This window comes from Peromyscus leucopus, chromosome 4, assembly GCF_004664715.2.
Source record: "Peromyscus leucopus breed LL Stock chromosome 4, UCI_PerLeu_2.1, whole genome shotgun sequence".
Lineage (NCBI taxonomy): Eukaryota > Metazoa > Chordata > Mammalia > Rodentia > Cricetidae > Peromyscus > Peromyscus leucopus.
The window spans coordinates 63,184,182-63,256,270 of NC_051066.1; the positions used below are offsets into that span (position 1 = coordinate 63,184,182).

Here is a 72,089-nt window from a genome sequence, read left to right on the forward strand (position 1 = left end):
TTTCATGCAAAACCCAGTTTTCTTCCAATGTACACAAAAAACCCATTTTCTTTTTAATGTGGAAAAAATTTCTTTTTTAAATAGTTTCCTTTAAAATATCTGATATGTTGTGACTTACCAAATCTGCATAGAACAGTAGAAATCCGAGGAAATTTCAAAACAACCACCTAGTGTCAGAGGTGTAAATCCAGAGAGAGGGGGGGGATGGGGGGAGAGAACATGCAAGAAATTGTAGCTGGCTAAAGCTTAAATCCAGCCATGTGTTCCCTCTTGAGCTGAGTCAAGGCTTGGCTCTGGCTTCCTTAAGCTCTGACCACGTGCATTGGCTTTACAGGCGGGGCCCTGTTTGGCAAGGCAGGCCTGAGTTGTTTGTAGCACCGGCTTTAAGCAAGCAGGCTTTAAGCACGCAGCTCACAATTAGTCTGGCCTGAGGCCAAGCAGACCTAGGCCTGGGCTAGGAATCGGACAGCCCGGCCTGCCACCCTTGCGGGTAAGCGGACCTGCTGCCAAGCCAAGCAATTTTTAATGGATTCTTGTCACGTTGGGCACCAGATGTAGATATAACCAACCATCTCATTTAATAAGAAGCACAGAACCAATGTAAAAGAGAAAGCCAAGAGGTCAGAGCTCAGAGCTAAAATCTCACTCTTCCTCCTGCAGTGGTCCTAGCTTCCCGAAAGAGAGCTATTTCCTGTCTGTCCATCTTTTCATAGTCTTTTATTCTGCCTTCTCATTGGTTGTAAACCCAAACACATGACTGCCTCGTCACTGTCTGTATGTACAGCCCCCTAGGTCTTAAAGGCATATGTCTCCAATGCTGGCTGTATCCCTGAACACACAGAGATCTATGGGCTTAAAGGCATGCGCCACCACCGCCACACTCTGTCTATGGCTCTAATAGCTCTGACCTCCGGGCAACTTTATTTATTAACATACAATTAAAATCACATTTCAGTACAATTAGAATACCACCACAGTGAGTCATAATAAATATATACTATATGAAAAAATATTATTTCAATGAAAAATCACATTGTGAGTATATAAGAAAAGAGATCATCCTCTGCAATCATAAAAACTTAATTTCAATACCCATCATCTAGGTAAAAATATGGGAGAGCAATACATGTATCTTAGCTTCAGTACTTTGGGGAACAAATATAGAGCATAGTTGGACCTCGTTTGTGGTTAGTCTAGTTCCAATTAAATGAAAGAATAAAATAGTGTGGAGAGCTATAGAGAAGGACAACTCAATGAGAAGACAAACAAGCACTATCATATGCAAAATTCAACTCCATACATGTGCATGCACATAGATGCACATGAATGTATGCATACACACGCAAATCACAATGTTTTATGTAGTGGGTAGCCATTCCAGCTTGGATCTGGAAGTTCCAACCCCCACTAAGACTCTGGCAACTGTCACGCCTACCAGGCAGGGCCAGGGAAGGCACCTGAAGACCCGAGAGCTGGATGGGCCAGCGCTCTCTCTGTGCACTCTCTCTATGCCAGGATGCTGAACGTTGAAGGTGGACTGAGCAGAGCTCCAGAGAACACCTCTGGACTGCGATACACCTTTCTTAGACCCTGCAACCTACCTTTCACTTAATTTGTGAGTTACACCATTAAATAAATATCCTTTTAACTACGTGGAGTGGCCAAAATGATTTCTCCAATATCTGGTGCCCAATGTGGGGCACGAACCCACAACCCTGAGATTAAGAGTCTCATGCTCTACTGACCACCAATAGTTTTAGGTTATGATTTTCTGTTGTGCCATTTTTATATATTCCCATAGGCCGCAGGTGGGAATTTCTTGAATCAACTTACTAATATAAGCACAACAGAATTTGAGTACTAAACATCTGATTTTTTCTGTAGTATATTGCCTTATGGAACATCAGTGAACAATTTATGACATTTTGAAACAGATCAAATGATGAACATTGAATTTATTGAGACTGCCTCCCTGGAATATTTTAGAAGCATATTCTTTTTCATGGAATATGTGAGGAAAACTGTTACTTGTCAAAATGGATACATGTGATTGTCTATAAATAGTAACCCAAGCATCCTAATTAATTATCTTAATATTTAAACTAGGAAATAAAAAAGTGCATGACACAAGTAAGGAGGAGAACTGAGGCATCTGGATTTAAGTTATCATTTTTCATTAGACAATGGATTAAGCAATAACTTAAGAGGATAGATTTCAGTGGTAATTAACTAACCAACTAACCACAATTCCTTGGGAAAACAGTGACCTCATTCCTTCCTTCAAAAGAATCAGAATTCTAATAGCATCACTGAGGATATAAAATGATTGTGCATGACAGACTCCAGAAGGCATAACTGTTCTGCTGACAACTATAATTTCACTCAGAGAGGCATATGCATTCAACATGATTCTCACTGAGATGAGATGTAACAATGCACAAAATTGACCAACCCCTTTGACTATAAGCTGAAAATCTGTGAAAGTCCACCATAAAGATACATAGAACTCAATAGCCACAAGTCAGGCCAAAGCCTTCTCCCCTTGTTCCTCTCTTCTTGAAGTTGTGATATTATTTTGGATCAGCTATGATTACGTTTTAGACCCAATACTAGTCATTTAGTTAGAACTGACAAAGTGCTTTCTCTTTTCTATACTCTTATAACTCCCATATTTAATCCCATGGTATACAGTCTAAGAAACAAAGATGTCACAATAGCACTGAGAAAATTCTTATGCAAACAATTTACTAAGATATAATATGACTTTTATTACAGATAAGACTTTGTGTCTTTAAGTTTGCAGAGATATCTATCTTTAATGTATCATCTTTTCCTATACTAGTGATTACTACAAAATAACATTTCTTTGTAATGTTAGAGACATTCATCTGTTAACATGTATGTTAAGTCATGTATATATTACCAAACTAAAAGCACTTCATTTTAACCCCAGCAAGATAGTACATGCCTTTAATCTCATAATTTGAACAGTAGTGGCAGGCATACCTCTGTGAGTTCATGGCCAGCCTAGCCTACATATTGAGTGCCAAGACAGGCCCCTAAGCTACACAGGGAAAGCTTGTCTTGCAAAACCAATAAATAAATAAATAAATAAAATAAGATAAGAAAAAACTTCATTTTTACATCTATGTATATTGTGAACTATCATTTTTAAAAGGACATTTAATACATTTGGCTTTATTATAACCCATATTCTGATATACTAACTACTGACATTCATATATAGACTTAATTACAATGATTCTTAAAACTATGTAGTTTTTCATAGTTTTTAATGAAACAACATGAGTTTCATTTTGTTCTCTAAGAATTTCTAGTGTAAAAAACAATTTTTGTCAGTCTGATGACTTCTATTTTATCCCCGGAACCCATATTATGGTACTAGAGAACATATTCTTTCAAGTAGTCTTCTTCTGTTCTCTAATGAAGTGCTAGGGGATACTTATTCCACACACACACACACACACACACACACACACACACACACACACACACACACACATTATTTTAGGAAAAGGTCCATGATGTGTTGTGAAGAAGGTATTTTATTTTGGGTTTGTGTGAGATTTTTGTTATTATCCTTCAGGTCTGCTTAGTTCATATCATTTAGTTTCAGCATTTCCCAGTTTAGATTTTGTCTGGGCGATGTGTGTCTTGGCAAGAGTTGAATATTGTCAAGAGCTATTATGGGCTATAATGCAAATACAACTTATAGCAACTGGGAATTCAGATGTCACCCCACCAGAGGAATGATTCTTTGATAGAGGAGAATTCTTTCAAGGTGAGGTTTGCAGAATCACTAACTCTGGAAACTGTTTCTCCTATCTGTAATTTCATATGTGCAAAAATAGCTACGGCATCTCTCCAATACCTGCACTAATTTTATGTGACATGTATACGTAATCTCATGATTGAATCTCAATATTATGGGCATATATATTTATAGATGATCAGGAAGATGACTTCTCATTAAGTTATATTATTTTGATATATAGAAAATATATTAGAATTTGCTTCATATCTAGATCTATTTTCCCATGACGACTGTGAGACACTTAAAAGCCTGCACTATTCCTTTAACTCAAACTAGCATAAAAAGCAACAATTCCTCTCCACTTTGGACAAACTATGCACATATAGCTCATTTTTACCTCAGAGCAAGCTCAAACTAGACTGAATGTGTCCATAAACAGATTTCCATAAAAGCTTTACAGATACACAGAATGAAAAAGTCCCAGATGTCTAGCCAAGGTTATTAACACAAAGCAACATAATAATGCCAATTCTTCACTTGCCAAGTCTGGCTGACAAAAACCTATCCCTCAGCGGCTTGTCTTACTGAGCACTGTGCCCCTGGCCTCTGGTCACAGTCTTATACCAGGAATCTTGAAACTTTGTGCTGCCATGGTAAAGGGATCTGCCCTTTATTGTTTACTAAAGGAATATGCTATGGTCCTCAGCAGCAGCTTTGTGATTCTTTTCTTTATTGAAAAAAGCCTCCTGAAAAAAATATATCTTAGAAGGAATTAGAACTAGGAAGAATTATAATTGTAAAGAAGAATTATAGTTGAAGAACTATAAAAGAAAATAACCCTCAGATCTTGTGTGGATTTATTGTAGATAAGAAACTTTTCTAAGCTCCCCGCTCCCGAGAAGTATTCTTTGAGTAACCCTTGGGGAGCTGGCTGAACTAGCAAGCCGCTAAAGAATATTGAACTCATCCACTCTCACTGTGCGAAGGTCGTTATGTGGTTGTAGCTGTAGCAGTGTTCCTTTTATGAACTTGGATGACCTTGTGTTTGTTTCATATATATTTAGAGTTGTAATATCTTCTTGGTAGATTTTTCTTTTGAGAATATGCAGTATATAGTATATCTCTTCTTATTAGTTTTAGTTTGAAGTCTATTTTGTCAGATATTCAAATGACTACACCAGCTTGTTTCTTGTGTTACTTAAGGTTTAAGTAAAAGCAAAGAGTAAATCTTCATTCATTATGAATAAAGATATCAGTAATAAATTCTTTTCAAACATTTTTTATTTTGAAATCATAATATATTTAAATTATTTCTCCCCTTTGCTCCCCCAGCCATTCTTATATATGGCTATTATTCAAATTTACCCTCTATTTCATTTATTGTTGTCAAACACACTATACACACACACACACACACACACACATATAGATATATAGATGATATATATGTATGTATGCACAACTTGTTCAGTTTAGATGAATTTCTTCTATGATTTTATGGCTGACCACAGGCTATTGATAACAATGTGTTTGTTCTTCATTGGAGAAGACTGTTTCTCATGCTCTCAGCATTCCCTAGTTACCTCTAGTTCTTTGTCTATGTTTGGGGCCCCATGAGATTCTCCCTTTCCATGTTACCTTGTCCACTGTTGTCCTTGCATAGGCAGTATTTTTTCTAAGAGTCCATGGGTGTAGCTTCTCTGATATTTTTAGGGGACTTTCTGGTGATATTTCCATCTTGATAGTTAGACAGTTAAACCTGTTGTTTTAGTATTAAGTTCTTACCTACTAATGATTTATGTAGGGATGAAATAAATTCAGACACATGATGACCTATTAGTGAGATTTAGGCATGCAACACATTATGAAATTTGTACATGATCTCAAAGGATTTTGCAAATCAGTGAAATCTGCCAGTTCTAAACACATATATTAATAGATTCCTAAGTTAGACTTCAGAACTCAGTGTGTTACTACTTTTGCCTACATAAAGACAACAGAAATGTGTGTCAATCACCCAAATGACAAATTTTATAAAGTCTACTCCAGGTGCTGTAAAAGAAAATAATGAGTAAATCACCAATAATCTCAGACAAAATAGTCACCAGACACTCCAAAAATGTAGCGGAATGTGTAACATCAGAAGGCAAATATGATAAAGAAATCTATGAAGTAAACAACCTCTCCAGCTACTTCAGGCAGAGTAGAATAAAATAAAAACTGAGAGATGCATTTATTTTCAGTGTGTCTGTTAGGCTAAAAAGAGGTTTGAGAAGAAATAAGGTCTGTTTTCACAACAATAACATTCACATCTGTATATGATGGAAAACGTCCAATAAAGTCAGGAACCCAGAGAGTGCTGGTTGACCACCACAGGTAGTGATGCCAAGAGAAGGAGTTGGCATTTGTCTCTGTTTCTGAAAGACAGGAAATTCATTACGCTGAGGATGTTAATGTGAGGCTTTAGCCATTTATTTCCTGACTCTGATAAACAATAAATTATGAGCCTTAAAAATTAAAAAAATACTTGCACAACCTCATTATAATTTGCTACAAGTCTCTAATGTTGACAACGTCAATAATATTATATAAATTATTTATTATATTTAAACTGATAAGAATTTATGGTCTTTAGAAAACAATGTTCTCTAGATAGCACATTTAATGTTACAAAGTTGTACAAAATAGTCTTTATTACTTCCTAAACAACATGGCTATATGAAGTGTGTATTTATTTAATATCTAATATTTAATAGATATATTACAATGAATATGGCAAAGAAATTTCTGGCATATTAAGCTCTATTTTATCTACTCCATGTAAGTCATAAACAATAATATTAAACTCATCAAATTGTTAAATCCTTTAGGTAGGTTAGATTAATTGTCTTAATGATTTTCCACTTTGCTTTATGCCTATTATACCTTTACAGAATTTTGGGGGAGTTACTATTGCATGTCTCTTTTTATGTTTATTCTTTATTCCTGTTATTTTTATTATTATTATTTTAATAATAATAATAATATAATAATAATAATAATAATAATAATAATTTGGAGCAGGTTATTATCAGAATTTGGGTGTCTGGATCATCATTTAAACTCTTGATGTCCTTTTTCAAGATAATGGGTGTTTTCTGCACACACACACACATGAGGTTGCTCACAACCATATGTACCTTGAGGTCTAGATGCTCAGGTGTCCTCTTCTGCCATCCATAACATCACATGCATGCACTTATACACCTAAATAAAGAATAAAACTTTTTTAAAAAATCTTATTACCATTATATAATGGATTGAATGTATATTATGACTATATAGTATTCCATATACATTTTAATAGTTACAGTTAAAAAGTGAAAGTATTCCTCAAAACTGTTTCTAAATATGAAATACTGTAGGGACATGATGAAGATTCATCATTCTAAAGTACTTATTTTCATTTCTCTTATCTAAAATATTATATCTGGATTAATGTTATAGGATCTTGTGGATTGTTGTAGTATTCTCCTCCACTTTAATTCAACACATCTTTGTGTTTTCTAATGAAGGCATTGGAGGAGTCTACAGAAATCAGTTATATTACTTTACAATCTACCTTAAGAGTCCTAACAGAGGAACACGAGCAGGAAGTAGGTGGATTTCTGAGCTGGGACACCTCAACACAACAGCTGATTAATAAATATGAGTCCTAGCTGTCGACATGTAGTAAAGATAGAAATGAAGCTGTCTATTCTCACCTTCACTGCTATCATCATGTATCTACATTTTATATAGACGGTCCTTCCTGGAAATTCTGCATAACACCCAGTTCACACACCCAAGGGGGAAAAGGGAGCTTTTTCTTTCGTCCTCTTCTTCCTATAGATTTTGGAACAATAAAGTGAATGTGATGAATGATGGTTCAGACCTGGGAGACATGCTGAAGATTTCAGTCCTGGCGAGTGATGCATTTCCTGTCATCTGTATGACTGCATTGTAAATCTGAAATTTTGTTAGTATTTCTTAATATAATATGTAAAATGTGTGTCCAATGAGGTACATTGCTGTTGTCCACTAATCTCAGAACTGGAGGCAGAAGTAGGCAGATTATCATAATTCTGAGGTCTGATGAATCTACATAGGGAGCTCCAGCCCATTCATACTACAAACAAGACTCAGTGTTGCCATAGCGCCCGAGTTACCACCACCCATTCACCATGTCCGAGAGAGGGGCTGTGGATTAAAAAACAGAGACAAAAGACAGCGGGTCATTCGCCCCAGCAGAATGCTGAATGCCGTTTATTGAAAGAGGGAGGAAGCCTTAAATACAGGCTTACAGAACATTGGGAGAACCCGGTAGGGCAGAAGTTCGCTACCCAATGTCCTACATTCTTTCATCTAAGCTGTTTACACCAAATGCAGGATATACAAGCAAAGAACCTCCAGTGAGCATTCAGGAAGAAGGATACTGGCAGGGAATCAGCATAGGGAGGACATCTGGTCAAGGTCAGCAAGCAAGGCGACAGTTACTCAAAATAAGGGCCAGGGCCCTGCAGGTCCTCCTTTTTACTAAAAAACGAGCTTCTGACTTAGGTTGCATGGGATGTCAGCAGGTCACCTTACCTGTCATGGAGACACCTGCCCAGGCCACACAGGCGCTCTGCCTTAGGTTGGTGACTGTCCCCCCTGGAATTACCCGTCTCTGAATACTCATAATCATACATGCTCAACCATGTGAGCTGTAGAGTTAACTGCTGCCAAAGATCTCAATGTGGCACTGGGCTTGCAATCTGTGTAACACAGAAAAGACCAACAGAAGTCCTAGCCCACCCATAGCCAGTAGGCTGAAGGCAACTGAACCATTCCCTTCCTTAACGAGAGCCTTACTGCAAATTGGAGTCTTCGTAAGGTGGTATCCCAAAAGCAAGTGGAACTTGAGTTTTATAAATTTTATAACTTTCAAAGCCAATTGAAATATATATAACTGTTGAATTAAATTTATCATGCCCAATAGAATGAAGGAGTAACTGTAGTAGCTCCTTTTGCTGCCAGGGTCTCCATTGTGCTAGCTGTAGTAACCAATTAAGAAATAGCAATCCCAGAAACAGAAGTAGCAGTGGCTACCATTGCTATAACAACAACAAGGCAACAGTAATGTCAAATTCTCTTCTGGAGCGTGTGAGTCATCATCTGTGTCTTACTGCCATGGTCCACTGGCATGGATACAACTCCAGGAACATGAACCACCCAGGCCCATTTTTCTTGATCCCAGCATGACTTAAGCTGGCAGCTCTGCAAAAGAACAACTAAGAACCACAAACAAAACAAAACAAAACAAAAACAAAAACAGCAAACAAGGAGCAGAACTAATGGTCTCATAATGGCTACATTTAGGCTAACAAATTTTAAGGTATCTTCAAGGGAGGCTAGATGAATTTCAGGAGGTCAATAAATGTTGCACAGAGTCACTCCTGAAAAGTAGGTACTACACTAGCTTGAATAGGATTGCAACAAATGAAAAATGCTTAGCTGGCATGGTATTGTTAACAAATGAAGGTCAGTGACCTTCAGGGTGATCCTTAATCTCGAAGGTGTCTGGGTGACATGTTCTCAAACATACTTGAAAAAACAGTTACTGTACTTTACCTTCTGAAGAATTCAACCACATGGTTACAGTTTCTAGGCTTATATTAATGCTTGCCAAGGCTGGCCGTATTGGGCTCTCAACCCCCATTGGCATCAGAAGGGAAGAGTTTTTCATGAAGGCCCAATAGGTCTCTGCCATGTTGGGATTCAGCAGCAGCCACAGGATGCACACAGGGCTCAGGAACCCAAAGAGGAACCTCATTGTCCTGTGGAAAGACAAACAGATCCCCAGGCCCACACCAACACCAGATCGGGTCCCCTCCAAGTGCCAGTAGAAAGCTCCTTCCATCGCACCAGAGGATGATTTGCAATAGGAGCCCTCAGTGCTTTTCTGCAATGGACACTTCAGCAGAATCCACTGATAAAAAAATTTTAAATATATAAAACAAGGGAAAGAATAGAATGTGGAGAGGAGAGATGAGCCCCTAGCTCTCCCCTTTCTACTTTAGCAAAATATGTTTTTAAGATATGATGGCTGCGTTCTACTATAGCCTGCCCTTGAGGATTATAAGGAATACCAGTCTTATTAACAATAGAAAAATCTTGGCAGAATTTTGAAAACCCCGTACTGCTGTAGGCGGGAGCATTATCAGTCTTTATGCATTTTGGCACTCCCATATAAGCAAAAGCAAGAAGACAATGATTCTACATCCTTAACCTTTTCCCCTGAATAGTCAGAGGCAAAAATTAGAGAGGAATATGTATCAATAGACACATGGACATATTGTAATTTTCCAAAGGAAGGCACGTGTGTGACATCCATCTGCCACACATAATTAGGTAAAAGTCCTCGGGGATTAACTCCCAAATGAGGAACAGGTAAAAATTCAGCACAAAGAGTACATGATTTAACTATCTGGATGGCTTATTCCCAGATTATGCCTGTGTGATGATGAAGAGATCCAGCATTAAGATATAACGTTGATGCGACTGAGTAGCCTTTTCAAGGGAGAACAAATTCATGTGACAGCCATACAAGTAATGGCATTAGCCCTCTGATTACCTTCACTTAGAGGTCCAGACAACTGAGTATGAGCTCTAATATGGCCCACGTAAAGGTTATGTGAGTGGGACCATATGAGTCCTTGCACTTGCAATAAATATTCATGAATGGGAGAAATAGATGGTATGTAGGCTGTTGTCTCCAAAGGCATAATGGCATGTACCACATATTAGCTATCAGTATAAATATTTACACTCTCATCAGAAAACATCTATAAAGCAAGCAACAGTGCCTGTACCTCTGCCTCCTGGGCAGAAGTTCCCTGAACTTTCATTCTCTTCACTATGTTACCAGAAACTACCACAGCAAAACCACGTGAAGTGCCATTAGTAAATACCACATGGGCCTGAGGAATAGGAGTCATCTGTACTATCTTGGGAAATATAACAGGACACAATTTAAAAAACTGACACACACCATTGGAGGGGCAGTGAGTATCAAACCGACCCTGCATGGAGCATGTCAATATGGCCCAATCATTATCATTAGCTTGCAAGCATGCTATTTGAGACTGGGTGTATAGGGTCACCACAACATCTGGCTCCTTTCCAAAGGTTTGAACACTGATCTTGATTTCCTTAAATATAATCTGAGCAACAGCCTGTGGATAAAGAGTAATGGTTTTTGCTGGAGAAGCTGGGGAATGTACCCGTAGAATAGGACCTGTTTGCCAAAACACTCCAGTAGGTGAATGGGAGAAACCAAAATATTCATGACCTAAATAATGATAGGGAAAGGATACCTGTACCTTTTCTGGGGCTATTTGTAAATTAGCCAGGCTAAGAACCTCTTGTAATTTAGAAAAGGCATCAAAAACAATTTTGTTTTGTTTTTTATCTTTAGCAGCCAATAAAATATAAGTCAATCACAATTAAATGCCAATGTTTAGGAATTGCCACAGGGGCAGGCAAACCAGGCTGTGTTGCTCCCATGAGAGGCATGGTTTTATGTACAGCTCTAAGATCCTGTAATAGCCTCCATTTTCCTGACTTCTTGTAGAGGCCAGTTGGGATCTCAGGATTCTTGTGAAATTATAGATACATCTAGCACCAGAATCCAATAATCTTTCAATCTCACTCTCATATAATTTTATTTTTAATTTAGGCTATTTATCATGCATAACTGTTTGTCAAAACATCTTTTCTCCTGTACTTCCAAAGCCTCCAGTTCTACATGTAGCTGCCATTTTGCATTTAAAATATGAAAGCAATAATAATTGAGCAGTTTTATCACCAGCTTCTATTTCCATGGTCCTTTTTACATATGCTAATTATAAAAGCACTAAATATAATCTCTATAGGATTTGAAGAGGTAACTTTAGGAAATACTCTTGAGTATTTCTATAAAATCTTAAAAATAGGATCCGTTTTTATAGATCGCAAGTGACACATTAATGCAAATAGCCGATTATTAACAATGTGGACCAAACAATTTACCTGTATTTTATTTACTTGAAAAATAATTTTGTTACCTCTTTGTCAGTAAGAGATTATTTTTATGGGTTTATCTTAGCAACAACATTATTTAATAAACTAACAACCAAATCTTTTTTAGGTGTTATATTTCTATAGAATTCTAGAAAGCAACTTAAAGAGCAGAGACAAATTTTCAGTAATGATCAACAGACAAGATCATACCTAATATATAGTTCAAAATTATGAATTCTGTTCCTTTAGTTTACCTACCATGAAAATCAAACATTCATCCAAACATTTATTAAGACAATCAAAAGAACAGAACATCCTTTATACAAACAGCATTGACTTAGCATTCCATGTCCTGACCAAAACCATTTTTCACCAGAAGTTGGGCCCATTTAAACTTTTAGTGCCTGTCCCTCCCTGGGCCTCTGCTCCCTTGGCCCAGCTGAGGCTGTGGCTTAGGCTTTGTCTCTGCCCAGTGCTTGGCTCTAGTGCTGGTGCCTGCCTAGGTGGCACTCCATTGCAGCTCCACCTCCCACAGATGCATACCTCACATACCATTGACCAACTTACCTGTTTTATGCCAATACATTGTAGTTTTTAATTACTGTAGCTCTGTAGTAGAACTTGAAATCAGAAGTTGTGGGGGAGACATTCAGCAATTCTTTTATTGGTCAATATTGCTTTAGCTATCCTGTTTTTTTTTTTTCTTTTTCATATGAAGTTGATTATTGCTCTTTTCACATTCTGCAAAAATTGTGTTAAATTTTTGATGTGGATTTCAATCAATCTGTATATTGTTTTCTCCTCTGATACCTTCTTAGAGAAAACACAGTGTGTTATTTGAACACAATTAAGCATAAACACCAGCAATATTTTCTTATAGTTGAATGATACATTAATTATTTCACCAAATTGAAATATATGAAGAAATTTTAATTGCATATCATGCAAAAAATAAAATAAATGAATAAATTAAGTTACCACTGCAAAGGTGTGTACATGCACATAGCAACAAATTGTGTAAATTGCATTTTATTTTTCATTTTTTTTCAAGGTTGTTTAGCATTTGTTTCTGAATCTGCAAATCAGAGGGTTCATCATAGGAATCGCAAGAATATGGAACAGTGATTTCATTTGAGTCCATCCAAGGAATGAGAAGAAGTTGGCTGGAAATACAAGTATAGTTCCCTGAAAAATGGCAGCTGCTATAAATTGGGATATGAGATGGGAGAAAGCTTTGAAATTCCCCTCAGCAGAGGGGATTCTTAAGATATAAGTTGATGTAACAGTAAGAGACAAGAACTCCTGAAGTGATGACTGATTAAAGAAAACAAAAATTGTGAATATTGCTAACTCACTGAACTCTTTATCTAAACAAGATACTAATAAAAGAGGAGGGACATCAGAGAAAACTTGGTTGATCTTATTTGACACACAGATACACAAGTGAAAGGTCAAGATTGCCTGTACCAAAGTATTTGCTATTCCCACCAGGTAAACCCCAGCCATGAGCAAGGAGCATAGCCTGCTAAACATGTTTACTGTGTTGAACAAGGTCTGCTGAAGTCCAGATACTGATCAAAGGCTATCTCTGCCAGCAGTGTACATTTAGAATATACAAAGACACAGAGGCTAAAAAACAACAGAGCACAGCCAAAGGACAAAATGATTTGTTCTTGCCACATATATGCTCACATCTTGTGCTCAGCTGTAGAAGAATAGAAGTCACAGTAGAATAGACGGCTTAGGAAATTACAGACAGGAGCATGGAGCTAGCTGCAAATCCACTCTAATTAATTAATCACCCCAACCCTCGACAAAAGAATAATGAGATAAACAAGTATAAATGTGGTAAAATGAAGGATTTTTCTTTGTCCATTCTTGTAACAGCTTCTTAAAATAAAAGAGAGATGAAAATGTATTAATATAGAACAAAGTTATTTATTTTATCTTTAATTTTGTTCTTAAAAATAGATAAAATCACTGTCAAGTTAATTTCAGAATATAAAACAGAGTGGCTATATATGGCTATATACATACATCTGCATTAGTCTTGTCAAATTCAACAAAATTAAATTAGATAGTGATATTTTGTATCAATGGTATTGAACAAAATGGAAATATACCATCCAGCTGGCACATTCAATTCAATTTTGAATTACTTCCTCACAAAGGGTTTTGAGTAGAGAATGATTAAATAATATTAATCTTTCACCCTACAATGAAACATTTTATTGTGTTTAAGTCAAATTCATAAAAATTATGACATAACAATTTGAGTCTTCTTAGATTGTGGTGATATTACCTATCTCTCCACTCACCAACATAGCAAAATTCTTCCTAGATTAAATTATTAAGGAAGAACAAGGAAAAGCATCACTTGGGGATTTTTGGTAGCTGTCCAATTCAATTTAACTTTGTTTTTCAAAGTTTTGAGATATCATGCTATTACATAAAACAACAGAAAGGAATGAAAGCTTCTGCCTAGGGAAGCTAGCAAGGAACTCTGTGTTGACCATGTTACAAGGGCAAAATATGCAGTGTTTGTCACTGCAAAATGCACAGATTTCTATGTGTTAATCCAACTGACTTACTTTTACTTGAAAGTAATGCAAATGGATACTTTAAAAATAAACAAAACCTAAGAGTGTTAGTCATTGCAGCTGTAATCCATTTGTATTCCAGATTTATATGTAAAAATAAACTGAACCCTGAATCACTTTAAAAAAAATTTGAAGTCAAATTATATGAGATTAAAATAAAGTTATCCCAATTAAGTGAATTGTTTATTTAGTGGTATGCTTCAACAACAACAACAACAACACACACACACACACACATATATATACATGCACATGTATACATATATACATATACATATATGTATCATATATAAGTTTTTTTCAAGACAGGTTTCTCTGTGTAGTTTTGGTGCTTGTCTTGCATCTCACTCTGTAGACCAGGCTGGCCTCAAACTCACTGAGATTTGCCTGGCTCTGCCTCCCAAGTGCCGGGATTAAAGGTGTGTGCCACAACTTTGCCTGGCATATTTCATTATTTGTTTTTTTTTTTTGGGGGGGGAGATAGCAGTGCAGGAATTAATATTCTTTATTTACCGTAAGAAAAAAATTGTTGAGGTAACTGTTGGCTTAGCAATAATAACAGGAAACTGAAAAGAATAAAAATGTAATTGCCTTCCTCAAGGACTTTTTAGCACAAGCAACGTGTCTAGAACATGTCTGAATGATCAGGAATCATCTTTCCCCAAACCATTTTTAGATGTTTACCCATTTTCTCTTAGTGTTACATGCATTGGCAAGCATGTAGACTGTTTAGATTGATGTGTCTAACTCAGTAGTATTTACTTACAATCATCAGGTAACATTTAAAACAGAGGGTGTTGTTTAGAAAGGATAGAGGGGAAGGAAAGATGGTGTGAACACTTCACTAGACAGTCTCATTCAAGGCAACAAAGCCTCTAAGGTTGTGGTCCACAGTAGTTCTGTGCAAGCCTCAGACCAAAGACTAACCTGCTCAAGCTCCAGTTTGAATCATAAATTCTTTTAAATAAGTCCAAGGAGGAGATTTTCAATTTCACCATATTTGCTCAACATAATAAAGGAATCTGTTCATTGTATTTTGAGACATTGATAGATTTTAATTTTCCTTTTATTTTCTCTTTCTTTTAACTTTCTACTTATTCTTTTTGTCTTTCACATCACGTATCTAGATCCCATTCAAATTCCCTTCCCTTCATATCTGCCCTCTCCCTTGCAACACTCCACCATAAAATAAAATAAAATTTAAGAGAAAGAGAGGAAAAAAGGAAAATTCTCATCTTGGAAGTTGTAGTATGACACAGAGAGTCACACAGTAAACACTTCCATCCATATATCTATACTGCAAGTGTTCATTGAAGAGTCCATCATAGGTCCTGTCAGAGACCTATGGTTTCTGCTACACTACGGCTGCTGGGCCCTCACTGGGACTCCTTTTGGATATCCTGATCTTGCCCTGTGACATGGAGATCCTGCAACTTTGGATCTGCAGGTCCAGCCCCTTCACATGCTCCCACAGTTCATAGTTGGTGTGGATGTTAGGGTGGGCCAACTCAACATTGGTTCTGGGTCTGGGTAGTTGGTCAGCCTGCGAGCTCTCCCCATCCTTACCCAAAAGTGAGCTTTCAGGCATTGCCCCAGCTAGTTCACCCTTTGCAGCTATGAGTAGAAAAGCTGCAGGGTCAGTTCTCCTGCGTTTCATGTCCTCATGGTCTGCACTCCCACATCAGGACCAGCTCTACTTTCTTGCCCAGGCAAGATGCAGAGGCCACACTCCAGAGTGCTGCAGCTGGTGAGGGGACAGCACTCCTGTTCTTCTGACCTCAGGGCCAGCTCTCCATCCCATTACAGACAGCAAGAGATAGGGTGAAGGGAATCTCTCCCCATCCCACACCACCATATGGCAGATGAGAGACAGATCTCCCACATTCGGTATTTTCAAGGAGATTCACCTGCACCCTGTTAGTGGGGTCAGCTCTGCTGTGCTGCCCAGGTGAAGTTCAGGGCCCACTCTCCCGAGTGCTGCAGCTGCTAAGGGGGAGGATCAGCTCCCTTGCCCACCACAGGCAGGGCATAGACAGAAGCAGTATTTTCTTTCATCCTTTCTTTTTCTGGAATAAAATAGCTTTTATGTATAAAGCAGCTTATTGTAAAATTTACAAAGTTGGAAGTAACATGAACATATCAGAGCTCTTACATACTGTGGGTAGGTCATAAAATGAAACAATCAACATAAATTTTTCAATGGCTTTTATATCTAAATTTGTGCACATCTCAAATTGCACTTCTCAGTATATACTCTTGGTACTCTCTCATTCATACACACAGAAGTCATAGATAAGTGTTTTCATTGGGAAGGGCACTTGGTACACAGGAACTGTAGCCATTCTGACAGGCTGGTATCTCAGAGTCGTTTTCAATTGCATTTCCCTGATGATTAGGGATGCTGAGCAATTTCTTAAATGTCTTTCAGCCATTTGAGCTTCCTCTGTTGAGATTTCTCTGTTTAGCTCTATAGACCATTTCTTTATTGGACTGTTGGGCATTTTGATGTCTAATTTCTTGAGTTCTGTATATATTCTGAATATCAGCCCTCTGTCAGATGTGGGATAGCAAAACAGCTGATTGAATGTAATAGCAGCTTTTGGGGTTTATATGGTTTCTTTGCCTGCAAAGCCAGGCCTACATACAATCAACCATACCTAAGGGATTTTGGCCCTCCTATTTTTTTTAATTTTTATAATTAATTTAATTTTACATATCATCCATGGATTCCCACCTCCTCCAAGGCAAGGACTCCCCTGGGGATTCAGCTCAGCCTGGTAGATTCAGTTGAGGCAGGTCCAGTCTCCTCCTCCCTTCACCTTGGCCGAGCAAAGTGTCCCAGCATAGGCCCTCTGTTCCAAAAAACCAGCTAATGCACTAAGGACAACAGGTCCTGGTCCCACTGCCTGGGGGCCTCCTAAATAGTTCAAGCTAATCAACTGTGTCACTTATCCAGAGGGCCTGATCCAGTTCCACGGGGTCTCCTCAACTATTGGTTCATAGTTCATATGTTTCCACTAGTTTGGCTATTTGTCCCTGTGCTTTTTCCAATCATGGTCTCAATATCTCTTGCTCATATGATCCCTCCTCTCTCTCACCAATTGGACTCCTAGAGCTCCACCTGGGGCTTGGCAGTGGATCTCTGCATCTGCTTCCATCAGTCACTGGGTGAGAGTTCTATCATGACAGTTAGGGTGTTTGACCATCTGATCACCAGAGTAGGTCAGTTCAGGCTGTCTCTCTACCATTGCCAGCATTCTATTATGGAGGTATCTCTGTGGATTTCTGGGGACATCTCTAGCACTTTGCTTCTTCCTATTCCCATGGGGTCTTCATTTATCATGGTATCTCTTTCCTTGTTCTCCCTCTCTGTTCTTTATCCAGCTGGGATCTCCCACTCCCCCTAAGCTCTCTTTCCCCCAAACCTTGTCCTTCATTACCCCTATCACATCCAGTTTGCTCAAGTAGATCTCATCCATTTCTCTGTCACTGGGCAATCCCCGTGTCTTTCTTAGTGTCCTCTTTACTAGGTATCCTCCCTGGAGTTGTGAGTAGCAGTCTGGTCATCCTTTGCTTTACATCTAGTATCCACCTATGAATGGGACAGAAGGAAACCAATAAAAAGGACCGTTGTCTTCAAGATTCTAATTCTCTCTATGCTTACTCTTGATTTCTCAGAGACCTTTCTTACATGTTATGTCTTCTTTAAATCCAAACTTTGCATTTTGATAACAAATGTTTCCAATAGCAATCTCCGAAGTCTCCAGAAGGAAGATGGGGCCCCAACAATAACTCTACCCAATCCAGAATGATGCCATGGTAATCATCATCATACTACACTTCTTGCTAGAATTTCTGACAATCTGACCCATTACTCTAAGACTTGCTGAGGAACCTACAGTTAGTCTAACTGAGATTTAACTATCTGAGCTTTCTCACAGTATCCAACAGAGATACCATCACCCCCTAAACTTCAGGAAGCAGTTCTCAGAAAATGACGCCCCTTCTACCTAAGGTTTCATATTTCTCAGTGTATGGATGATGGATATAGGGTTGGGGGTGGAAAAAATATTAGAATCAGTATTCTCCGAAAAAAAGGAAAAAGAAGAAATGGAATGCATAGGTATAAGATATTATGGTAGATTATTGTATATACTAGTAAACAAATTTAGTAAAATAGCATCCTTAGATAATTTGCACTGTAATTTGCACTGTTATGGATTCTTATATGTTGATGCAAATGTAAACTATGTTTATATTCCTGTTTAAGATAATTTGTATATTGATACAAATACAGAACTATATTTGTTATAATATACATATATTTATATTCTTATTTGAAATATTTGTATATTAATGCAAAAGTAAATTTATATCTGTCATACTTTATGTATGTTCTACTTCTGTTTAGGATATTCAGTATATTGATATATATTTAAGATTATTGTCATATTGCATATTGCACTATATATTCCTATCTCTGTCATAAATATCTTGTGTATTGTCACAATTTTGAAGTCATCATTCTTTACCCATGCATTTGCTTATAGACTGTTTACCTTGTTTACATGAAACCTTAGTCCTTAGGTTATTTCAGTAGATAAGACTTAAAGATTTATAGTCACCTACACTGGTCATCTCTATAGTTATGTTAGTTAGGTTATCCAGACTTACAGATACATAGGTCAGATGGACAGGTAATCTTCAAACACTTCATAGACCTAGAGAATATGGCATTTAAATAACTTAGAATTCTGTTGACATGAGACACAATTGCTCCTGGCTGCACCAATTTGATCCCGAGAGAATGTTGGGCTTCTAAGACATTTCCATTTGGAAGTTTGTCTTCTTGGCACAAAATGGCCTGCTGGGCAAACAACTGCCCCTTGCCTTGACTGCTGACAGTACAATGGCAATGATGTCCTTTTTGGACAAGCAGGACACAAGGAAAGGGACCACTGTACTCTGCCAAGAAAGGGTAAGATGGTCTTTCAGAATTCCTGTTTCTGAAAATGGTCTGTCAGATACTCTAGGCCTGTAGCCAATTTGAATGTACCAACAATGCTGAAAAACATTAGGTGACTGTCCAGGCTGCCAGCTATCTCTGTCTACTCTTGCAAGATTCCCAAAAGTTGCTTGCATCCATTTACCATTTCTCAGGTACCATTATATTCCTTCTCAGGTCTTTGATGGGATTGAAGACTACCAGTTACAGTTACAACTTTATATATATATCTTAGATAGAACATATTAAGTATTAGATTCAGGTTCTTTAGGATAGAACACCCTTTGGAATGATCTTTGTAATATACCATTTACCTATGCTCTAGACTTCTCTGGATTTTAGTATGTGTTTCTTGCTTGATATTGTTTGCATTGATTGTAGTTCCATCTTATCTAGCTCATTATCCCTCATTACTCCTGGACAATATTTGATAACCATTCCTTTGTATATAGTCTTGTATTAAGTTAAAACCTTCTTATTTAGACAAAAAAGGGGAGATGTAATGGGTAGCCATTCCAGCTTTGGTCTGGAAGTTCCAACTCCCATTGAGGTTTCGGTAACTATCACTACTATAAGGCAGAGCCAAGGGAGGGCCCTGAAGACACGAGATCAGGACGTTCTCTCTTGCTGCTGGGAGCCCAGACACTAGAGGTGGGCCAAGGAGAGAGCTCCAGAGAAGCCCTCCACCCCCACAGACTGCACTGCATCTTTCCCAGAACCCTCAACCTACCTATCCCTTCATTTGTAAGTTATGCCATTAAATAAATCTCCTTTTAACTATGTGGAGTGGCCTTAATAATTTCACCAATAATATACCATGTTTGTCATTCTGACTCTGGGTTACCTCATTCAGGATGATTTTTTTCTAGATCCATCCATTTGCCTGCAAATCTCATGATGTCATTGTTTTTCTCTGCTAAGTAGTACTCCATTGTGTATATATACCATATTTTATTTAACCATTCTTCAGTTGAAGGGCATCTAGGTTGTTTCCAGGTTCTGGCTATTACAAACAATGCTGCTATGAACATAGCTGAGCAAGTGCCCTTGTGGTATGATTGAGCATTCCTTGGGTATATGCCCAAGAGTGGTATAGCTGGGTCTTAGAAATTGATTCCCAATTTTCTAAGAAACTTGCCATATTGATTTCCAAAGTGACTGTACAAGCTTGCATTCCCACCAGCAGTGGAGGAGAGTTGTTCTTCTCCAGCATAAGCTGTTTTCAGTGTTTTTGACCTTAGCCATTCTGACAGGCATAAGGTGGTATCTCAGAGTCGTTTTCAATTGCATTTCCCTGATGATTAGGGATGTTGAGCAATTCTTAAATGTCTTTCAGCCATTTGAGCTTCCTCTGTTGAGATTTCTCTGTTTAGCTCTATAGACCATTTCTTTATTGGACTGTTGGGCATTTTTATGTCTAATTTCTTGAGTTCTGTATATATTCTGAATATCAGCCCTCTGTCAGATGTGGGATTGGTGAAGGTCTTTTCCCATTCTGTAGGCTGTCATTTTGTCTTATTGACAGTGTCCTTTGCTCTACAAAAGCTTCTCAGTTTCAAGAGGTCCCATTTATTAATTGTTTCTGTCAGTGTCTGTGCTATTGGTGTTATATTTAGGAAGCGATCTCCAGTGACAATGCATTCAAGACTACTTCCCACTTTCTCTTCTAGCAGGTTCAGAGTAACTGGATTTATGTTGAGGTCCTTGATCAAATTGGACTTAAGTTTTGTGCACGGTGACAGATATGGATCTATTTGCAGCCTTCTACATCGTGACATCCAGTTATGCCAGCACTATTTGTTGAAGATGATTCTTTTTTCCATTGTACAGTTTTGGTTCTTTGTCAAAAATTATATGTCCATAGGTGTGCAGATTAATATCAGGGTCATCAATTCGATTCCATTGATCTACATGTCAGTTTTTATGTCAGTACCAAGCTGTTTTTATTACTGTAGTAGCTCTATAGCAGAGCTTGAAGTTAGGGATGGTGATGCCTCCAGAGGTTGTTTTATTGTACATGATTATTTTGGCTATCCTGTTTTTTTCCCCCATATGAATTTGAGTACTGTTCTTTCCAGGTCTGTGAAGAATTGTGCTGGGATTTTAATGGGGATTGCACTGAATCTGTAGATTGCTTTTGGTAAGATTGCCATTTTTACTATGTTAATCCTACCTATCCATGAGCATGAGATTTCTTTCCTTTTTTGACATCTTCTTCAATTTCTCTTTTCAGGGACTTAAAGATCTTGTCATGCAGGTCCTTAGCTTGCTTAGTTAGTGTTACCCAAGGCATTTTATATCATTTGTGACTATTGTAAAGGGTGATATATCTCTGATTTCCTTCTCAGCCTGTTTGTCAATTGTATACAGGAGGGCTACTAATTTTTTTTGAATTAATCTTGTAGCCTGCTACATTGCTGAAGGTGTTTATAAGCTGTATGAACTCCTTGGTTGAATTTTTGGGCTCACTTATGTGTGCTATCATGTCATCTGCAAATAGCAAAAGCTTGATTTCTTCCATTCCAATTTGTATCCCCTTGATCTCCTTATGTCGTCTCATTGCTCTGCCTAGGACTTCAAGTACAATATCAAATAAGTATGGGGAGAGTGGACAGCCTTGTCTTGGTTCTGATTTTAGTGGAATCGCTTTGAGTTTCTCTCCATTTAATTTGATGTTGACTTTTGGCTTGCTGTAAATTGCCTTTATTATGGTTAGGTATGTTCCCTGTATTCCTGATCTCTTCAAGACCTTTATCATGAAGGGGTGTTGGATTTTGTCAAATGCCTGTTCTGCATCTAGTGAGATGACCATGTGGTTTTTTTCTTTGAGTTTGTTTATATGGTGTATAACATTGACAGACTTTCATATGTTGAACCACCCTTGCATCCCTGGGATGAAGCCTACTTGATAATGGTGGATAATTGTTTTGATGTGTTCTTGGGGTCTGTTTGCCAGTATTTTATTGAGTATTTTTGCATCAATATTCATGAGGGAGATTGATCTCTAGTTCTCTTTCTTTGTTGATCTTTGTTTGGCTTGGGAATCAGGGTAATTGTAGCCACATAGAAGGAGTTTGGTAATGTTCCTTCATTTTCTGTTATGTGGAACAATTTAAAGAGTATTGGTATTAACTCTTCTTTGAAGATTGGGTAGAATTCTGTACTGAATCCATCTGGGCCTGGGCTTTTTGTGGTTGGGAGACTTTTAGTGACTGTTTCTATTTCCTTAGGGGTTATTGGACTATTTAAATAGTTTATCTGGTCTTGATTTAACTTAGGTATGTTGTACCTATCCAGAAAATTATCCATTTCTTTTAGATTTTCCAGTTTTGTGGAGTAGAGTTTTTTGAATTATGACCTGATGATTCTCTGAATTTCCAAAGTATTAGTTGTTATGTCTCCCTTTTCATTTCTGATTTTACTAATTTGGATGCTCCCTCTCTGTCTTTTGGTCAGTTTGGATAAGGGCTTATCTATCTTGTTGATTTTCTCAAAGAACCAACTCTTTGTTTCATTGATTCTTTATATTGTTCTCTTTGTTTCTATTTCATTGAGTTCAGCTCTCAGTTTGATTATTTCCTATTGTCTATTCCTCCTGGGTGACTTTGTTTCTTCTTGTTCTAGAGCTTTCAGGTGTGCTGTTAAGTTACTAGTGTGAGATTTCTCCAACTTCTTTATATGGGCATTTATTGCTATGAATTTTCCTCTTGGCACTGCTTTCATAGTGTCCCATAGGTTTGGGTACGTGGTATATTCATTTTCATTGATCTCTAGGAAGTCTTTAATTTCTTTCTTCATTTCTTCCTTGACCCATTCGTGATTCAGTTGAGCATTATTCAGTTTCCATGAGATTGTAGGCTTTATGTAGTTTTTGTTGTTGTTGTTGAAATCTAACTTTAAACCATGATAGTCTGATAGAACCCAGGAGGTTATTCCAATTTTTTGTATCTGTTGAGATTTGGTTTGTGGCCAAGTATGTGGTCGATTTTAGAGAAGGTTCCATGGGGTGCTGAGAAGAAGGTATATTCTTTTTTGTTAGGATGGGATTTTCTGTAATATTGATTAAGTCCATTTGAGTCATAGCATTAGTTAAGTCCTTTATTTCTCTGTTGTTTTGATTTGGCAGAGAGGTCCAGTGGTGAGAGTGTGGTGTTGAAGTCTCCCACTATTAATGTGTGTGTGTGGGGGGGAGTTTATATGTGATTTAAGCTTTAGTAATGTTTCTTTTACATATGTGAGTGTCCTTGTGCTAGGGGCATAAATGTTCAGAATTGAAACTTCATCTTGGTAGATCTTTCCTGTGATTAGTATGTAATGCCCTTCTTGATCTCTTTTGGTTGGTTTTAGTTTAAAGTCTATTTTGTTAGCTATTAGGATGGCTACACCCGCTTGCTTCTTAAGATCATTTGATTGGAAAGACTTTTCCCAGCCTTTTACTCTTAGGTAGTGTCTATCTTTGAATTTGAGGTGTGTTTCTTGTATGCAACAGAAAGATGGGTCCTGCTTTTGTATCCATTTTGTTAGCCTGTGTCTTTTTATAGGTGAATTAAGTCCATTGATATTAATGGATATTAATGACCAGTGGTTGTTCATTCCTGTTATCTTTTGGTGGTAGTGTGTGTACTTCTATTCTTTGGAGTTTACTGTTGTAGTGTTATCTATTGCCTGTGTTTTTGTGGGTGTATCTGACTTCCTTAGGTTGGAATTTTCCTTCTATTGCTCTCTGTAGGGCTGGGTTTGTGGATAAGTATTGTATAAATCTGGCTTTGTCTTGGAATGTCTTCTTCATTCCGTCTATGATGATTGAAAGTTTTGCTGGGTATATTAGTCTGGGCTGACATCCATGTTCTCTTATTGTCTGCATTACATCTGTCCAGGTATTCTGGCTTTCAAAGTCTCCATTGAGAAATTGGGTGTTATTCTGATGGGTTTGCCTTTATAAGTCACTTGGAATTTTTCCTCTGCTGCTCTTAATATTCTTTCTTTATTCTGTACATTTAGTTGTTTAATTATTATGTGGTGAGGGGACTTTTGGGGGATCTAGTCTGTTTGGTGTTCTATAGGCTTCTTGTATCTTCATAGACATTTCCTTCTTTAAGTTGGGAAAGTTTTCTTCTATGATCTTGTTGAATATATTTTCTGTGCCTTTGAGTTGGAATTCTTCTCCTTCCTCTATCCCTATTATTCTTAGGTTTGGTCTTTTCATGGTGCCCCAGATTTCTTGGACATTTTGTGTTATGACTTATTTGGCATTGGTATTTTCTTTGACTGGTGAATCCAATTCCTCTATTGTATTCTCTACATCAGAGATCCACTCTTCCATCTCTTGTATTCTGTTGGTTATTCTTTCATCTGTGTTTCCTGTTCATTTATTCAGATTTTCTATTTCCAGCATTTCCTCTATTTGTGTCTTCTTCATTGTTTCTATTTCCCTTTTCAGGTCTTGAACTGTTTCCCTAACCTGTTGCATTGCTTTTTCATGGTTTTCTTTAAGGGTTTTATTGTTTTCTTCCACTTTTTTATTTGTCTTTTCCTCTAGTTCTTTATAGATTTCTTCCCATTTTTGTTTGACTTTTTTTCATTTTCTTTATTGATTTCCTTCACTTTTTTGTTCATCTTTTTCTCAATTTCATTTTTCATTTTTTCTTGAAAGGCCTTTAGCAACTTCATGATGCTATTTTTAAGGTTGCTTTCTTCTGCTTCTTCCACCTTGTGATGTTCAGGTCTTGCTGTTGGAGCAGGGCTAGATTCTGGTGATGCTGTATTGCTCTTTATGTTGTTGTATGTACTTCTTCCTTGACGTCTGCCCATCTCCTCATCTAATAGATATAAGAGGTGCCTGTGTCTGAGCAAGTTGCTGTTGGTCCACTCTGTGCTTGTTGTGTCTGTGTCTCAGGGGCCCCTTCTGGGTCTAATCTTAGCTCTTGGTTTGATTAGAGCAGGCAGCTTCTGTGTCTCAGCGAGCAGCTCTTGGGTCAACCCAAGCTAGTTGATTCTGTGATTCACAGATTCATTCTTGGTCTTCTCAGGGCTCTTGGTCCAGTCAGAGCTGACAGATTCTGCATTTTAGGAAGCCTCTTTTGGTCCAATGAGAGGTGGTGTATTCTTTTTTACAGAAAGCCATTCTTGGTCTAATCAGGGATGGCAGATTACCTGTCTCCTGAGTTTACTCTTGGTCCAATGACAGCACTTTGTCCAATGAGAGTTCTTTCTGTCTCTGGGCTGGATGAGAGCTCTCTGCCCCAGATGGGAGCTTTGGGCCAGATGAGAGCTGAGGATTTGTCTCCAAGCCTCAGGAAGTGTCGGGGGCCTTGGGCGGATGGGTATGAGGGCAGGGCATATAAATTGCAGGGTCTGCTGGGGGGTCTTGGCGAAGGGGAACCTTCCTGCAGGAGCCTTGCCAGCTTGCTGGGAACTGGGGCCCAGTTGGGCGGGTCTTCTCCCAGAACACATGGGGCCCAGGGATGAGACCTAGGGGCAGACCTCCCTGAGTATGAACAGAGTCATTCACTTCTGGACTGGATGGGAGCTCTGGGCCAGATGGGAGCTGGGGCTTAGTCTCCAAGCCTCAGGGAGTGGCAGGGGTCTCAGACAGATGAGTGTGGGGGCAGGGTATGTAGATTGCAGGGTTCGTTAGGAGGGGTCTTGGAGAAGGGGAACCTTTCCTCAGGAGCCCTGCCCGCTGGCCAACAACTCAGCATTTTCTTAAAATTTGATGCTAGAGAGGCCCACAGAAATCCACAAAAATACCCCCACATTAGACTGCTGGCAATGGTCAAGAGACAGCCGGAACTGACCTACTCTGGTGATAGGATGGCCAAACACCATAATAGTTGTGCCAGAAACCCCATCCAAGGACTGAGGAATCTGGATGCAGAGATCCACAGCTAGGTCCTGGGTGGAGCTCTGGGAGTCTAATTAGTGAGAAAGAGGGGAATTTATATGAGCGAAAATTGTTGAAACCAAGGTTGGATAAAGCACAGGGACAAATAGCCAAACGGATGGAAACACATGAACTATGAACCAAAGGCTGAGTGGCCCCCAACTGGATCAGGCCCTCTGAATAGGTGAGACAGTTGATTGACTTGATCTGTTTGGGAGGCATCTAGGCAGTGTTACCAGGTCCTGTGCTCATTGCATGAGTTGGCTGTTTGAAACCTGGGTTTATGCAGGGACGCTTGGCTCAGTCTGGGAGGATGGGACTGGACCTGCCTGGACTGAGTCTACCAGTTTGATCTTAGTACTGGGGCGGTGGAGGCTTTGCCCTGGAGGAGGTGGGATGGGGCGAAGGGGAGGGGGGCGAGGAGGGGGGAGAACAAAGGAATCCGTGGCTGATATGTAGAACTGAATTGTATTGTAAAATAAAATAAAAGGGAAAAAAAGAGGAAATAAAAAATTTCCTTAAGGAAATCGAGGAAAAGACAAACAAAAAATTGGAAGAAATAAATAAATCCCTTAAAGAAAGTAAAAAAAAAACAAGAAAAAGCAATTAGACATGTGAGAAAAACAATTCAAGACTTGAACATTCAAATGGAGGCAATAAAGAAGACCCAAAACTAAGAGAATGATGGAAATGGAAAATTTGAGTAAATGAACACGAACTACAGATGCAAACATAACCAACAGAATGCAAAAAAATGGAAGAGAGAATCTCTGGCATTGAAGATAGGATGATGAAAACAATTCATCAGTCAAAGAAAACATTAAAGCCAAGAACCTCATAACACAAAATGTCCAAGAAATCTGGGACACCATAAAAAGACCAAACCTAAGAATAATAGAGATAGAAGAAGAGGAATACCAGCTCAAAGGCACAGAAAATATATTCAACAAAATCATAGAAGGAAATGTTCCCAACCTAAAGAGGGAAATGCCTATAAGAATACAAGAAGCTTATAGAACACCAAACAGAACAGACCCCTTCCCCCAAAAAAGTCCCCTTGCCACATGGAAAAAGGCTAAGCAGCATATAAATGCAGACCCATCAGCATAACACCTGACTTTTCAATGGAGCCTCTGAGAGTAAGAAGGTCCTGGACAGATGCTATGCAGACACTAAGCGATCCTGCATGCCAGCCCAGACCACTATACTTGGCAAAACTTTCAATCATCATAGACAGAGTGCACAAGGTATTCAAGGACAAAACCAGATTTAAACAATACCACAAATCCAGCCCCACAGAAAGGATTAGAAGGAAAAATCCAACCTAAGGAATTTAGATGAACCCACAAAAATACAGGGAATCCCTTGTCAACAATTCCCAAAAAAGAGAAACAGACACACACATTATCACCAAAACATAATAGAAATTAACAATCAATAGTCATTAATATCCTTTAATATCAGTGGAATCAATTTAACTATAAAAAGACATAGGCTAACAAATGGATATGAAAAGAGGATCAGTCCTTCTGCTGCATATAAGAAACACACGTCAACTTCAAAGACAGACACTACCTCAAAGTAAAGAGTTAGGAAAAGACTTTCCAAGCAAATGTACTTAAGGAGCAAGCTGGTGTAGCTATCTTAATATATAACAAAATAGACTTCAAAATAAATTAATCAAAAGAGATAGAAAAGGACATTATATATTCATCACAGGAAATACCTATCAAGATGAAGTCTCAATTCTGAACCTTTATGCCCCAAATAAAAGGGCACCCAAATATGTAAAAAAAAAAAAAGCATTACTAAAGCTTAAATCACACACCAAACTCCACACATTAATAGTAGTAGACTTCAATATCCCACTCTCACCAATGCCAGACTGTGGTTGATATATTGTGCACCCCAATAAACTTAACTGTGTTCAGAGAACCAAAAAGCCACTAGATACAGAGGCCAGAAAATGGTGGCACACATGCCTTTAATCCTAGCATTCCAGAGGCAGAGATCCATCTGTATCTCTGTGAGTTTAAAGCCACACTGGAAACAGCCAGGCATGGTGACTCATGCCTTTAATCCCAGGAATGATGGCAGAAAGCAGAAAGATATATAAGATATGAGGACCAGGAACTAGAGCTGGTTAAACTTTTAAGATTTTGAGCAGCACAGTTCAGCTGATACTCATTCTAGATGAGGACTCAGAGGCATCCAGTCTGAGGAAACAGAATCAGCTGAGGAACTGGCAAGGTAAGGTAGCTGTGGCTTGTTCTGCTTCTCTAATCTTCCAACATTCACTCCAATAACTGGCACCGGGTTTGATTTTATTAATAAGAACTTCTAAGATTCATGCTACATCAGACAGATGTTATAACTCAAATGGACTTAATAGACATCTGCAGAACATTCTACCAAAACACAAAAGAATATACCTTCTTTTCTGTACCCCATGGAACTTTCTCTAAAATTGACAATCCTTGGTTACAATGCAAATCTCTACAGATACAAAAAAATTGGAATAACCTACTGTATTTTATCAGATCATGATGGCTTAAAGTCAGAATTCAAAAACAACACGAATCACAGGAAGCCTACAAACTCATGGAAACTGAATGGTGCTCAACTGAATCACCACTGGGTCAAGGAAGAAATAAAGAAATAAATTAAATTTATGGGTCTCTATGAAAGCAGTACTAAAAGGAAAGTTTATAGCACTAAATGCCCACATAAATAAGTTGGAGAAACCTCACACTAGTGACTTTACATCAAACCTGAAAGCTCTAGAACAAGAAAAAGCAAACTCACCCAGGAGGAATAGGTGACAGGAAATGATCAAATTGAAGGCTGAATTTTTTTTTTATTTAAAAAATAGAAACAAATAGAAGATTACAGAGAATCAATGAAACAAAGAGCTGATTCTTTGAGAAAAATCAAATAGACAAACACTTATGTAAACTAACCAAAAGGCAGAGAAAGAATATCAAAAAAAATCAGAAAAGAAAAGGGTGGCATAACAACAAACAATGAGGAAATCCAGAAAAACCTTCAGGTCATATGTCCAAATCTTGTACTCCAGAAAATTGAAAAATCTAAAAGAAAATGGACAATTTTCTGCATAGATACCACATACCAAAATTAAATCAAGATCAGATAAGCAATTTAAATAGACCTATAACCCCTTTGGAAATAGAAGGAGTCATTAAAAGTCTTCTAATCTAAAAAGCCCAGGGCTAGATGGCTTCCGTACAGAATTCAACCAGAATTTCAAAGAAGAGCTAATACAAATATTCCTAAACTGGTTCCACACAGTAGAAACAGAAGGAACATTATCAAACACTTTTTATGAAGCTACAATTAACCTGATACCCAAAGCACATGAAGATGCAATAAAGAAAGAGAATTACAGACCAATCTCCCTCATGAACACTCATGCAAAAATACTCAATAAAATACTGGCAAACTAAATCCAAGAACACATTAAAAAAAATCATCCTCCATGATCAAGTAGGCTTTATCCCAGACATGCAGGAATGGCTGAACATATGAAAATTTGTCAATGTAATCCATCATATAAACAAACAAAAAACCATATGGTCATCTCATTAGATGCTGAAAAAGCCTTTGACAAAATCCAACACCCCTTCATGATAAAGGTCTTAGAGAGATCTGGAATACAAGGAACATACCTAAACATAATAAAGGAAATATACATCAAGCTGACAGCCAACATCAAACAAAATTAGAGAAGGTCAAAGCAATTCCACTAAAATCAGGAACAAGACAAGGGTGTCCGCTCTCCCCATATCTATTTAATATAGTACTCGAAATTCTAGATAGGGCAATAAGACAACAAAAGGAGATCAAAAGGATACAGATTGGAAAGGATGAAAGCAAACTTTCACTATTTGCAGATGATATAGTATACATAAGAGACCCCAAATGTTTTACCAAGGAACTCCTACAGCTGATAAAAACCTTCAGTAATGTGGCAGGATACAAGATTAACTCAAAAAAAAATCAGTAGCGCTTCTATATACAAATACTAAATGGGCAGAGAAAGAAATCAGAGAAATATCACCCTTTATAATAGCCACAGATAATATAAAATACCTCGGGGAAACTCTAAGGAAGCAAGTGAAAGGCCTGTATGACAAGAACTTTAAGTTTTTGAAGAAAGAAATTGAAGAAGATATCAGAATATAGAAAGATCTCACATCTGAGGACCAACAATAAAATTGGAAATCTTACCAAAAGCAATCTACAGATTCAACGCAATCCCCATCACAATCCCTACACAATCCTGCACAGACCTTGAATGTTAATTGATTAATTGTTTTTAAACCCCAATCGGCTTTAGTAATTAGGGAAATGCATATTAAAATATATGCACTTTGTTAATAGGCAGACAGAAATAAATAGCTTAAAGACATTTTCATAGTTTTTTTCTTAAATCAGAAAAGAATATAATACATTTGATTTCAGGAAAATTGCACCTTGGTCAAAATTTCATGGTGAATATTGTTTTAAAATTATTAGCTATCATCTACATTACATATTTTGTTAAACTTGAATAAACTATTGATAACAGATAACTTAGCCATTATAAAACTACTTAATTTGCATTTCTTTATTATAAAATTTACACTTATTTATATAAATATGCATTAATACACGCACACATATATGTGTGACTTCAATTTCATCTAAATTCACAATAATACTATATGCAATTAGATAAAATTTCTTTCAAGGTAACTCATTCAAATTTACATTACTGTTTAAAATTTTTTTATTTAATATGTATGAGTGTTTTGCCTATCTTTGTGTATGTATACCACATGTATGCCAAGCACACATGGAGACCACAAGAAAGTATCAGATTGCCAGGAATTACACTTTCAAATGGTATTGAGCTTTCAGACTTGTGTTAAAATACTAACCCAGTCTACCACAAGAGTTACAAGTGCTCCTAATCACTGAGCCATCATATCTACAGCACCTAACTATACATTACTTTTAACATGCCATATATTTGAATTGCTACATGACACTTTCTATCTTTGTCAGACTTCTTAGTCTGACACTTCACCATTTGTAGTGGCAAAATAATCATTTATGAAGTTTTCCAGGGACTAGTAAAAGAGAATATGGGAGAGAGACTATGATTGGGAATATGATAAAAAAAATTCTAGGAACAGGTACCATAAACAACACACAGTGTGTGAATATAGAAAAAAAATCAAGCAATAGTTCACCATCAAGGGTCAATTACAGAGTATATGAACTGTATACTGGTGACATATTCAAAATATAGTTACAGACTATATTTAAGTGTTTCTAAAGCAAAAGATGAACTGAACATAATGTTCTAGAAATGACTGCACAGGTGCAGGGATTTCACTTTCATTAGAATTTGGTTCAGTTAAATAAACAATACAGATTACAGCTTACAGCACAAAATACGTGTATACAAGTTTTATATATTTTACAACATAAAATTAAATTGAAATATTTATCCTAACAAATCAAGTGGCTGACAGTAGCAGTTCCATCTTTGACAAGGACCTTCAGGTACTCAAAGGGGAGTAAAATACCATGAGTAAAATAATCACATGCTTTCATAGCGTCAGGGGAAGAGGCTGCAGGGACACAAGTCTCAAGTGGTACATGGTATAATAAAATGCTGCCCTCCCATGATCTGATGATAAAAATCAACTCACCTGAGGTCATTCCTAAGATTGCAAATCCAAAAATAAATGGTTAAAATTACCTTTTCAGAAAAATCTAAGTATTTTTTTAATTAATCAACTATACAGCCTTTTTGGGCAAGTATGTTTAAAATCTAATAAAAATAGTATTTTACAGTCAAAACAGGAAGATTCTGATTGCAATGATTAGTATCTATCAAACCATATTTTAATTATTTTCCTTTTGTAGATTGTTTGAAATTAGTCTTTATTCATTTCCATCTGTACATACATGCATATGTGAATTCAACTACTGCATATTGCTTATCTTTATTTTGATTACCTTTTAATAAAATTATATTGAATTAAAGATCATGGAAATATTATATTAAAATAATAATTTGTAAATTTAAAATCTCATTGAGCTACATATAAATAGGCAAATTCACCTATAAATATACATTCCTGCATTCTAATATTCATATGTTAACTAAGTCAGGCACACTTAGAAAATTATAGAATTTACATAACTACACATACACATCAGGCCATATAACTTGATCATCTTTATCCTCATGTTGTTTTCATATTTTTATATTAAATATGCAATATCTGCAGCTGTACACATAAATGTATGACTTCATGTTGCTTACACTATTTTAGTCTTTACCTTTGAATGATTAGAAAATTTATCCTTTGGTTACAAATGTTCCCAGAAATATATATGTTCAATAGGTAGGGTTGGCCAAACTGTCACAAACTGTGTTTGGAAAAAAAGTAATCAGGAAATATTTGTTATTTACTATGTACTAAGAAATGAACATTTCGCTCAAAAATAGTAAAAGATGTTAATGGTATTATTGATTAGGAATGTAAAAATCACATTAAAATTCACTATTTTTCATTGAATCTTGATATATTGGGAATTATTTTATGTGTATTTGAATATTAAGTCCAGGGAATTTGAAACTTCAATATCTTGCCATTTAGTCTCACTAACTTAGTATATATAATAATTATTTTTAAATTCAAACATAAAATAATTGTGTATTATTTTTAAGATTATCAGATGACAATATGCTAAATACACAATTCCTGTTATGGAAGGCAAATTCAGGAAAATTAATGTGTAGAAGGTGATATTTGTCAAGAACACCTTCTAGACTTTAGAGTTTATTAAATGCTATGTCAGATACATTATTAAAATTAAATCCTCTTTGAAGGTTGAAGCATAATTACATGTATTAATGAAGACAGAAATAAATTATGTGTAAAATAATGTTCTGCATAATGATTGTATTATGAACATATATCCTAAAGTTTTAAAGTTTATTGAAGAAAAATGACAAGGGAAATTGCTTCTCTATGAATGAATTCATTTTCTTGGGTCCAATGACCCTGACATGAAAGTGGCCCTCTTTACCACATTTCTACTTGTCTCTTTCATATTTGGGCCAATCATGGGATGATTATATTTATTAGAGTGGACTCTCAGCTCAATATAGCCATGTACATTTTCTTCAGCAACCTTTCTTTTTGTGACTTACACTATTCCACAATAATTAGACCAAAGATGCTGCTGGATCTTTTAGCTGAAGAGAAATAAATTCCCATGGTTGGTTGTGCCCTTTTGTTCTTCACCCTTTGTAATTCTGAGTGTCTACTGCTGGCAATGATGAACTATGATAGGTATCAGACCATCAGCAACTCTGTGTTCTACACAGAAATCATGTCTATTTTAATGGCTGGGATTTACCTGGTGGGAAGAGCAGACACTTTGATACATAAACCCCTTGTCTTTCTTTCACTTGTGTTTCTGTAGGTCCAATGAGATCAACTATTTTTTTCTGTGATGTCTCTCTTCCTCTATCAATATCTTGTTCAGAATCAGAGGCCAATGAGGTAGCAATATTCACAGTTTGGGGCTTATTGTGCTAAGTACCATTTCAGAACTCCTTGTCTCCTGTTACATCCTTTTATTGGTCTTGAAGATGTGCTCTGCTAAGGAAAGAGTCAAAGCTTTCTCCACCTGTGCCTCTCACCTGACTGCAGCTGCAATTCTGCAGGAAACTCTGTTCTTTATGTATTTCTGGCCGAGTTCTTATTCTCTAGATCAAGACAAAATGATCTCACTGTTTTACACCCTTGTAATTCCCATGCTGAACCCTCTGATTTACAGCCCAAGAAACAAGGATGTGAAAGAGGCTTTGGAAAAGTTGAAAAATAAACAGTGATTTTTCACCTTTATTTTCAGATTTTTAGATGTACATATACATGATTGCTTTTAATTCATTCTGCATCAGGGATTAAAAACATTACATCATATATTAATTAAAACTATATTATTAGTTCTAGCATCATTTTTTCCCGTTTATTTTATTTTAAATACCATTCAGTTGTACATATCAGCCACGGATTCCCTTGTTCTCCCCCCTCCTGCCCCCCCCCCCTTCCCCCAGCCCACCCCCTATTCCCACCTCCTCCAGGGCAAAGCCTCCCCAGAGGACTGAGATGGACCTGGTAGACTCAGTCCAGGCAGGTCCAGTCCCATCCTCCTAGACTGAGCCAAGCGTCCCTGCATAAGACCCAGGTTTCAAACAGCCAACTCATGCAATGAGCACAGGACCTGGTACCACTTCCTACATGCCTCCCAAACAGATCAATATAGCCCTGTGCTTTTTGTTTGTTCTTCATTGGAGAAGACTGTTTCTCATGCTCTTAGATTTCCATAGTTGCTTTTATTTCTTTGTCTATGTTTGAGGCCCCATGAGAGTCTCCCATTCTATGTTACATTGTCTATTGGTGATGTTCTTATTTAGGCAAGCATTTTTCTAACACCTCATGTGTATAGCTTCTCTGATAATATTAGGAGACTTTCTTGTGATATTTATACCTTTGTATTTATATAACTCAGCCTGACTTAATATTAGTATTTTGCTCTTACCTAAAAAATGCTTTACATATGGATCAAATAAATCCACATACATGAGACCTATCAGTGAGATTTAGACCTCCAACTCATCGTGAAATTATATGTGATCTCAAAAGGTTTTGTCAGTCAGAAAAATCAGCCAGTCGCAAACACATCTATTTGTAGATTCCTAAGTTAGACTGAAAAACACAATGTTTTATTGCTTTTTGTCTAAAGAAAGCGGAAATGTTTGTGAAGCACCCAAAAGATAAACATTTCAAAGTCTACCCCAGGTGATGTAAAAATGAATAAAGAATAAATCAGCATAAACTCAAACAAAGCAGTCACCAGACATGACTAAAATGTTGTAGAATAATTAACAGCAGGAGATAAATAAAACTAAGAAAAATAAAATAATGAATGAACTCCCTAAAGTATCCAACAGCTCCAACTATGTCAGGGAGATGGAATAAAATGAACACGAGATATCCCTTTATTCTCAATGCACTAGTTAAACAAACAAATAAACCAAAAACAAACAAACAAAAATTGGCAGAAGCAAGGTCTGGTTTTCACAAGAATAACCTTCAAATCCCTCTGTGATGGAAAAAGTACAATGCAGTGAGTTATCAATAGAGAGCTGACTGACCACAACAGGGTGTGACATCAAGAGAAGGATTTGACATTTATCTCTGTTTCTGAAACACTTGAAATGCATGAGTGATCCTCATCAGGCAGAGAGTGGTGCTGTAATGTTGCTATTTAAAATACTTGAATTATCTCATTCTGAGTTGTTACAAATGTGTTAACCCTAATAGTTAATAAGATTTTATAAATTATTTATTACTGTTAAAAATGATAACAGTTTATGGGTTTTATGAATCAATGTCATCTAGATAGTTTTTTATTAATACAAAATTATGAGAAATCGTCTTTATCACTCCCTAAATAGCATGGCTAAGAGAACTGCATATTTATTCAATATCTAATATTTACTAGTTGTGATTAATCTGTTCTTTGACATGCGAGTTCCCTAAACATTATATATTACTTTGATCATTGCAAAGAACTTTCTGGCATATGAAGCTCTATTTTATCTATTGCATGTAACTCCTAAACAATAATACTAAATTCATCAAATCCCTACTGCTTTTATTGAGGTTAGCTTAAAGGCTCTAAAGATTTTCCACATTGCTTTATGCCTTGATCTCTTTACATAATATTGGGAAAGTTACAACTGCATGTCTCTTTTTATGTTTGTCCTCCATGATGCCAAATTCCTGATCTTATACACATAAATAAAAAGGAATATTTTCAAAAAAGCAAATACACTTGTAATCATTATGTAATGTTTTGAATGTAAACTAATAATATTTTTTTGTATTCCATAAACATTTAAATGGTTACAATGAAAGAAAAATTTTACTCAAACTATTAGTAAATATGAGATTCTTCAAGGGACATAATGAAGGTTTATTGATTTATTCCTATATTCATTTACTTAGAAACAAAGTCTTATCATGGAACCCTACGTGGTTTCAAATGGACAGCTTCCCAAGTGCTGGGCTTGCAGGCATACACCTCTATTCCTCGGCTTCACAATCAGAAAACATAAAAATATAATATTGCCTTGCTTGCTGACCTTGACCTTGATGTCCTCCCTATGCTAATTCCCTGCTGGGTTCCACCCTCCTGAATGCTTAAGGGAAGTTCCTTGTCTGTGTATCCTGCATAATGAGCCTTAACAGCTTAGAGGCAAGATTGTAAAACATCAGTAGTGAACTTCTGCCCTCCAGGGTTCTTCCATTGTGCTGTAAGCCTGTATTTAAGAACTCCTCCCTCCTTCAATAAACGGCATTCGGCATTCAAAAAAAAAAAATATATATATTTAGATTCTAAAATGAGTACTTTACTCAACTGTGTCTTCTTTAACACTTTGTTTTGCTTTTCTTTCTTGAGTTTTTGGATTCATGGGGAAATATTCCCTTCATTTAGAAAGTGATTTGGAGAAGGAACTTATTCCCAAAGCAGACAGTATCCTAATTAAACAGCACAGTGGGTAATATGTGTTAGAAAGTGATTAACCTCTTTTTAAATAAATTAATACTTAAGGTTAAAAACAAACTTATGTATCATTATTTGTCTTATGTCAATTTATAAAGGTAAGGATCATATTCCATATACTTCTACTTTGGATACATATCAAATTGATAATTCCCTGTGCTTTTTAAGGTTAGCTGTAGGATATTAGTAGTTAGTAAAGGGCAAATTATAAAATCCTTTTAAATATGAAAGTTAATGCAGGAGAGATTATTGTCAAAATCGATATTATCATCTTTTGTGGTATGATGAATCACTAATAATTGATTTTTCATTTTTTTTTTTTTTTTTTTTTTGGTTTTTCGAGACAGGGTTTCTCTAGCTAACTCACTTGGTAGCCCAGGCTGGCCTCGAACTCACGGAGATCCACCTGGCTCTGCCTCCCGAGTGCTGGGATTAAAGGCGTGCGCCACCACCGCCCGGCTTTGATTTTTCATTTTTAATGACATTTTTGAGAAATGATTTTCTGTTACACATGTATTTAGCTATTTTATATGTGTAAGTTCTAGAGTTCAGATCTCATAAAAACCTAAGTACATAAATAAATGATAAAAATATTAAATGAAAATCTTTGAAATGTGCCTGTGACCTATGGTTATCAAAAGAGCTCATTTTTTTTAAATTAATGTCTGTGACAAAAGAATCTAAAATTATTAGAGACATATTAATATGTCTTCCATTTTGGCTTAGATATTTTTGTAATAAAGACATTTCTAAATTTATTTATTTGTATATGATTTTATTCCCCACTTTTGATTTTATTTTATATACTAGCTCAGTAAGCTCCCATAGACATTATGCATATTAGAATATTACATTATTTGATAATTACAATATTGACACCCAAGAATTTCAATGTTTAACAGGGCATGTCATTTAAATATGAGAGATGGCTCAGCCATTAAAGGCTAGGCTCACAACCAAAAATAAGCTTAAATATCTTTAGTCAAAGAAAAAATGAAATATTTTCCTGTAAACCCTAAGAATTATTCAAATTTATTTTTTATTATTTCATATAATGAATATTATACTTATATAATTCCTATATATCCATCTTTCAGCTTTATTTCTTGCAAAAATTGATTGTTAAAAAGCTTTCAAAGAGAAAAATAGGACAACTGCTGCATGCTTTGGGGAAGCTTTATGGGTGGAGGTGCTTATAGATGCAGGAGCTAAGGATGTAGCACAGTGGTAGATCGCTTGCCTAGCATGGATAAGTCCAGAGATTCAGCTGGCAAACATCAAAATAATAACAATGGAAAATGTAAGTATGTTCTAGGTAAATGTGTCAGTTTACAATCTCATTTGCTTAACCTGTAGTTTAAAATGGAAAAATTCAATAAGTGTGAAAAAAATATTGCTTTTTCTATTTCAAAAGTTATTTACTTATACCATTTATTAGTTATTTGAGAAATTTCATATATGAATGCAACATATAGTGATGCTTCCTCTTCAAAATGAAATATTGGTATTCCCCATTAAAATGAAAAAATATTTTTGTAGAAATATAGAAAGCAAAATATCAGCTAATGTTTTTTATCTAATATGTTTGAAAACATGTCTTTTAGAAACATACATTTTCATTGAAATGGCCTGAAATGTCACGCAACAGAGATTACAATATAGAGAGAGCCCACATCCTTTTCTATAATCAAACACAGTAAAACCAAAGCATAAAGCATGTTTTATGCTTATTTATTACTTATATTTTGACAATAACAGGTTATCAGGCCAATATTCAACAACATGATACATCCTAGTCTTCAAAGAAATGATCTGGCTGTAGAGTTTTGTCAGTGCCTGATTATATAGTACTCCTCTGGGTTAAATAAATGGGGAAACATGTTTAAATGCATTATGTAGTGTAATGAAGGAGACAAAGTTTGTGGAACACTTTTATGATCTTAAAATGACTGTTTAGCTCTGCCACCTTTTACTTAAAGTATTTGTAAATTTTGAGTTTCAGTTATAGTAAGTTCACATTTTTATATTAAATTCTTGTCAATAAATTTTGAAACATTTTTAAAATGGGATTAATTTCTATCATTTCTATAGCATCATTATTAAATATGAAATAGTACAGATGAAAAACTAATAATTGTCTACTTAACATTCCTACTGTTGTCACAAAGTCCTTAGGAATTCCAAGTTAATCTCAATCCCTATATCCTTCCCATTTGTTTCTTTATTTGAAGTAAAAATTTGAATTTCATGAGCCACACAGAACACTGTCAAAACACAATTGATCCAAACTGCTCTATGCAGTGACCTTCCCTATTTATCCTAATGTGAATAACACTGAATGTGAAAATTTGTTGATACAATGAGGAGAGTAATACAGTCATGTTTTTTTCTGACAGAGTGAGTCATTATTTTATTCCTACATACTGCCCAGTGGCTACATACAGTAAAAGAAAATGTACCTGCTACTGAAAATAGACAAATGGATACATGAGTAGGTAGAAGGATATATAGATGGAAGATGAGGAGTAGAATGAGTTGAGTATGTGATACTTTGGATAAAGGAATGCTTTAGTTTTGTTATTTATGAAATAGTTTCACAATTTTCTAAATGTTGGTAAATCTTATAATGAAGTTTTGAAAAGTAAGAAATTGGAGGTAAAAGTGTTTTAAAGGGAAGACATTGTTCTGAGGTAAATAAAGCATACAAAAATTAACGAGAACATCCAGAATTCTCATGCCTAAATCTCCCAGAAATGCATGCAATGGAAGAATAGTACAAGTGAGTTATCTGTATAAGCACAAATCAGAGTGACTAAGGTGGGATTAGAGTAGCCTAAAGTGAGCTCTGGAGGACACAGTTTTGCTACAATAGATGTTTATTCAAAGTAGAGATGTACCTCTTAGGTACAGTTCCCTCACCACATTAACAGATGGGAAAAGGTAAGACAGCTTCTGATCATTCAGCACCCTGAGATAGAAATATATTAACATTCTTTGTTTTGTCCTAAGCTCCAATTTAAGGAGAGAAACTTTAAAATCTGTATAAAAATTATAACACTGGTTTTGTGTCTGTATAATGATTAAAAAAAAAAAAACACATCTAAATGTTTTAAATTCCATACAACATATGGTGGGCAGTTGTACTACAGTAACCTATGTATAAAACCATCAAACCTCAAAGAAGAATAAGATTGAAATATTAATATATATGATTCCCTGAAACTTTTTACATACTTTTGAGTATTATTAATGTATTGAATAATACTCATGTATTATTTACATTTTGTGAAATTAATCTCAAGCCAATTATGATAATGACAAAATATTTTGGCAGAGAGTAAAAGTCAATTATAGTAATGAATCATTATTAAGATGAATATTAACTCAAATATTGAATTTAGTTTTTTGAGAAGAAAACTAAAAGTGGCCTTTATAATAAATCTAAAACAACCAAGAATGCTAACTGTATAGAGAAACCAAAATAATGAAAATATTCACTGCATATCCTGACTGGCAAAAGTTACACTATCTCAACATTTAAGAGAACATATAACATGTATGTGTGTATCTTTTTATTCTTTTAGAAAATTAGAAAATTTGGAGTGTGGTATCTGTAGCTTATATGTTTTATAAGAAAACCAAATGCAGTAACACAACTTTCACTTTGGACTGAATCATCTCCTAGCATGGAATACACAAAGATCAGGTCAGAGGACAATGTCTCCACAGTCACACAATTCATCCTTCTGGGATTCTCAGACCTGCCCAACCTCCAGGGGTTTCTGTTTGGAATGTTCTCCATAATGTACCTCATTATTTTGATTGGAAATAGCTTCATAATTGTGATAACCAGGCTTGATCCAGCACTACAAAAGCCCATGTATTTTTTCCTGGCAAACTTTTCTTCTCTGGAAATCTGTTATGTATCAGTCACTCTTCCTAGAATTCTGTTCAATATTGGTACTCAGAATAGAAGTATATCCAAGGTTGCCTGTGCCACACAAAACTGCTTCTTCCTTATGCTGGGAGCCACTGAATGCTTCCTTCTGGCTGTGATGTCCTATGACCGCTATGTGGCTATCTGCAACCCTCTGCACTATCCCTTGGTCATGAACCCAATAAAGTGCACTCAGCTGGCGGCAGGCTCCTGGCTTGGTGGAATGCCATTCCAGCTTGGGCAAACGTGTCAGATATTCTCTCTGCACTTTTGCAGTTCTAACCAAATCAACCACTTCTTCTGTGATTTACCTCCCATTCTCAAGCTGGCCTGTGGAGACACTTTTGTTAATGAGCTGTCTGTCTATTTAGTGACTATCCTCATTGCTACAGTCCCTTTTATGTTGATCCTTGCATCTTATACCAGAATAATTGCCACCATTCTGAAGTTGCCAACAGCCACAGGACGGGCAAAAGCCTTCTCCACATGTTCTTCCCATTTGCTTGTGGTGTTTTTGTTTTTTGGATCAGCTACTGTTACCTACTTGAGGCCAAAGTCCACACATTCTCCAGGAACCGACAAACTGTTCTCTCTGTTCTATACCATTGTGACCCCCATGTTCAACCCCCTGATATACAGCCTTAGGAACAAGGATGTGATTGCTGCACTGCGAAAACTGTTACTAAGAAAATCATGTCATGTGCGTGTGCACTAATGTCTAAAGTACTTTGTTTAACGACCAGTAATACTAGGACACTCTTCATCTTGGTGTCATAGAGTCCTCCTTCCTAGCTCCTGCTCCATGGCCTTCTGTAGCCCTCTTTGCTAATGTCTAGTCTATGCATTCAGGTATTGGTGGGCTGTCGTCAGGTCAGTTGAATTCTTATTTACATAGGGAATATTTGAAGATATTCTCTTTGTCATCTTATGGTTTCTATAGAATCAGTCACTTCTGTGACATCATTCCCTTTGCAGATTCACTTAGTATGTGTGACTATCTTTATGAATGAGATGGTGGTCTTCCTTGGTGCTTTGTTACATGTCTTTTCTCCATTTCTGTTAATCATTTCTACTAGAATAAAATCATGTCTACAAACAAAATTGCCATCAGCTATAGGTTGGCCAAAACCTGCTGCATTTTGTAGATGTGGTCATACTATTGTGACTCTGACAGGTATCCCCAAGTAAGGCTATCATAATCACAATGACACTGAGGGAGTTATAAAGAATTAACTGGAATTAAGTATGACAAAATAGAAGATATGGCTTTATATTTGTTTTGTGTGTATGTGTGTGTAACATTTCCAGAACTATTCTCATTTAAGTATGAAACATTTGTTTTCGCAACGGTAATTATTTACAAATAAAATTGTATTTGTTTGTGTTGAAGGACAGTTCTGTATGTTCTATGAAATAGCCAGCAATTTCATCTTTACATGAACACTTTTGTATAATATTCACTTTCAAAAGTAGATGGTTTCATAAAAGAAGACATTTAATTGGGATTACTAGTCCATTGATTTAGAGTCTATTAAGCAATGCAATGGCTACTGGAAAACTTGAGAGTTATAATCTCAAACCCTGACCATCAGGCAGAATGAACACCTGGCATGATTTGAATCTTTTAGCAGAGATTCTGTTATAATGTCACAAATGACAAAATTCTCTTTTGCAAAATAGTGTTAAGTTAGGATGGGCTTTTTCTTTAAGAATGTAGCTGTGTTGCTCAGTGTTTGTCAACTTGCCACAAACCAGTTTTAGTCATGTCACAAGTGGGAATTTGATTGAGGAATTGCCTCCATCAGGGTTATCCTGGATATGTCTGTGGGACATTTTTTAAAAATTTCTTATTGATTTAGGATGTCCCAGACTGCTGTTAACCGGATGGGCATAGGCCTTTTATAAGCAGATGAACAAATCATAGGAAGTAAATCCATCCAGTACTTCCTGGCTCTGAGTTCCAGCATCAGTCCCTACTCTAACTTTCTTCCTTAATGGACTATTAGATGAACAGTCTACCAAATATAATCTTTTTTTCCCCACAAGTTACTTTGGATCACGGTCTTTATCATGCCGACCAAAAGCAAATGCAGAAAGTAGACAATGTATATTGGATGAAAGATATTCACAAAAACATGCACTTACCCATCTACCTAATTTTGCTTAAAAACAATTCTCAAAAGAACTCATTTTCAACTTGAGAGCCCGTTTGTTTGTTTTTGTAATAATGAGATTCTTGCTGAGAACCTCTCACATATAAGGAAGTTTATTCTACTTAGCTGCATGCATAATAACTTAAAGTTCTCATTGGGTGTTTGTAGTTTCATTAGTGATGACTGTGTGTATTAAGTACAGTGCATGTTTGTTTATAAGCGAATTTCCCTATTTGTTAAATGATTCAATTAAATAAAATAAAATTAATTAAATAAATTAAAATTTAAGCATGAGATAAGAACTAAGAAAATGAATACTGAGAATATTGGCAAGTACTTTTACAATGAATATTGAGAAGTTGTTTACTTAAAAATATTTTTCCTGTAGAGATATAGAATACATTGAATCAGTGAATAAGACAAATCTTTATATAAAAGCATATAATTTTCATAAAAGCAGCCATATCGGTAGTGAATTTTACATGTAAAATTGGAAGTATGAATGAAGATAAAATTATCCATATGCATTGTGTCTAGGAGAGCATCAATTATCTTGCTACTCTTCCTTCATTTCACTGATACATGGGGCTATATAGGAACAAGTGTAAAACACAAACAAGCATAAATACACACACACACACAAATATTGTTGCCAATTTCTGATACTTTTAATGTTCATTTGTCTTAATCACAAAATTGAAAAGTAGAATTGCAAAAGTAGTAGGTTACATATGTCCCATTTTATTTTTCTCATTTCATTTATATATTCTTATCTTTAATTTCTTGAGTAGAAGGAAGAATTTTCTTCAATTAGAACTTAGCATGGGGAAGGAACTTATCTCCAGAGCAGAGAACATTTCCTACTTAAACAGCTCTGTGTGTTTGACAGTACAATAAATGCTTGAAAGTGTTTTGTCTGCTGCAGGTAAAGGAAGTATTTCGGCTTTAAAAATTCACTTATTTTCTTTTACTAATCAATAAAGGTAAAATTTATATTTAAATTAACTCTATAATCATAAGGTCAAACAACAATTGACTCATATGTATATAAGTAGTCTCTCCTTTTTACATATCAATATGAGAAGTAATTGAGCAAAATAATTGAAAACAATCTTGCATCTAATTTTTAATTTCAAATAGCTTTAAACTTTTTTAATCTTCTGACATTTTATGATATAGGTAGACAATGAACAAAATGTGAAATGTGTTTTAGTACATAAACCCAATATGTAAAAGAAAAATAATATCAATATGGACACCATATTATTATATGCTAACTTGTATCAACATGTTAACATATTATATACACTTAAAGATATTATTTATCTTTTATCAAGATTTCATTATAGATAGTCACATATTTATCTGCTTTATATGAAGAAGTTGAAGATCATAGCTCATAAAAACATTAGAAGATCAATAAAGAGCATCATTAAAACATATCTCCCACCTACTATAGTTAAATGTGTTCCTAGTAGATAAGGATTAAATACTGTTATTGAATATGAAAATATTATACAATTATTCACATGTTTACATGTATCTTTAGTAATTTTTTCCACGAGTAAAACCATTCTGAATTCATGTAACCATGCATGCCTTTCCATGCTTTATCTTATCTTTTTATAAATTTGGTCAGAGAATTAAGCCCTGTGTACTCTTCCATGTTAAATACATTAGTCAACATCAGAATAAATGTAGGAAAATTACACTTCTTACTCTCCCACCCCATTACTACTAACACACACACACACATTATGTAGAAAAATACATCTGCTATTAAATGGAGTTATACAGATTAATAGGAATAGAGTGTAGAAAGATACCGGAACAGGAAGATAAGGGAACTATTGAGTACAGTATATATTAATTGCAAGAGAGAGTAGTGACTGCATTGATAGCTTTTTAAAAAATAATTTCAAGGATTGTATATTTTCAAACAATTCATAGTGAAATTTTGTAAAAATAAAACATAATTTAATAGTTACTAACTAGAGATAATGTAGAATAATGGAAATGAAAGGAGCATATCAATGTGACATGTCTGTTCCCTCACAAATGTATGCAATAAAGTTAACTGAGTATAACAGAGGGCACAGCAAGATCAGAGTCATTGGGAGGACCAGAATAACTAGGAAATGTTCAGGATTAGCTGTTGTAATGATGTTCTCCTGCAGTAGAAGTTTACACAGTATAAAAGATGTAGGCTCTACTTAGACCTACATCTTGACCATAGATGCTGATGAAACTACTTCAAACTCCTGACTTCCCTCAATAAAAAGATGATCTGAAAATGTTTACCCTATCATAGGTTTCTATTTAAATGTCATAGGAAAAGACAAATTGTGATTTAAATTGGGAACTGTAATTCAAAAACAATACACTGAACTGAAATCTCAGAAAAATAAGGAGTAGCAATCCATCTAATCTGGTAGCCTGCTATTCACTAATTTCATAGCAAAATGACCTATAAACAGAATTATTGAATCAAAAGTAGAAAGAACTTCTATATATTAACGTATTCTATCTAAAAATTACTTTAAATTTTTTAAGAATATTTAGTCATTTATTAATTTGAATTTGAATTAATGACCATAACAGCAGCAACATAAATAGGCATATGTAGTCTGAAGAAGAGATTAATATTTAAAATAAATATAAGCAGAGATTTCCTATTTGTCTTAAAAGAAGAAAATTAATTCCATGGGCTATCATGAAAATCCACAAAATATATAACACTCAGTGTATTAAGAAAATAATATAACAATTTTATTCTTTTAGCAACAAAATCTTTACTCATAAATTTTGGAACATATATGAAGTCATAAAATTTTTATTCATGGGTGCTAGAAAATTGGAAAGTGTGTTACTATCATTTATATATGATGAAAACAATTTAATGACAAGGAAATACATGACACTTTTGCTTTAATCATAATTACAGATAAAATATTTTAAAATCATGGCATAGGACAATATACCCTTCAGCCTACACTGTGACACTTTCTCCTCCTGGGATTTTCCCAACCCATTTGGTATATTCTAAATAATGTACTTGATTAACTTGATTACAAGTAATTTCATGATTGTGGTAACCAGAATTGATGCTGCACTATAGAAACCTATTTATTTTTTCCTGGCAAATTTTTCTTCTGTGGAAATCTGTTATGTATCTCTAATTTTCCCAAAGATTCTGTTCAACATTGGTAATCAAGACAAAGGCATTTCTGTGATGAACTGTTGCATACAAATGTGTTTCTTCCTTATGCTGAGAGCCCCTGAATGTTTCCTCCTGGCTATGATGAGGTATGACTGCTACATGGCCATTTATAACCCTCCACACTATCCTATGGTCATAAACCCCAAAAAGTGCACTCAGCTGGCAGCAGGCTCTTGGCTCGGTGGCCCTCCAGTCCAGATAGAGCAAACCAGTCAGACATTTTCTCTACATTTTTGCAACTCTAACCACATCAACCACTCCTGTGACTTACCGTCCATTCTCAGGTGGTCTTTGGGGATAATTCAGTGCATGAGCTGTCTGTTGACTTAGTGGTTATACTGTTGTAAAGTTGATACTTGCCTCTTATATCTGAATCATTGCCACCACTCTGAAATTGCCATCAGCCACAGAATGGACAAAAGACTTCTGCACATGTTCTTCCCATGTGACACTTTTGTTTTTTGGGTCAGCTACCATTACCAACATGAAACCAAAGTCCACTCATTCTCCAGGAACTGACAAGTTACTCTGGTTGTTTTACTGAATTATGATTCCCATGTGTAATGAACTGACAGACAGCCTGATGTGATTGCTGTCTCGAGAAAACTGTTACTCATAAAATAGTGGTTTGGGCTCTGGAACAAATATTTTTTTTGTTTTGTTTTTCTTGCTTCTTACATAGTTCCTAAAAGAATACATCAATTTTTATGCATTTCTTTGAAATATAACCACTTTATAGTTTTAAAATGCTTTTGTTATTTTGAGTAATAGCCTAAAATATATTGTTTTTAAATATCCTATGCATATTAATGTCTTTTTTCATAAAATACAATAAAAAGAGAATATCTTAATATGAATAAAATACAATGTGAATCATATGATTACTTGTTTATGGGAAAATTTTGAAGAGAATTCAAATTTTTTATACCTGATATAAATAGATTATTTATCTAGATAATTTTACTGTTATCCCAATATTTGCTGATATTCTATCATTCAGTGTTCTACAGATTTACCAGCAATACTTAAATATCAATGTGTTAAATTAATTGCTGAAGATGTTATGAAATAGTTAACATTCTTGATAAATCACAACATGAATTAATATGAAAGAAATATGTCAAGCTAATATGAATCTGCATAGAATTCAATCATAACGTTATGATAAAGGATGTTTTGGTTTTCCCAAGTGCTTTTTTATCAGTGTGCAAGTGACTTGATAATATACTTAGTACATTTAACTTCTATTGGTTGCATCCAACCTTCTGACATTTCAACAGACATGGTTTTCAACAAACTTCACACTACAGAATTCTGAAAACCAGTACATAAAAAATAAAACAAAGTTGTAATGGACAGTTGACAAGATTGTTCAGTGGATAAGAGAGTTTTCTCCACAATCATATAACCTGAGTTTTAATGCCCATCATATGGGCATTTCTGTTCCAGTAGCTCCTGTACAGTGGGAAACACATAAAGGACTAATTCTAGACCTTGTTCATGTCCAGTATAGTTTAATTACATGAAAATTCCTATCACAAAAAAATAGTGTGGTGAGCTATACAGAAAAACCATGGCTTTATCTTCTGGTCTCTATGAATACACAGACAAGCACTTCCATATGCACATGTCTATACACCACACATGTGCATTCATATATATGGATATGTGCACACATGGGCATGCTCACACACACGCATAGACACACAACAAAATCATAATATTTTAGGTCATGGTTTTCTGTTGGGTGAGGTTGGTAGCAATTGAGAGGCACCTGTGTCCCTTGAACCACAGGTTGGAGCCTCTTGAACCCTTCTATCAATATAAATACAATAGAATTTGGGTACTAAATGTCTGATTTTTTTTTCTTAAATATATTTCCCTATGGAGCATCAGTGAACAATTTGTAACAGTTTGAAACAGATTAAATTATGAACATTGCATTTATTGAGACTGCCTCTCTGGAGAATATTATAAATACACTCAGGTTCCCTAAAGATCATCTGTTGCAGGGTCCTGTGCTGTTGTTCCCTTTGGGGGAGGGGGCCAAGTTGGTGCAGAGTCAAACCACACAGATTCCAAGAGAATGTCGAAACAACAAGCTCAGTTTATTCAGGAAGAGGCAAGAATTATATACCCTCCACCCCATCCTGGGGGAAGGTCTGATGAATATGCATCTGCTGGTGTGACATGCCTGCCTCTTATTGGTCCAGATCATCTCCAGATCATGTTGCTAAGACCCTTAGGCAGACCCAGGTTGGCTGTCAGAAAGTATCTTTTTTACTGGTTTGGGCCGGCTGGCCCTCAAGCCTGTTAGGGATGAGTCTTCCCAAATATCTGCTACTTTTTATTATTTTATAGGACATGCTCAGTGGGAGCTAGGGTGCATTGCCCTAACCTTGTTGACCACACCTCAGGAGAGTTCAGCATTATGGACTGTGCCTGCCTTAGGTTGACTTGCCAAACAAGATCGTACCCATCATTAACTACCAGCCCTCGAAGAACATCAATCCTGGAGAGCTGTCCAGGTGGTGGGCTTTAGGCAGTAGCCTTCTGTATCTCAGACATGCATGCATTATCTCTTTAGGAGGACTTGGATCTAGGTGTCTGAGAGCAAATAAAACCTGTAAGATTGCCTTTGTGGCCACCTTCCGTTGGTGAACCCGTTGCAGAAGATATATGGACAAGAGAAGGATTAGTCAAAAATTCAGTCTGAAGGATATGGATGGGACCCTAGTCATATTTATATGAAATGTGCCTATCAAAGTCTTTCTGGTGATGAATTAGCAATCTTGTAGGAGGTGAGGCAATTGCTTGATATCTAGGATCACATGCCAGTGATGAAATGACGTTTACTAATGCTGCAGTAGTGCAGCAAATTATACATTACCCCTTTGAAGCTTCTTCTTTAGCCAGTGTCTCTTGGACTGTTGCCAGATGCACATCTCTGGAGGGAATCCATGTCCCCATGTTGGTATTCTCAGGAAAAATGCAAAAATACCCTACCCCTGGGTTAGTAGGGGAGCAGGGCGTTGCTATTGAAGGGTGAAGGGATCCCTCCAATGCACCAAGGGCGATGGTGTCCCGTGAGGCAGGTAAATAAGCATGTTGTTAAATTTGGGTTTGTCTGACAGGGTTAACATATGGTCCTCAACCTGTGAGCATCTCAAGAGAAACAGAATGTTGTACTGTACATTAAAATGAGCCGAGCCTGAGCCTCAGCTTGGTCATCATAAGCAGGTTACCAATTAAGGAAGACCACAGGCTTCAACATAGCCTTCATCAAATGGTGCCTATAGCTGGAAGTTTTCCTGTGTCACAGCCTGCCAGTGGTCAGGACAAATCTCTCCCACTCATATCCCCCAAGTAAACACACAGAGGCTTATACTAATTATAACTGCATGGCCATGGCTCAAGCTTTTGCTAGCTAGCTCTGTATCTTAAAACAGTCCATGATTATTAATCTATTTATCACCACATGTTCCATGGCTTTACATGTGTCCCATTACATGTTGTTCCTTGGGTGGCTTGCTAGCATCTCTTGACTCAGCATTCCTATTCCCAGAATTCTCTTTGTCTGTTTATCCTGCCTGGTTGTTGGCCAATCAGTGTTTTATTAAACCAGCGTACAAAAGCATTATTCTACAATATCTCCCCTTTTCTGTTTAATTAAAAAGGAAGATTTTAACTTTAACCTGTTAAAATTACACATAACAAAACAGTTATAAAGCAAGAATTACAGTTACAATATCTATATTTGGAAAATTCAAAGAAAATATTCTATTTTTTCTGTATTTGTGCATCTAAGGTTTCATATCTAACGGATCTTTTATCATAACTAAGGAAAATTATAACTATCTAGTATTCAGCTACATCAAAGACCTCAGAAGGATACAATATTACCTACATAAACAGGAAGAGCATTATAAGCAACTTTAAAAAATCTATAATGACAAACTGCTGCCTGCCTTGACAGTTAACCCGAAGTTCCTCTGAAATGTTGGGACATCCATCTTCAATCCATAGGCCTAGTCTCTCAGTCATTTTTTCCCTGTGTCCTGTAGAATGTCTGGCAGTTTCTTCTGTGAAGCAGGAACCTGAAGGACATCTTACCTTGCAAAGTTAAGTGGTCACTTTCTTATGGGTCCTGCATGTCCAGTCAATATAACATATCATCAAACAGTCAATGCAAGGGCACCTAATTGCCCAGTGGCTAAATTTTGCCACAAAGAAAGCAAACTTAACAATGAGTTTCTTCAGTACTCATTATCTTCTCTGAAGTAGATTGGTGCTGCCAGGAGCAGACATGTCTCAATGTCCAGGAAGTAAAAGTTCTTAAAACATTTTAAATGTCCTATTCTGTAGGACTTTGAAGTGTTTGAAGATTACCTCCCTGATTGAATTATATCTATGTATACCTAAAAAACTTAAACTGACTATAAGTTGACTATCATACAAGACTAAATATTAATCTGCATTTCTTAATTATTCATTACCAATTCAAATGAGTTACACAAACCTTAAAAATGGTTAACATACAAACCTGTATGGGTTCAGCAATGGCCTTTAACAATAGAGAAACTATTTTTGGTTCAAAAATCGGAATTGTATTTTATTCTATTGGTATTAATGTATTTTTTGGAACCTCTCAAAATAGTTACTGACTCTTGGGATGCTGAAAGAGTGGTCTTACATATTGAGACTGCAGAATTTATCCCTGATAAGTCAAAATTAAATTTGTTATTTATTCAGTTACAAGATATAATCAGGAATAGGAAGCATTCATTATATATAACTCACATCTAATCCCACCCTGTCTGCCAGGCCCTCTAGCACAAGGTAATGATGAGATCGATAAACTATTGATAGGAAATGTGCTGGAGGCCTCAAAATTTTATTAAACATCATGTCAATAGTAAAGGTTTTAAAAAGGATTTTTCCAGAAAACCAGGCCTATAAATGATACCCAAGAACTTAGATGATACACCAGACCAAGAAAGTGGTATAACTTCCTCACTAGGACCCTACTAAAAATGACAAAGAATGATTACATTAAATGAAAAAGTGTATCTACAGCAAATGAAACAATCTGTTGAAAAAACATTTACAGAATATAAAGTATCTTTATTAGCCATAGATCTGGCATAGTTAATATCTAGAATATATAGACTAAAAAAACTAAAAGAAAATATTTTTAAATTATCCAAAATATAAACAGGCTATTGAAACAGACAGTAAACAAAAGATGAAATACAGATGCTCACTACACACAGAGTAAAGTGTTCTACCTCATTGGCCATCAAGAACACATGGATCAAAGCTACACTGAGATTGTATTTTGACACACTGTGAATTTTAATCATTAGGAAAACAAGTAACAGGGCTGCAATGGTAGCTTAGTAATTAGGAACAATTAAAGTTCCAAAGTACCTAACACCCTTTTCTGACTTCCTGTGGCACCTGCCATCCTGTGTTGGACTTAAACTCACACAGGTATACACAAATACACATAAAAAAAATATAACTGAAAGAAAGAAGCATGCAAAACTGATGAGAACAAGAGAAAAAAAATAGAGAACCATTTTATACTTTTGTAGAATGCAAAACTGTCTAGGCTGTATGTAAAGGATCATTATTTTTTTTTCCAAACTTAAAGTAAATCAATCAACAGCACTTTAGGGTAATGTTCAAATGCTTCTATATCAACAGATCACTGAGGTATTGGCATATCCATCTTCATTGCAGTACTGTTCTTAATAGGTAAGTTTGAGAACCAAACTAAGTATCATTTGAAAATGGAATTACTATAGAAAATGTGACATATGTACAAACAGCAAATGTTATGGCAACCATGAAAGAAACAAATTAAGTTCTTTATAAAGAATATATACAATTGAAAAAAATTATAAGTTAATTAGTTCTTTCTCAGAAATATTTGACTTTATTTCTGTCATTTATGAAATATCACTTATTTCTTGTTTTCTGTGATTTGTGAATTCTTTTTTAAAAAAGATTTATTTATTTATTTATTTATTTATTTATTTATTTATTTATTTATTTATTATGTATATAGTGTCTGCCTGCATGTATGCCTTCATTCCAGAAGAAGGCACCAGATCTTATTATAGATGGTTGCAAACCACCATGTGGTTGCTGGGAATTGAACTCAGGACCTCTGGAAGAACAGCCACAGCTCTTAACCTCTGAGCCATCTCTCCAGCCCCTCATTTGTGGATTCTATATTTTATTTATATGGATATATATTTCAACTCATATATATATATATATATATATTACATATATTAGTGAGTGAGTGTATGTGTGTGTGTTATGGAGAAAGAGAGAGAGAGAGAGAGAGAGAGAGAGAGAGAGAGAGAGAGAGAGAGGCAAGAAGACAGAAAAGGTAGGACATTAGGAAGAAGTCTACTCAAAGTATATTATGTACTTGCATGTACCTTTTATAAATTGGTAGCACACACACACACACATATTATATATAAAATTGGGTGGTGTAGGGATGGGAAGAAATATAATGTATTCTAAATACAGATCGTCAGGACACTAATAAATCAAATTCTATAATATTGCCAAACATTTATGGTATAGATGTAGAATTAAATGAATATATTATCAGTTACCGAGGTTTTGAAAATAAGTTTAAATAAGTTTACTTTGTTATGAGTTCAGCAATCTTACTGAGATACATAGTAGGCTCAATGTTGCTTTCAAGGTTCATTGCTTTATAACCTCTAAGATTTGCCAAAATTCTGATTGAAAACAGCAAGTTTCAATTTAGCAATTAACTTAATCTATGCTTTTAAAATATTTGATGTGCTTAACAATATTATAATTGTTAAGTATAATGTGATACTAAGCAAAAAATATAGCAGGAAATACAAATGTGAAGGTTAGGGACAATGTTAAAGTAAGTAATTTAGGCTTATAATATGTCACATGAAAACAGACTGATTCAGCTTATTGTTTTCATATCCAAATTGTGATATACATTACTTGTAATTCATGGTGAATGCATATATCCATGGCTACTTAAACTGTTGACAAAAAGTAATAATTGAATACTAAGTTAGACATCTGTATACTAAGACATCTGTATAACTACAGTTCTAGGAATATTAAAAAAGGGGACACCAAATTAATGGAAGAGTGACAGGATGGGGCAAATGGCTACAAACGCCAGCACCAGGGCGTGACAAAGCCAATGAGATTTTGAACACATGGCTGGTGCTTTTCCCTTCACTGGGTCTGAATGAAACTAGCCCTATCAAGAACAAGTTAAGAAAATGAGGGAGAAACTTACTCTACCTACAGAAATCCTACCTACTAACAAATTCAGTGAGAGCAGGGGTCAATGCCTTCAGTTGATTATACATAATACATTCAATCCTGGGGTAGCACAGAGGGCCTCAGTAAAGCTCAATAGATCAGGAAAACAAAAAGAAGTACATGTGGGGAAGAGTTTGGATACAGAAATTGAGTTTTGAGAGGAATAGGGAATGTATTACACACAAGTAAAAAATGTCAAGGCACAGATTTAATTAAAATGTTTCATTAGTCATACAACATCAACAATATAACAATTTGCTTAGTGTATTTCTATGCAAAATACTGTTCTACTAACTTTCAGAAGTAACATAGAGATCATAATAGTAATTAACATCTAAAAGGGCAAATATAGAGTAACAATCTATGTGAGAACTGTGGTCACAATACAATCAGTGTACCTAGTTCATTGCACTATGTTTTAAGCAATAATCTTCTCAGAGCTACAATCACATCCTTGTTCCTAAGGCTATATATCATGGGATTGAACATGGGGGTTAGAATGGTGTAAAAAAGGGACAGGAGTTTGTCACTTACTGCAGAATGTGTTGACTTTGGCATTAAGTAGGTAATAGATGCAGAGCCAAAAAACAAAACCACCACCACCAGATGGGAAGAACATGTGGAGAAGGCTTTTGCCCGTCCTTCAGCAGTTGGCAACCTCAGGATGGTGGCAATGATTTTGCTGTATGATGTTAGTATTAGTAAAAAAGGGATTGCAGCAAGCAAGATAGCCACTACATAGACATACAGTTCATTAACAGAAGTGTCTCCACAGGCCAGCTTAAGCACAGGGGGTATGTCACAGAAGAAGTGATCTATCTGGTTAGAGTTACAGAAATGTAGAGAGAATATCTGACAGGTTTGCCCTAGCTGGAATGGCATGCCACCAAGCCAGGAGCCCACTGCCAGCTTTGTGCACTTGGTTGGGTTCATGACCAGAGGATAGTGCAGAGGGTTGCAGATGGCCACATAGCGGTCATAGGACATCACAGCCAGAAGAATACTTTCAGTAGCTGCCAGCATTAGAAAGAAACACATTTGTGTGGCACAAGCCAGAAGAGAAATGTTTCTGTCCTGGGTCCAAATGCTATACAGAATCCTAGGTAGGGTGACTGATACATAGCAGATTTCCAGAAAAGAAAAATTTGACAGGAAAAAATACATGGGTTTGTGTAGTGCAGGATCAATCCTGGTTATTAAAATTATGAAGCCATTTCCAGTTAGGATAATTAAGTATATTATGGAGAACATCCCAAAGAGAAAGCCCTGAAGATTGGGAAGGTTAGAGAATCCGAGGAGGAGAAACTCTGTCTCTGCGGAAGTATTGTCCTCTTCCTTGATGTCTGTGTGTTTCATCTGTGGGGATGATTCAACCAGAAGTACACTTCCTTATCCTCGGTTTTAATTGTATCATTCAGAAACGTTGTTGTATTCGCATGGTTTTCAGTTCTTATTACAAATACACACACACACACACACACACACACACACACACACACACACATATATATATATATATATATTGATGAATTCAGACTGACTGGGTCATGACATATATTCTTTTTCACTAAATGTACCTTTGAAGTAAATGCTACTGTTTTCCCCCTCTGTACTGGGTATATAATACATATATATATATATATATATATATATATATATATATATATATTTGTTAATGACACACAAGGACACATACTCTTAAATTATTATCTAAATATTCAAAGTGACACATTATGAATTAATGATTTCATTTTCAGTTGGCTGCCTAATTTTCTTCCAAAATTGTTTCCTGTGATTATCACAAATCAATTTTATTATAATTAAATATTCTTTATTCACCTAAAAATTATCTAGCAAAATATTTCTTCAATGTTTTAATGTGGTTTTCTAAACCATTTTATCCCAAGAGTCCTGCATATATGCAATTTATTGCAAAATTCATGATAAACTAAGCACCAGATTTGACGAGATTCTATTTTACATTTAAAATTTCGAAAGTTTTGTGTAAAATCTATGCAATCAGAATTCATATTTTTTATGACTATTGAATTCTTTGATATTGTATGCAAACCAAAAGATATATTACAGGTTTTTTTTTTTTTTTTTACAAATAGTACTTACCCTGTAGTTTATAAAGTATTTAAATAAAAACAAATGCCTATGGTTACTTTATTTTCTATTGAATTTCTTTCTCAGCATAAAAATGAGAGTCTGAATGTTTTCAGCTGACACACCTGCACACACAGTCACGAGAGAGACAGAAAGACAGAGAGAAGAATATTAAGTGATTTAAGGAAGTTTGTTTTAGCAGTTTGTGCACATAACTTGCCTACAGTGGCTGTGGCATTTATTTGTTGGTGGTGCAACAGTCTAAGCCACAGCTAGGCGAACAGTCTACCTCCAAGCTATTTCCTCAACTACTTTATGCAAGTTATGTACACAAATTACTAAAACAAACTTCCTCAAACCATTTAACATTCTTCTCTCTGTCTCTCTGTCTCTCATGTCTGTGTGTGTGCAGGTGTGACAGATGAAAACCCTCAGACTCTCATTTTTATGCTAAGAAAGAAATTCAGTAGAAATTTCAAGTAACTACATGTATTTTTTCTTATTTAAATACTTTATGAATATTAGCTGTTATCACCTATGAAACAAATAATTTTTCATGTACACCTTGTGGTATTAATTAAAACATTTACTATACATTGTATTGTGTTTCACTAATGAAATTTAGAAATTAAAATTAATATAAAAATAAAAGTAGATACAGACTCTTCTGCTTCTATTGAGATGAGCATGCAATTTTTGTCTTTAAGTCCATTTATGTGATAATTATATTATAATCTAAAAAAATGCTGTATCAAAATGGATATGTGTATTATACATATCCATTTTGTATATATATATAATATATGTATGTATGAATAATTGCTTTAATTTTGAAGAATTTACTGACCAAATGACAATATGCAATAATTCTATAACATTTTCAGATTCACTTCTGATAGATCTTGACACTCTGCCACTGGGAGCTGTTTTGACCATTATAGGTGTCAAGCCCATGTTAATGATCATCATTCAACATTTTAATTCTCTACTGTAGATAGAAGGAATTACATGATATATGTTCCTCAGATGTCATGTCATGTCATTGAAAATTTTATATATGCTTAGAGGAAAGTAATAATGTAATACACTTCAGCACATATTATGTTGATGTTGATGACTGTGATCCTTAATGTATTAGTCTTTCATATTAAAAAGGATTGTATATGCTGTTTGCTCTGGATGATATATCATCAAATAACAAAAGAATGGGGTAAAGCCAAGCTGAAGTAATGTTTGAAACTTAACCAAAAGTAAATCATTCATTTTTTAATTAGTTGTTCAATTTTTATACAAATTGCTGATATTAACAACATAAAAATTCAGGAACACAAATTTTTTATCAGTCAAATATTGTCTATTCTGTTTGGAATTTGGTAAATTATAGTTCTTACCTTGATATATTGACATACAATAGTAAAATGATAAAAAAAATTCTTTTTATAAGCTCAAGAATTTTTCCTTATTAGAAACAGAGCTCAAACACCTTCTAAAATATATTCTTTTGTCATAACACAGCATTCTACTTAAATAGGAATGTTCTCTACCCTTGGGACAACTCCTTTCCCGTGTTAATTTCTAATTGAAGAGAACTCTTTTTTTCTTTGAGTCACGAATAACAAGAACCACAAATTAAATTAAGAACATATATATATATATATATATATATATATATATATATATATATATATACTGTCAGTATTTGTTTTTGTTTATTATTAAGAAATATTAGGATTGAAAATATCTGAAATTGGTAACTACACTTTTTGTAGTACTGAAGATTGAAACTCAGGCTTCCTGATGGAAACACTTGGCCACTGAATCAGTTTTTCAGCACTGATATTTATTGAGGTAAAGGACCACTAAAAGACAAAATTCTTGCTGTGATCAATCTGCCTATGTGTTCATAGTGCTGAAGTCAGTGGTTTCTGACAAATCCTAAGTGTAACTGCATTTTATATATGGTAAGACATTTTAACATATCTGAACATGTGTACTGTCTTAGAGTAATTAAAATATACTTCTTGACACAACAAATCCAACAACATTTTGACATCTTTTTTTTTTTTTTTTTTTTTTTTTTTTTTTTTTTGTTTTTCGAGACAGGGTTTCTCTGTGTAGCTTTGCGCCTTTCCTGGAGCTCACTTGGTAGCCCAGGCTGGCCTCGAACTCACAGAGATCCGCCTGGCTCTGCCTCCCGAGTGCTGGGATTAAAGGCATGCGCCACCAACGCCCGGCTCATTTTGACATCTTAAACATGTCTTTCATTAAAAAATATATTGCCAAGGACGGGCACATTTTATCTCAACTGACTAAATAAATAATTAAATAAATAGGTAGATAAATAGATAATTAAATAAATATATAAACACAAGTGTCCATGTTCCTTTATGAACTATTTGAACAAAAATGGACACATTTTATCTCAACTGGCAAAAGAAAGAAAGAGAGAGAGAGAAAGAAAGAAAGAAAGAAAGAAAGAAAGAAAGAAAGAAAGAAAGAAAGAAAAAGAATACAACTGTCCATGTTACTTTATGAAGTATTTGAACCAGGAAAGGCATGTAGAATTTTAAGTAACAATCAGTCATAAAAAACTAATCACAACTCTACAGCAACTAGGTGGACAGATTCCTAAATTTATTTTCTAGCTAGAATATCATTGATGGGCTAGGATTCTCAATTCAACACCATTTGCATTCAGATGTCACAATCCAGAGGTCCACCCAGTCATTGATTGAGTTTTCCATCAATGAGTTCTCTTATTGATTCCTAATTTATAAGGGCAATTTTGATAAAATCTGCAAAGACCCCTATAAATACACATGAACTCACATTCACAAGATAAATGGAAGAAAATATTAGATGACTGTGAGAATCTGTAATTAATTTACATACACTTTAAGATTAGGATTAGAGAAATTATGATTAAGAACCATGAATTGTCATCCAGCCTACATGTTGATATCCTTCCCCAAAATGGAAGACTATGTATTAATTTGACAATTTTGAATGATACAATTTGCATTAATGTGGTTAAATCCTGGATATTATGAACATACTGGTATAACCCTAAGTCTCTTTTTTTCCCCTATATTTATGTCACTAACTACTGGTATTAAGCATCTTGGACATGTGTTTTTTTGTTTATTACCTTAGTAAAGCTTTGATTTTATTTGTGTCTTTTGTACAAAGATAAACAGCAATTAAGACATTGACTTTAGAAATTCATTTTTTTTATTTAAGTAAACTTAAAGGAAAAGTCACTTCCAATTATTAAAAGTCATTTGCAAGATTTTTATATCATTTACCTGCCATACACATAAATCTCACCAATTTGCCTAACTAAAATTTTGATGAACAAAGACAACAATAGACATGCTAAGGTGGACTAAGGAAAGCCCAAGAAGCTATAACTGTACAGAACAACTTGTTTGTTTTTGCTCTTTCAGGGACCCACCACCCAGCTCCCAAATAAATCACATGCAGAGAGACTTATTATTAATTATGAATGCCCAGCCTTAGCTTGGCTTGTTGGTATTGTTGCTAGTCAGCTTTTCTGAGCTTAAATTGTCCTGTCTACATTTTGCCCCTGGGCTTTTCCCATTCCTTTAATTCTATAAACCTTACTCTTACTACATGGCTGGCTATGTAGCTGGATGTCTATCCCCTGGAGTCATCTTTCTTCTCTGGCTACTTCTTCCTTTTTCCTAGATTTCTTCTTCTATATCTCTTTCTGCCTGCCAGCCCCAACAATTATTTCTCTTGCTCATTATTGATCATTCAGCTCTTTATTAGACATCAGGTGTTTTACACAGGCACTGTAACACAGTTTCACAGAGTTAAACAAATGAAACACAAATAAAAGCAAAATACTTTAAAATAATATTCCCAAACATCAATGCCATATAGTGTTATATAACACTGACTGTTCTTAGTATTTTCCTTTGAAATTATTTTGTAGGTAAAGTAAAATTGAAATGAATTTTCTTTATTTGAAGTTTCATTTTTTAAAATTTGTATTTCAAATTTTTCATACAATATACTTTTATAATGTTTCTTTTCTTCCAACTCCTCCCAGATCCTTGCCAATCTCCTACTTCTCCAAATTTTGTGTTACCCCTTAAAAATAACAAAACAAAATAAAAATAAAACATGGAATCAGTCTGTGTTGTGGCCAATTCCACTTCAATTCATAATAGCTATAAATTGGAAGCAAACTTGCAATCCACTGAGCACTGAAAAGATAATGTAAATTTGGTACTGTAGCTAGTGTTTTCCTGCTTGCCCACAGTCAGGACAAATCTTTGTCATCCGCCAGTCCCACAGCTGCTCAGAACCAACCAAGTAAACACAGAGACTTATATTGGTTACAAACTGTATGGCCGTGGCAGGCTTCTTGCTAACTGTTCTTATAGCTTAAATTAATCCATTTCTATAAATCTATATCTTGCCATGTGACTTGTGGCTTACCGGCATCTTCACATTCTGCTTGTCCTGGCAGTAGATGGCAGGGACTCCTTCTGCCTTCCTGTTCTTCCTTTTCTCCTCTCTGTTAGTCCTGCCTATACTTCCTGCCTAGGCACTAGTCAATCAGTATTTTATTTATTGACCAATCAAAGCAACACATTGCCATACAGAACATCCAACAGCATGGTACATTTACACAATAGAATATTATCCAACTGTTAAGAAAAGTGAAATCATCAAATTTCAAGTAAATAATGCAGCAAGAAACAATCATCCTGAATGAGGTAACTAGATGCATAAAAGGCAAACATTACTTGCTTTCTCTCTTGCAGGGATGCCAACTTTTAGTCTTTTGATATGTGTGCTACAGTGCAAATAACTAGAGAGGATTAGGTGCTTAGAAAGGTTTCAAAAGAGAAGAGGGATCTTCCAAGGAGGGACAATGCAATATAGTGTTATTTAAAGTTTGTGTATTTCAATTCATTTTTCTCTATCTTTGAAAAGCATCACTAATATAAAATTGAAATTCAAATTGGTATGAGGATATAGTAATGTGACATAGTATAGCACAAGGTCAAGATTAATTCCATGGCACAAATAAATAAATACAGGAATAAATAATAATGAATGTGTAATTTTATCACTTAATATTTCCTACAGGCATCTAACAAAGCAATAGGTGTCACTTGCATGATCATGATCATGAATATCAAGCTCAAAATTTTCCTTGGTTCTTTCATTTACTGCTAGTAAGTAACAAAGATTGTAATTGCAGTTGAATTATTTTGTGAATATATTTTGAGCATCACTGAATTTAAGCACCAGTCTATGTCTACAATGATGAACGCATTTTCTAATATGCACACTATGCATTTGTTATTGCTATTCGATATACTAAAATAATAATAGTTATTCATGTATTTTACATTGACATATTCGAAGAAAACTATTTCTTCTTCTCTGATCACTATCACCAGTAGTTCCAAGAATCAGCTAATATAATTCTAAGTAAAGCAAATATAATGTTATTTAAAAGTACCAAAGATAGTTCAGTCTTAGGGTTTCTTTTGCTGTGAAGAGATACCATGACCATGGCAACTCTTATAAAGAAAACATTTAATTGGGGTCAGCTTATAGTTCCAAAGGTTTAGTCCATTATCAATCATCATAGTGGGACATGGTGAAATGCAGTCATACATGGTGCTGAAGAAGGATCTGAGAGTTCTACATCTTGATCCACAGGCAGCAGAAGCAACTGTGTACCACACTGGGTATAGGTTAAGAATATGAGACCCCCAAAGCCCACCCCCACAGTGACACACTTCCTCCAACAAGGCTATACATCCTAATAGTGCCTATGGACCTAGCATTCAAACACATGAATCTATAGGAATGATACTCATTCAAACCACCACATTCCACTCCTTGGCCTGCAAGGTTGTAGCCATAACATAATGTTAAAATGAATTTAGTTTAACTTCCAAAGTTCCCATGGTCTATAACAGTCTCAAACTTGTTTAAAATTCCAATGTTTAAAGAAGACTCTTCTGAGATTCATGTAATCTCTTGTTTTGTTTTTGTTTGTTCGTTTTTGATTTTGTTTGTTTGTTTTTGATTTTTGAGACAGGATTTCTCTGTGTAGCTTCAGAGCCTTTCCTGGAACTCACTCTGTAGCCCAGGCTGGCCTCAAATTCACAAAGATCTGCCTGCCTCTGCCTCCCAAATGCTGGGATTAAAAGCATGAGCCACCACCTGGATTGGTTTGTTGTTGTTGTTGCTCATGTAATCTCTTAACTCTAATCTCCTATAAAATCAAAATGCAGATCACATATTTCCAACATATAACAGCACAGCATACATATTACTGCTTCAAGACAGAAGAAAGGGTGTTGCAAAATATTGTTTTAAGGTGTGTTACTTATGTTTATGCTCTGGAAAATTTGTTTAATGATGCAAAGATATGTTTGATTAAATAAAATTCACCTGCAGTCAGGAGGCTTAGTTAGCAATTAGCTAACAGGAAATGGTAGCGAGGAGCCAAGTGGAGAAGGGTCTTTAAAATGGCAAGAATTCATGAAGGATGTTGTTTACAGAATATGCGATAAAGTTACCATATGTAGCAATCATTACATATGATACGTGGCATTTAACACATGCTGAAAGCAACCCCATTCAGCCCAAGGATTAACAGAATGAATGTAGCTGATCAAAAAAACATTAAACAAAGTTATAATATTACACTAATAAAATTGTGTTTGCCTGTGTACATGTGTATATGTGTGTGTTCATGAGTGTCTGTGTGTATATATGTATGTATGTGTATTTGGGTGCCTATGCTCGTGGTTCTGTGTGTGCATTCTTGTGTGCGTATGTGTGTGTGTGTGTGTGTGTGTGTGTGTGTGTGTGTGTGTGTATTTAAATAATAATATATGCTGAACACCTTTAGGTTCAGAACCACAGATTTTCATTGTGTTTTTCAATGAATCTGTTAATAGTCATTAATGTGGTTATTCTCTGAACATTCTTCTTATGATGAGAAAAGTTCTTTATTTTATTTTATAATTTAATTTAATTTTACATATCAGCCATGGATTCCCTTGTTCTACCCCCCCCCCCACCTTCCCCTCAGCCCACCCCTCATTCCCATCTCCTCCAAGGCAAAGACTCCCCTGAGGATTGAGTTCAACCTGGTAGATTCAGTCCAGGCAGGTTTAGTCCCCTCCTCACAGGCTGAGCCAAGTGTCCCTGTATAAGGCCCAGGTTTCAAACAGCCAAATCATGCACTTAGTACAGGACCCAGTCCCATTGCCTGAATGACAGACAATAATGTGAAACAACTGTGAGTAATCAATTTCAAATTCTGTGCTAGAGATTTTAAGTTTCACAGGGTCACCGGAATAAAGCACTTAAACACACATGTGACCTGGTCCTGTTGTTTTGGGATCTCTCCTGATCAGTTTCTATAAAGCCTCCAAACAGAAATAACTAACCATGTTGTATTTCGCATTAGCACCAAGCTTTGCAAATGAAGAAGGGAACTTTTAAATTGTGCATTTAAACTACAGGTTATGTTCTGCAAACAAGAGTGACTGTAAAATTCCAACAATGAAAATAAAACATGTGGATTCCATCAACTTCTGCTACAGATACTCAGAACAGAACTTACAACTTTCATAAGATAAATAGGATAAAGTCTATAAAATGTAAATGTAAAATAAAATTTTTACATTTGAAATTAAAAGGGGGGGGCAAGGAGCCTGAGGGGTTTTGGAGGATGTTAGCAAGGAGAGGAGATGAGCTACTTGCTATTCAGCCTGTCTGAAGAGTAGAATTCCACCTTAAACTTTTATGGTGATTTTATTTGTGCTGAAATGTGATTTTATTTGTATGTTAATAAATAAAGTTGCCTGGGGGTCAGAGATAATAGCAGGCCATTTAGCAAAAGTATGGCAGTAGTAGCACACACCCCTAATCTGATCACATGGCAGACAGAGTCTGTGTATTCAAGGACATAGCCAGCTTGGTGACACAGGTCTTTAATCCAAGTACCAATCATAGAGACCTGGAGGTCCATATAGACAGGCAGTGACGAAGAAGTCATGTGGTTGGGTTTAGAACCAATGAGAAGACAGAACAGAAAGTCAATAAAAAATACAGATACACAGGAAGTAGTTTTTTTTTTTTTTTTTTTTTTTTTTTTTTTTTCTGAGTGGAAGGATGGCAGCAGCTGGTAAGCTAAAGGCTATTCACGAGTGCTCTGACCTCTTGGGCTTTTAATTCTTTCTTTGGCTCTGTGTTCCTTATTTAATAAAACTGTTTAGAATTACATCTACATTTGGAACCCACATGGCAAGAATGCATTAAAAACCACCCAGCTGGACTTGGCTCGTGGCTCCCCAGCTCGGGCCAGCTCGGCCTAGAGCCCAGGCCCAACCGACCATAGCTACAAGCAGTTACCTGCAGCTGGAGCTACTTGCAGATAGATTGCCAACTCAAGTGGCTCAGGCTTAAAAAAGCCAGTGCTACAAACAACTTAGGCTCCAATTGGCTCAAGTGGGAGCACATGGCACATGGCTTCTCTCTCTCTCTCTCTCTCTCTCTCTCTCTCTCTCTCTCTCTCTCTCTCTCTCTCTCTCTCTCTCTCTCTCTCTCTCTCTCTCTCGATTCACATCTCAGATGCTAGGTAGCTGTTTTGAAACTCCCTCAGATTTCTACTGTTCTATGCAGACTTCGTAAGTCAATTAAGATATCAGATACTTTAAAAGGAAAAACTACTTAAAAGAGAATTTATTTTCCACATTAAAAAAATAGGTATCATCTGTAAAATAGAAGGAAACTGGTCTTTGTTTGATAAAATTTTAGGCAGTCTGAAAATGGAACAATTGTATGAGAAGATTAGTTTATGGGATGTACATTACACCAATTATGCACATTATTACTTTCCTTATACTTATCCTTATTTTACTATTTAAAAAGATAGTCAATTTAAGCGCTATGATAAAAGCTATAGAAAAACCTGTTAAAATGAATTATGAAGAAATTCAGACTCAGACAGAAGAATTTAAGGGTGAAATTACTTCAGGATTGGATTGTAAGATTACAGAAATAAAGCCTGTTTTCAAACAATCAAACTTCTAGTAACCATACAGCAGCTATCTGGTCAAGCGAATGCACAAAATAGTTGGACTCCCATTGAAATGTTAGATTTAAGAAGGTTTAAGGAGGCAATAGTATCTTATGGCATGCATTCCCCATTTGTAAAGCAAATGTTAAACTCCTGGTCAACTTGTAATAAGATTATTCCACGGGACTGGTAAGAGCTGGTAAATTCTGTCCTAGAACCCGAGGCCCAGTTGCAGTGGCATATGTGGTTCAGAGAAGAAGTTAAAAACATAGAAAATCAATGGAAGGCTAGAAGTATGCAAATCTCCCAGGATCAGCTTGTTGAAGAAGGCCAATATTCTGAAATACAAAAACAGTGTTTATATGATAACCAAACCCTAATTCTATTTTAAATGGCAGCCTTGAATGCATGACACAGAATTGAGGAAGCAGGAAAGAAAACTGAGTCATTTTCAAAAGTTATACAGGGCCCAAAAGAATCTTTCACAGATTTCTTACCAAGACTGACTTCAACAGTAGAGAGAATGGTCCTGAATTCAGAAGCTAACCAGATAATAATCGAATCTTTGACTTTTGAGAATACAAATGCAGCATGCAAGAGAATAATCAGGCTGTTAAAGGCAAGATCTTCACACTTGGAAGATTGGATTATAGACATGTTTAATGTTGAGGTTCATGACCATGCTGATATGTGGATAGAAGAAGCAATTTCAAGAGGTTTGAGGAATGTCAGATGTTTTTGATGTGGAAAGCAAAGACATTTGAAAAGGGACTGTAAACAGGACATTCCTAGAAATAATGTTTCTTCAAGGAACAATGGCACCAGAATGCCTCTTCCTTCTGGAGTATGCAGAAGTTGTGGTAATGGTAAACATTGGACCAACAAATGTAAATCAACAAGTTCTGACAAAGCTGATTCTGTAATCATTCATTTGCCAGAAGTTATGACCATCATGGGTATACCTGCACAAATTAAAACTAACAATGCTCCATCATATATCTCTGGTAAAATGAAACAGGTTTTTTTTTTTTTTTTTTTTTTTTTTTTTTTTTGCTTATTACAATATAAAGCATAGTACAGGTATACCACATAATCCTACAGGCCAAACAGTCATAGAAAGATCAAATCAAATTTTAAAGGATATGCCAAAGAAACAGAAAGGGGTAACAAATCTGCCAGAAATACATTACATAATGCTCTATTAACTTTTAATTTTCTCAATGCTAATGAGAAAGGAAAGCTGTGGAGAGACATTGTATAATAGAAAAGAACTACAAAATAAAATCATTCTATATACTGGAAAGATGTGATGACCTCAGAATGGAAACCTGGATATGTGTTACATTGGGGACCAAGGTTTTGCTTTTGTTTCTACAGGAGAAAATAAGCTGTGGATACCATCAAAACTGATAAAGATTCAATTTGAACAAGAGAGGTCTCTTAATTAGAAGATGTGATAATTCATCACCAAGCAAAACCATTCAATTTAAACTAATGTGTACCACTAGCAAATGCTTTTCATTTAATCAGATATAACTTGCCAAAAAGGAACCTCCCAAAGCTAGGGTTGGGGAAGGTTTTTTTGTTTTTGTCTTTCAGGAGAATGAAGACTAAGGATTCTGAAGAACACTGGACAAATGAGGCTGAAGAAAAAGGACAAATCATCTAGAGAAAATGTCCCAAGAAAAAGAGTAAATTGGCCTATTGGTATATCACATGTAAAATTTCATAAGTCTTCCTTATGTTTGTTTCTGCTCTTCTCTACAAACACTTAACACAAATATTCTTTAAGTAGTCCCAGTTCAATTAAAAATTAAGGCTGGCTTTGGGGTTGGAAAATGGCTCTCTCCTTCTCTAAAGACAAGCATGTTGTTAAAAGAAAATGCAAAATCTCTTTATCATGTCAGAAGAAAGAGCCATCTGATATGAGAAAGAAAAAAACAAAAAAAAAAAAGTAAGGTGATATTCTATTGCCACTAATCTCAATTCTTTGGTTCTATTTTGATTCTTTAAACTTTTCTTAGGGTAAGAATTTTATATCAAAAATTTTTCTCCATTTTTATTTATTTATTTTTTTCTATTATCAGCTTGATATAGTATATATTCTTATCCTAATAATAAAATGTGTAATTGAGGCTTGTCCAGTAATTGAGTAAAACCAAAACTTATTATAAGCCACAGTCATCCTAGGTCCCCCCTGCTGTATAGCCTCCCTGGTTCTATGGGTTGTAGTCTGATTGTTCTTTGCTTTATATCTAGAATCCACTTATGAGTGAGTATACACCAGATTTGTTCTTCTGGGTTTGGGTTACCTCATGCAGGATGATATTTTATAGTTCTATCCATTTGCCTGCAAATCTCATGCTGTCATTGTTTTTGTCTGCTGAGTAGTACTCCATTGTGTATATGTACCACACTTTCTTAATCCATTCTTCATTTATAAGATTTATATATATATATATATAATAAAACTTTTGTTGAGATATTAATGATCAGATAGAGTACCAACTAATTGTAGAAAAAAAAAAGTCTTCATTTAGCCTATACATGTTTTGTATTGGAGTCTCTATCAGGTGTCTGCAGGGAATCATGACCAGGCCTAACAGCGAATTTGAAGTCTCCAGAAAGATGATGGGGCCCCACAATGATGATTCCACATGGACAATAATGATACTACTAAGCTGACAAACATCACCCAAAGATCAGCTTTGGACTACAAACTGCTCAGAACAATTTCGAGAGAGCTAGCTGAGATGATCCAGCTTCATAGCCTACTGGAGCAAGGACTTGAGACAAGCCCTGCACATTATACAGAGACTGGACAACAAATGATACAGCTACCACTCTGGAACTTGACAATTAACTCAATTTTTTTTTTCTTTTCAGGATCCCCTAAAGATACCTTTGCCCACAAAGAGCAGGAAGCTATTTTAGGAACACACAGTGCCCACATTCCCAAGAGGTGGGGATGGTGGTTTTTGGTCTTTCAATGGGTTTTGGGGTTTGGATAATTGTCATTGTTTAGGATGGTTGGTTATAAGTTGTTATTGTTAATGGCCAGGAAAGAGGCTAAGCAAAAGATTTGTTTAACTATAGATTTAAGGTTCTTGTTAAAAAAAAAAAAAGAAATAAAACATATAGATAAGAAGTAGATTATTGAATCTACTCTGAAAAAGGAGATATAGAAATTACAGAATAAAGGGTAGATTATTGAATCTACTCTGAAAATAAGAGAGAATATAGATTCAATACAGATAAAAAGGTAGATTATTGAATCTACTTTTAAAAGACAACTACTTGTTTTAAATACTTTATATTAGATTTTTTTGTTTTGTTTTGTTTTTGTTTTTGTTTTTTGAGCCAGGGTTTCTCTGTGTAGTTTGGTGCCTTTCCTGGAACTTACTTTGTAGACCAGGCTGGCCTTGAACTCACAGAGATCCACCTGCCTCTGCCTCCCGAGTGCTGGGATTAAAGGTGTGCACCACCACCACTGCCTGGCACTAGAATGAATTTTTATATATTGTATATAAATTATATATATATATATATATATATGTATATATATATATATACTGATATTGTTAGAAAATGCTGTACATATCTTTCTAATCTTATTCAGGATATTGTACCTATACATTTGACAATGTAATGCAATTTGCTAACCCTTGAATGTTATTATTAGTAATTATTACCAAATATTAAGATATAAATAAATGAAAGTTAGTAGTTACACATTACAATCAAACTTGTAGTCATATTAGATATGTTTTAAAGGTCAAGCTGAGATATATTTTTGATAGGTCATCTTCAAACCCTGCAGATATCTATAGAATACATCTTTTAAAATGCTTAATAATTTAGTTTTTTTTTTTTTTATGACTATGAGACATGTCTGTTCCTAGCAGCACCAATCTACTTCAGAGAAGATATGGGCATTGAAGAAACTGCACATTGAGTTAACTTTCATTGTGGCAAAAGTTAGCCACTGGGCAACAAAGTGCCTTCTTTGACTGCTGACAGTATGCTAGCCAAAATGGACAGACAGGACACAAAACAAAGGACTAACAATTTTTGCCAAGACAACTGTGGTTGCAGCTTTGGCAACTGGTGTCCTCTGAGGACAGGACAATATGGCACCATTGCTGAAGTGGTTTTGTAATCTGGAAAAGGTACAATACTCCTTTCTTTGAAGGTAGCTGAGCAGGAAGTGGACTGATGGCTTCTGGTGTGCAGTGGAACAGTAGCAGAAACTTTTACTCTTGAAGGAGTAACTAGGCTGACAGAGTCTAACCTCTCAATGATAGACAGGCATTTAATAAAGGAGATGAAGCTATGTACAAACCGAGAAGAATGGTATGCAGAGAAGCACAGGATGCCAAGATGAAGCCATCCATAAGCCGAGAAAAATAGGCAGCCAAATTCCAAAAACACCAGCAATTGCCAGAATTTAAAATCCTGAATTATGACAGGACACTGGTGGAATTCAGGTTTATCTGGTACATGGAATACTTGAACCAAATATAAGGTCAAGCTGTAGGCCTTGTATACATCCTACTTCACAAATGAGTCTGTCAGATATGCTAAGCCTGTAGGGTGAAGATGATGCCCCAATGTGCAGAGAGACCTCAGGCGACTCTCCAGGCAGCTGGCTGTTTCTATCAGCTCACATTTTTTTTTAGAAGTTGCTTGTTTGTACTTCCTGTTTTACTAGGTAATATTATTTCCTTCTTGGGTCTCTGAGGGAGTTGAAGATTTGATAACTATAGTAACAATTTTCCTTGTTAAGAAATTCAGAAAAGAAACTCACTTAGGAGCTATAAAGTGTATAAGGAGGTATTAAGTGTATAAGTTTGAAAGACATTATAAGATAGTTTTCTGTTGGTAATACAAGATAGGAGAGAAAGTGAATTAGGTATATTTTAGACTCACCAAAATAGCCTAGATAATAGAATATTTTCTCTGAATTTGTCAAATGCAAATGGACTAGACATTGTTGATGTATTTATTGCTTGTATATATTGTATATAGTTATTGTACTTATTGTGTACAGTTTTTCTTATATTAGTTATAACTTTTATTTTTTTAATTTAATTTTTTAAAGATTTATTTATTTATTATGTATACAGAAGAGGGTGCCAGATCTCATTACAGATGGTTGTGAGATACCATGTGGGTGCTGGGAATTGAACTCAGGACCCCTGGAAGAACAGTCAGTGCTCTTAACCTCTGAGCCATCTCTCCAGCCCCAAGTTATAACTTTTATAATTTTTTATTTTTTTTATTAGACAAAAAAGGGGAAATGTGGTGATATTTTATTTGTGCTTTATTAAAGTTTGCCTGGAGATGAGATGAAATAGCAATCCATTTTAAGTAAACAAGGAAGTCAGGCAGTGGTAGTACATGCCCTTAATCTTATCACTTAACAGGTAGGTTCTCTTTGTGTTCAAGGCCACACCAGGGAACAGAGTTAAGCATGGTGACACATACCTTTAATCCCAGCACCAACTATAGAGAAAGGCAGACTCACAGACAGACAGAAAGTGACAGAGCTGTGTAGAAAGAGGAAGTAAGGTATCTGGACTAAGAGAGCCAATGAGGGGGCAGAACAGCAAGGCAATAAAGGCATGGGTAGACAGGAATTAACTTGCATTTGGAAGCTGCAGAGAAGGTGAGGTAAGTTTGGCTGGTGGCTTTCTCAATTTCCCTGATCTAAGGCTTTCATCCCTATATTTGTTTCCATGTTTTTTTTTTTTTTAATTTAATAAGACCATTTAGAAATTCATCTACAGTTGTGCCCTGTTCTTGGACAATATGATGGCCTGTGACTGCTCTTTACAATACCTCCTAATATTTCTCTCAGAAACATGTTTTAGTTTTGGCTTGTTTCTGAGATTGGAGGAATATCAATCTGGGTGTTCCACTGTTGTAATAGACCATGGCCCCTTAAATTCGTATCTATGTTATCCACATATGGCTCTAATTTTCCTCTCTATCCTTCTGCCACTTTACATCTGAGACATTTTGTGCTCTGTATCCACTTGAGATAATGTTCCAGTCCCTAACAGCTGGACATTTACTTCCTGAAGAGGCCAATTTGGATTCCAAAAATCTGGTGCAATTATTGTGACGTCCACACCTGTGCCTACACGACCTTCCACGAGAACATCATTTTTAATGTTGGTCCTTTTTCATTTATAGATGTTTGCAAAAAAAAAATTGTTTTACGGTTTACCCTGAATTTCCTGTTCTCTCTTCTATAGCTGTTTTATCACCCCATGCAGTCTGGTTTATTCCAATTGGCATTTGGTTATTTAATTGCTCTGATAAGGTGTTTCGTCTACATTGCAGGAAAGGACTGAACTGAATTTGCCATGGATGCCTGTGAGAAGTCCCTCAGGGAGTTTCCTTATGGCAAAGGAAAAGGATTACCTTGTCTGTGCCTTGTTGACCTACTTTTATTAGTCTAATGTTTACCTTTACCCAACCATCTGCATAATCCAGAAGGGAGGTGTGTTCTGTTGCCATTGTTCCTCAGTGAAACATTGTTTCTAGAAATACCTTGTTTGCAGTTCTTTTTTAGGTGACCTTGTTTACCACTATTAAAGCATCTGACATTATTATTTTTCTTCAAAGCTCTTGAAATCACCTCTCCTATCCATATATCATCATGGTCACGAGACTCAATATTAATTGTGTCCCTGATCCAGTCTTCCAAGGGTGCTAATTGTGCCTTTAATGGCCTAATTATTCTTTTGCATGCTGCATTATCATTCTCAAAAGCCAAAGATTCAATCATTATCTGTCTAGCTTCTGAATCTGGTACCATTCTATTTCCTGCTGAAGACAGCCTTTGTAAGAAAACTGTGAAGGTTTCTTTGGGGTCCTGTATAACTTTTATAAATGACTCAATTTTTTTTCTGCTTCCTCAATTCTGTCCCAAGCATTCATGTCTGCCATGAGGCATAGAATTAAGGTTTGATTATCATATAACAATTGTCTTTGTATATCAGTGTAATTGCCTTCTCTAAGAAGCAGATCCTGGGAAATTTCCACACCTCTAGTCCTACATCATTGTTTTATAGTTTTAGTGGACTCTTTCCACCATGTTCTCCACTGTGATTGTGGTCCAGCCTCTAGGACAGCTGTAAACAATTCTTTCCAGTCCTGAGGGATAATTCTATTACAAGTTGACCACAAGTTTATCATCTGCTTTACAAATTGAAAATGCCTTCCATATGATACTCTAGCTTCT

The 72,089-nt window shown here is 35.7% G+C and overlaps 2 protein-coding genes and 2 pseudogenes across 2 annotated transcripts; 3 read left to right on the top strand and 1 right to left on the bottom strand.

Moving 5' to 3' along the window:
* The first annotated feature begins 25,639 nt into the window (after positions 1-25,639).
* Positions 25,640-34,245, top strand: LOC114687335 (annotated as a pseudogene).
* Positions 34,246-40,672: 6,427 nt separating this feature from the next.
* Positions 40,673-41,638, top strand: LOC114687338 (olfactory receptor 10AG1-like). Its single transcript, XM_028862003.1, has one exon. It carries the CDS (start codon positions 40,673-40,675, stop codon positions 41,636-41,638), a length of 966 nt encoding a protein of 321 aa, XP_028717836.1.
* A 113-nt stretch (positions 41,639-41,751) lies between these two features.
* LOC114687340 lies at positions 41,752-46,885 on the top strand (annotated as a pseudogene).
* A 7,166-nt stretch (positions 46,886-54,051) lies between these two features.
* Positions 54,052-54,996, bottom strand: LOC114687358 (olfactory receptor 10AG1-like). Its single transcript, XM_028862018.1, has one exon. It carries the CDS (start codon positions 54,994-54,996, stop codon positions 54,052-54,054), a length of 945 nt encoding a protein of 314 aa, XP_028717851.1.
* Positions 54,997-72,089: the final 17,093 nt, after the last annotated feature.

Excerpts from the sequence above, each read along its gene's own strand:
- LOC114687338 (XM_028862003.1), top strand. The coding sequence starts at position 40,673 with ATGGAATACACAAAGATCAGGTCAGAGGACAATGTCTCCACAGTCACA.
- LOC114687358 (XM_028862018.1), bottom strand. The coding sequence starts at position 54,996 with ATGAAACACACAGACATCAAGGAAGAGGACAATACTTCCGCAGAGACA.